Source organism: Symphalangus syndactylus, chromosome 12, assembly GCF_028878055.3.
Source record: "Symphalangus syndactylus isolate Jambi chromosome 12, NHGRI_mSymSyn1-v2.1_pri, whole genome shotgun sequence".
In the NCBI taxonomy this organism is placed as follows: Eukaryota; Metazoa; Chordata; class Mammalia; order Primates; family Hylobatidae; genus Symphalangus; species Symphalangus syndactylus.
Window position 1 is genome coordinate 29,283,072 of NC_072441.2, and position 72,089 is coordinate 29,355,160.

At 39.0% G+C, this 72,089-nt stretch overlaps 1 protein-coding gene across 1 annotated transcript; it reads left to right on the plus strand.

The window, feature by feature from the left end:
* The first annotated feature begins 21,870 nt into the window (after positions 1-21,870).
* Positions 21,871-55,956, plus strand: LHX8 (LIM homeobox 8). Its single transcript, XM_063628008.1, has 10 exons — positions 21,871-22,045; positions 23,669-24,175; positions 30,057-30,143; positions 30,564-30,725; positions 34,409-34,530; positions 36,535-36,755; positions 37,258-37,361; positions 41,978-42,073; positions 51,313-51,496; positions 55,243-55,956. Exons 2-10 carry the CDS (start codon positions 24,158-24,160, stop codon positions 55,317-55,319), a joined length of 1,071 nt encoding a protein of 356 aa, XP_063484078.1. The 5' UTR covers positions 21,871-22,045; positions 23,669-24,157; the 3' UTR covers positions 55,320-55,956.
* The last annotated feature ends 16,133 nt before the right edge of the window (positions 55,957-72,089 follow it).

Here is a 72,089-nt window from a genome sequence, read left to right on the forward strand (position 1 = left end):
CTGACACTGAATGAATTCCAGGCAAATTTCATAGCCAGTCGGAATTTTTTCCTCTTGTACAGAGTAGTACAGTAAATGGTTATAATAATTAAAGCAGCATCATTGAGCTCTGAGTGCTTAAGGTTGATGACCCCCAAAAATGAAATTTCAGTGGGCTGAAGATGGAAGTAAAAGAAACTTCAAAGGGTCGTGTCTAGACGACACCTTCCTGTCTCAGAGAATTGCTTGCAACCTCCACTCAGATGCAGACAAGCGAGAAGGAAAGCCTGTCAAAGTTCATTGACCATAGGTAATGATACAGGGTAATTTCTTCTGATAATGTCACCCAAAAAGGAAATTCTACAGACTAAACCGATTAAGACCTCAAGGGAAATATATGAACAAAATTGTTTTTTGTTTTTTGCTTTTGTTGGGGGGTTGTGGGGAGGAGAGTATAGTTCTGGATGGGATTTTTAAGTTGATCCAGACCTTTTTTTGTAGAGGGAGAGAAAATGAAACTAAATTTTTAAAAAATGTTGTGATATGTAAAAGATATGTCTTTTACAAGGTTCCATTATATATTTATGAACTCTTATATCCTCAGTTCCTTACAATCAGAAACCGTGTGCCTTATCGAGAGGAACACAGCTATTTCTTTGAAAAGAAAAAAGTTGATTTGGCAACTCTAATTAGTTTATATCTTACTATATGTTTCTGAGATGAGACAGAAATATATGGTTTGTGATTAGCTGAATTGATTTTATGTGAATATATATTTACTATGAACACGTTTATGGCATAGATTTATTCATGTATAAACAGTGTGACTAAAGAATAAATAGAAATTTTAGTAATTTCAAGCTGTCTTATGTGAGATATCTAGTGTTTATTATTATATTATGTTTATATTTTTATCTAAAGTGGATTTTTTAATGAAGACATAAACTTCATTTTGTGTTTTAAATTATTTTATTTTCTCCATTTGTCCAAATTGCCTTTAAATTGCCTCTTAGAAAGTGTGAGTGTTTTAGCTCTTTATAATGACCACCAAGTCAGTGGGCTGATTTATCTTGAAGTACATATGTATTAACGAAGCGTACTTCACATTCCAAGATAATACATCTGGTGATTTATAGCCATATGAACGTGCACAGGCTGTGAACAGGCTGTGAAAGGCTGATCTTGCCACCATCCCTGGCAGGCTATATGGATGAAAATAACTCTTTGATCCTACAGCTAGCTACAAACTAGGGTAGCTACTCAGGTGGGTCTATCTCCCTGTTTATCAGGGTGGGTCCTATATTATCCTGCATTATTTGAAAATAGGCTTTGCTGTACCCCTTTTCTCACTTAGTCTGATGTCTCAGTAGGCACCCTCACTGATACTTCCATATCTCACTCCGGGATAGTGAAACACTCACTCTCTACAACCTCCATGAGATTAAAACCTTCTTCCAATGCAGTTTTCTGTAAAATAAGACTCATATGTGATAGACATGACTATTTTTAAAAGTTGTCCATTATATTCTGGAACTTTGATTCGGTGAGAAGCATAAAACCATATCAACAGCCCCAATTACCAACCCTAATTTGGTCTCCTGTTTTTCTTTAAATATGCTATTGAACAGTGTGACTCAGGTATCAAAATTCTAATAACCATTAGTTATTTATTACTAATGAAATTACATGCTTCTACAGTAAAATCGCTGTAATTCAGGCTAAGAGAAAAGAGTAATTACAAACTAGGAAAAGTCTCATTTGAAACTTAAAAGCTGTTATCATTTTTAAGTTATTATTTTTCAGATTATTACTTAAATTACAAGTAATATATAGTCTATGTTATTATTTAAGTCATACTTTTAGGACTAATACATTTTGCCTGGGAGACATCTTTAGAAAACTTGCTTATTTAAAATTTTAACACTTATGTTTTTCTGATTATGAAAGTAATTAGGGTTGCATTACAAAAAATGTGAAATGCAAAAACATTTAAAGAAGAAAATAAAAATCACTGATCACCAACATTTTGACACATTTCATTCTATTCTTGTTTTCCATATATTATTTTGCATATATTGAGATCATACTTTACATGACATGTTGTTTTTTTTAATTATACTTTTTTAGGGTACATGTGCACAATGTGCAGGTTTGTTACATATGTATACATGTGCCATGTTGGTATGCTGCACCCACTAACTTGTAATTTAACATTAGGTATATCTCCTAATGCTATCCCTCCATCCTCCCGACATGTTTTTAATTATATCATAATTATCTCACTCTTCAGAAAAATTATTTTTATAACTATATAATACTCTATCCTACAAATATATCTTAATCATGTACCTAATATGAATATCTTGCTTGCTACAAATAACTTCCTATTAATGACAACAAAAAAGCTGTACATACTCCTTTTGCACAAAATTAGAGGCAACTAGCACAAACTTTTTTAAAGCTCCCTCCTTTCATATTTAAAAATAAACTAATGCTCTGTAGTTAGTAGTAGTGAACAAAAAGCAGCAGAGAAGAAAATACCCATGACTTTCTTCTTGTGCAACTATATTGTCGCATTTCCTTCCAGTCTTTTTTCTTTCATTTTAACACATTTGAAATTATTTTGCATATAGAATTTTGTATCCAGCTTTTCTTGCCTAACATATCTGAAGCACTTTCATGACATTAAAATTATTTATAGTATTTATTGTTGTTTTAGTGACTTATTAATAACTACATTAGGTTTCATCACTTGAGTAAAGTATAATTTACCCAACCACTTCTCTAGGCATTTAGACAGTTTACAATTTTTTCTTATTATAAATACGGCTGTGCCAAATCTCTTTGAGTGTAAATCTTAATAAGTATTTTATATTATTTTCTTTGCACATATTTCTTAAAAAGGGAATACAGCATTATAAACCTCTTAAAGGTTTTTTTGCTATATTGTTTTAAGCTATACCAGTTTTTACTCCCAGCAAGAATGTAAGTTACTTTCACCAACACCAGCATTATCTTTTAGGCTTTGCTAATCTGATTTGTGAAAAAGATAATTTAATTACTCTACTATTTGTATTTTACCAGATACAATGAGGTTAATTTTTTAATATATATTTCATAGCCATTTGTAATTCTTCTTTTATAGAATGGTCATACCTTTTGTCCATTTATCTATGGGACTTATTGCTTAATGACTTGTATGAACATTTTATACAACAAGGTTATCAATTCTTGGTCACATTTGCTGCAAATGTATTACACCTTAGAACATTTATTGTTTAAATAATACACAAGACCATATTTTGTAAAATATACAAGATATGTTATTTAACATAATCATAGTTCACACAGAAATGCTATCTCAAAAAAGTCCCTGAGGCTGGGCATGGTAGATCACATCTGTAATAATCCCAAAACTTTGGGAGGCTGGGGTGGGCAGATGACTTGAGCCCAGGTGTTTGAGACCAGCCTGCACTACATGGCAAAACTCTGTCTCTACAGACAATACAAAAAAATTAGCCAGGCATGATGGCATGCACCTGTAGTCTGAGCTACTCGAGGCTGAGGTGAGAGGATTGCTTGAGCCTGGGAGGTTGAGGCTGCAGTGAACCCTGATTGTGCCACTGCACTCCAGGCTGGGAAACAGAGGGAGATCCTGTCTTGAAAATAAATAAATAAATAAAAGATAAAAGATAAAAAGTCCCTGAAATATTCTGAATGTTACTAAAATAATATTGCATAAATTATTCATGAATATTCTCTCTAAAGAAAGGAAGACTCCATTTATATGATCACCAACTCTAAATTAGCGGAGTTTGAATTAATAAAGATTCTCTGAAGGTAGATTAGACACATTACCTCTCTTTTGTTACTTTAAAGACTAGAGATGATTATAAAATGATAATGACATTCACATTTTTTTTCCACATAGGAAAGCATGTGCACATGCAGAGATCTTCCAGATTCAGACACTCCTGTAGGAATTTCTAGTTTTGCAGCCTATTGAGTACAAAAACATTTCCAGAAGATAAGAAACAATCAACTTCAGGTCCCCTACGACATCATTAATTATGAACAAGTACAATAAGCAAACTAGTGATAATATAATGAACGTATTTTTTAAAGTGGAAAAAATTAAACCAATATGGCAAAAACCCTTCCTTTCACTACATTAATAATAGAAAATAGATTTCATAAAAAATACTATTTCATTTTAATTCACTCAAAATGATAAAAGGGGCCTGGTGCAGTGGCTCACGCCTGTAATCCCAGCACTTTGGACGCCTGAGGCAGGCAGGTAGCTTGAGCCCAGGAGTTGGAGACCAGCACTGGCAACAAAGTGAGACCCCCATCTCTTCTAAAAATTAGCCCAGCATAGCAGCATGCACCTGTAGTCCCGGCTACTGGAAGGATGGGGGCGTGGCGTGGCTGAGGCTGAGTTGGGAGGATCATTTGAGCCCCAGAATCAGAAGTTGCGGTGAGCCGAGACTGCATCACTGCACTCCATCCTGGGCAACAGAGCGAGACTCTGTCTTTATATATATATATATATATATATATATATATATTTATTTATTTATTTATTTATCGTGATTAAACAAAACTCAAATGACGAATTGTCTTTCTAGCTCCACAAAGCCTTTTAAATACTTAATTATATTATATAGCTTTAAATTATTTTGTAAGTTATAGAAAGCTAATACAATTATCATTCATGCCTTTATATTTTGATGCTTTGAGGGGTTAACAAATTCTGAGTAAAAACATTCATTTAAGAAGTCCAGGTTGGTTATGGTGGCTCACGCCTATAATCCCAGCACTTTGGGAGGCCAAGGCTGGAGGATCACTTGAGTCCAGGAGTTGGAGACGAGCCTGGGCAACAGAGTAAGACCTCATCTCCACAAAAAAATAAACAAAATTAGTTGTTTTCTTCATTTTAAAAATCTACATTTTTTTTCTACAGGATCCAACAAAGTGAAGAAACAATCTTTTATCATTTAAAAATGTAACCCATCCTGCATGTGAGATTTTGGGTGGTTTTTGTTTGAATGTTTAATATTTTAACTTTTAGTAAGTATATATACCATATTTATAGTTAGAACAAATGACACAGAATGATTTTTAATTGGCCCCAAAACATTTTTCTAGTTTGTCTTCATGGTATAAAAAAAAAAAAAAGTTAGTAGTCCAAAAAATTAAGCCTTTAAGTCATCATATCTACTATTATAATTAATCAAATCAAACAGTTCACATATAACAACTGTTTCAGGCTCAAAATTATACTTTTTTAAACAATGTAGGCCAGGCGTTGTGGCTCACGCCTGTAATCCCAGCATTTTGGGAGGCCGAGGCGGGTGGATCACGAGGTCAGGAGATTGAGACCATCCTGGCTAACACGGTAAAACCCTGTCTCTACTAAAAATACAAAAAATTAGCCGGGCATGGTGGCGGCGACTGTAGTCCCAGCTATTTGAGAGGCTGAGGCAGGAGAATGGCGTGAACCTGGGGGGCGGAGCTTGCAGTGAGCCGAGATCGCGCCACAGAGCAAGACTCTGTCTCAAAAAAAAACAAAAACAAAAACAAAAAAAAACCAATTGTAATAACTAGCAATCCATGTATGGCTTTCTTTTCAAGCATTTCTGTACCATCTACGTAGCTCATGATCATTCTTGGTTTTTTCTCCATTCAAAGTAAGTCAAACATAAAACAAATCTACCTTGATTCACATACAAAGGCTTTGTGCCTAATGATATGGACATCATGAAACAGCTGGCACTGGCACCATGTCTTTGATGAACCAAATGGAATGCAGCTAAGAAAATAAAAGTCAAGCTTCCAACTCTGAATGCACTTTTACTTTGTATAAACATAGCTCATTATTTCACATTATAAAATGTGAAAATATATCTAGTGTTGGCATAGCTTATAAAGTGCAAAAAACAAACAAAAAACCCAAAATAGCCTATGCTCTTCATTGTAGTGTCTTTTTAGTTTCATTGAACACATCAACTATTTCAAAATGCCTTTCTCAAGATTTTTAGGTTTTTTTTTGGGTGGGGGGTCTTGACATTGGCTTTAAACATCTTGGAACATGTTCATTTTCTTATTTGTGTTCACACAGAGGAATTCATATCAAATTAATGCCTGGACTCTAATTCTAAATTTTAATGCCCAGGTGTTTATAATAACATAATCTTAAATACTCTATTTACTAATTATAATATTATAGTATTATATCCTATTAGACAGACATAAGTATAATTAGCAAACAATTATAAATGCTAACTACATTTACATTTATCTCATGTTAAACATTATAAAATATTATATACAATATTATATAATGTTACTGCATAACATTATCAAACTTAATTATGATTATTTATACATATTTGGTTATGAGGAATAAAACTATAATCTAATGCCTTTTAAAACATAAACTAGCATTTCAATTTTTATTACTTTTTAAAAAGCCTAAATTTAAAGACATAATTTCCTTAATACAAGACTGTTTTATATGTAATTATCACAAAACAAACTCATAATATTGACAAAGTCTCTATGTCTTTAATCATTTTTTAAATTTCATTTTCACAATAAAAATATCACCCCCAAAATCACAACTTTTAGAAAGTGGTTATTTTGTTGTCCCCAGAAAATATGTACTTTGTTATCTCAGTAACAGAGGTAAATCTTCACTACCTAAATACTGTATTTTCCTCTATCATAATAGTTTGACATGGAGAATTAAGATGTTGGCAAAAAACAAAACCACTGACTCTACTTGCTATTTTCCCCTGCATAAAGACTCACTGTAAAAATCTTTTGTCAAAAATAAAAAATTAAAATGTACTGGGAACAAACTATTGAAATATATCTTCTTTATGCTCTAATCCTCATCAATTACTTTTATCAACTCATAAATTCAGGATACATTGCTAACCAATTTTCTCAAAACACTGTAATAACATTTTCCACAACACAGTTTTTTTTTAAAATCCAAATGGAATGACTATCAACCTTTCATTCATATAATATAAATGAAATTTTGGTTACTTTCACTGTAATTTTAGACATTCATAAATCTCTACTTAGCATTTCTCTTTGGTAATTTAAGATATTTTATCAACAATATCATTTAAAATTTTTTTTCCAGGGAAAAGAGGAGGAAAAAAAAGTCCTAAAATTAAAGATGTTTTACTTGTAATTTAAATCTTGCTGAGATTTTGGCTTGGTGTCCTCAAAAGAAAAAAAAAAAAAAAGCCCCTTTAACAATGGATATAATAGCAAAGCGGCCAAAAAAAAGTTAGACTTGAATATTAAGGGTGTGGTGTTTTACTTTATTTCCCCTTACCCTGAGATCTCTAGAAATCATTTCTAAAGATAAAATTCTGATTACACTGTAATATCTCAGGTAGATCTAACAGAAGATCTAATACAAATAATAATCGCACTTATTGCGCTTGACCCATTACATTTTATTTAAACTTTAAAGATATGATAATCCCAGCACTTTGGGAGGCCGAGGCAGGCGGATCATGAGGTCAGGAGATCTAACCATCCTGGCCAACATAGTGAAACCACATCTCTACTAAAATACAAAAAATTAGCCTGGCGTGGTGGCACACACCTGTAGTCCCGGCTACTTGGGAGGCTGAGGCGGGGCAATCGCTTGAACCCGGGAGGCGGAGGTTGCAGAGAGCCGGGATTGCGCCATCGCACTCCAGCCTGGTGACAGAGTGAGACTCTGTGTCAAAAAAAAAAAAAAAAAAAAAAAAAATATATATATATATATATATATATATATATATATATATATTTAAGTAGCTACCTGTGCGTATTTTAAATACATCAAATACAATATTGACTTGTAAACTGCTTGATTTGAAATAAAGCATTTTCCTATGCTTAAATTTTAAACTTACTTAGAGGGAAAAAGAGATACTAGAGCTCTACCCTAAAAGGATCAGCAGTGAAAATGTTTAAAACTGCATGTACTGGCCTGTAACAATTTACTTTAAAAACCACCAAAGCCAGTGCTGTAACACATGCACCTGTAGTCATAGCTACTCAGGAGGATCATCTGGGCCCAGGAGCTCAAGTCCAGCCTGAGCAACACAGTGAGATTCCATTTCTAAAAGTCTGGAAAGTCTCTAGAATCACTAATACATATGTCTTTGGTCAATTATCTATTGCCACAACAACTGACCATCAGAGAGCCTAATCAGAAGAGGATACCAACTGGTAAGCTTTATATGAGCAAACTGTGAAAAGAAACTGAGCCCCAGAAAAAAGGTGCCATGTAAGTCCAGGAAAGATCTCTACCCTAACTGTGTGCCCTAGAGAGCTCATTCCTCATTTTAAAGGAAAATAGACTTTCCCACCTAACCTCTCCATTGAAGACTTTTCAAAACCAGTGTCTAAGCCAAAGAGAAGCAGACACCTGAAGATATGACATTTATTGTATAGTTTCTTAAATGCACCTCCCACCAACAATTAAAATAGTGAACAACATCTTGATGAATGGAATACATAAGACTTAGAAAGTCTCAACCAGCAAGGCTGAAACATGACTAGTTCTGAATTTCTGGCTGGCAAATAACTGCAGTATATGGTTATCCCCTGAATTTCATGATTTTCAATAGCTTTCAAGTTGGAGTTTTAAGTTGCCTGTTGGTTATCGTTAGGGTAGATGAACATTTTAAGACACTTCACAGAAATAAGAGATAACTATGCTTTACTTTAAAACCCAAATTTCCGTAATTTTTTCTCTCTTTACAATATCAAAATTTATCAATATGTCAACATTACTTTTAAGTACTTTATTTCTTAAGAGCCATGGAAAAGTAATCTATGAGGAGTATTTGCCCCATGTAAATCCACAAACTGGAAAATATTATAAGCAAAACAAGTGAATAGTAACTCAATATAGAGAAAAATAGGCAATACCCTTTTTGAGAGAGCAAATTCTCAAAAATATTTAGAAGACAGTTTAAAGTTTAGCAAAAAAGAACGTCTAAGCCCTTTATCAGACACTCTGAATTAAAGACTCAATTACCCAAAAATATTTTGAAAGAATATGAAATGGTAGAATTAGTGATTTGATAGTTACCTAGTAATACAAAATACTTGCCTATACATGAAAGCTTCAACTATATCATGACAAGCAAGTAAGTTTATTTATTTTTCTCTGATCTAAACTACCAGATTAGCTACAAGCTGGAAATAATTGACAGATGTGAAAACTTCTTTGTAAAACAGTTTTCTAAATAACATATCTGTGCTGAAACTGAAATAGGTAATAAATACTTAAGATTAAGCATTCTGAGATGTGCAACTGACTCTGAAGCTAGCAACTTCTAAATAGTGTTTATTTTCCTTTGAGGTATTTTGGTTTTAAATTCTTTCTGTCCTGTAAACTATCAGGTTTTTTTTTTATTTTTTTATTTTTTTTTCAGTTAAAACTACAGTCACCAGTTCCATCGGGTCATAGCCTATAGGAGGAAAGTATAATCTCTTTGTTCCATCACTATATTTTTACTTTCAAGATCTGACCATGAATTTATTTAATTATGAACAAATATTTATTGAGCACCTACAACAAATGAGATAAGAAAAATAAGAGATAAGTAAGAAGAAATATGTTTTAACAGGGTTTCACCTAATAAGAAATCACTAAAGTGTATCTCAAAAGGTTTAAAAAGATATATGGTTAAAATATTTATCAGATCTTTTGTTCTCATTTCTTTTGTTTTTTATTATTTATTTACTTTGATCTCAAAGTAAATAAATATTCGAGAATTTACCTATCCCTATTTTCAGGGTTGAATTAAATTCTATAATACATTCTTAAATAATCAGCTGTAGCGGTAACCTTGAAAAATAGAAATAAAGAAGCATTTTAAAATTCTTTTAAAGAATGCATAAAATTAGTTCAGAGAGAAAAGAAGAAAAATGATATTATTCTACATCAGATAATTGCTTCATAAATATTTTTATATTGTCATCTATTCCCATCTGTGGGAAAAACCAGTTGTAGAGTAAGTTGTTTAATGTCTATCTCAGCCAGCCATCTGCCTGTAAGCATCAAGGGATGAGGAAGGACAGGACTGGTCTGTTCTGTTTATCAGAGTGTTTCCCAAGCGCTTGCCACAGTGCTTGGCACATAGCAGATGCTCAATAAATATGCATTGAATGAATATCCATAGGCCATCTTTTCCATTCTCTTGCTATCAGAAGAAAGGGTCTACTGCTGCTCTGCTAATCACTCAGGTTGTCTGTCTCTTTTTGTGTAAAAAAAACAAACAAACAACAACAACAACAACAAAAACAGTTCTATCTATGTACCCCCCTCCTCGGGGAAAAAGAGCTTTAGTGCCATAGCTCTAAAAATCTTTCCCCACAGAAGGGTTTTAAACTTCCTTTTCATAAAGGCTTGGTGTGAAGGGAAGACCAAGAATCAGCACAAATTCATTGGGAGATATATAGTTAACCTCTGCAGGTGCATAACCTTCTAGGTTAGGCAGTCTCTGACCCATTTGTTATTCAACCAGGAATTTCCAATGTGTTTTCTCTATGTAGGAAGTCTTTTGGGACCTTATAAAGTCTTTAGAAAGTCCCAAACAGTTCCAATCCCTGGGTTCCACACTATCTACCAAAATCAAATCCCCTGAATTTAGATAGGAATTACAATAGAAACCAGTACCAGACTTCCTCATTATGGTCCCTAAGCGCCAATGAGCCCTTATCACTGTGACTTTGTTTATTCGCATTTAGAATGTCTTTCACAATTCATTCGCTAGAGATTCACAACTTACCTAACATTTGCTTATTGCTCTACATTTTTAAAAAATCTTGATACCGTATCTCCTTTGATCATCACAATGACCTCAGTACTTAGTCAAAAAAGTTATTTTCCCAGTTTTCAAAATTAAAAGTAGGCATAGAAAGGTCACAAGTCTAGTAAGTATCAGAGCTGAGTCTTTTATCTCTAAGTTAAGATGTTTTAAAAAAGATGACTTAATGTACGAATCACAAACTAGTAACCTTCTGAAGTGTCTCAACACAGTTCTTTTATAAACCAAAATTAATTTAAATGTGCGTAAGCAAGCTACGTCATAGGCCCCCATACTGTAGGGTATTTTACTGGACCCTTCCCACATTCATATTACTATCTGATCATTAAAATTGTTTGCACTGCAATCCCATCAAATAGAACAGTCATTCATTCATTCATCCATCCATTTGTTCACGAAACACAGTTCTAGTCACTATCTGAGGCACTAGGAATCAATCTTAAGTTCCTAAGACATACTCACTGACCTCAAAGTTTTTAGGCTAGTAAGGGAATCACATAAGCCCATCTGGACAAAAAGGGTAACAAATAGAGGAACACACAAAATGCCAGCCAAGCATAAAGGTCAAATATTTAAATCAGTATGTGAGGATCAGATCATGGAAGGTAATCTATATGGCTAGTATGTCTCCATTACCTCTCTCACTTTGGTTTTCAAATGGCATTCCAGAGTGCAGCTTTCAAAATTTAAATTCCGTGTCCTTATTAACATTCCATCATACAGAATGATAAGTTTAGATTTCACTTCAGATTAATCTCAATTCGTTGCAGATTCATGTTAAACACTGGTAACTATGTTTTGGAGGAAAGCTTAAGGCTATAATTCTACCATAAATTTTAAATTTTTTAAACAGATATTCAATATATAACAAAAAAGGTAGACAAGAGAGATGCCTTATTTCTGATCAACGAAGAAAATTATATTCTATTTTATAGCTAGATTATAGCCACTTCAAATGTTTTAACACCACATGGACTGCTGTTTCTAAGTATATATAGTCTTATTGTATCAAACTCAGTGAATGTGAAAAGCCACATAACCAAAATGTACCCAAGGGGAACACATCAAGTTTTCTATATATTGCCTAATACTCACTAAGCCTCTGAATATAAAAAAACTGAATTATATTTTTTAACTATTTGTTGATTTGTTAAAGGGGCTCTGGCTCAACCACAACATAAAAAAAAGTTTGGATTTGACATCTCGGAGTTTCTATCAAAAACCCTAATCCAGTCCAAGACTGTCAAAACCGTCAAAAACAAAACTGTACTAGTTTTGTATTCGTCTTTAAACTCCTAGCCTCACCAATCAGCATGTATAGGAAAAGAACACGTAATGAAGGTGGTAATTGTTCTGTTATACACCTTGAGCTGTTCTCAGTATATCAGTTAAGATACTTTTGGCTGAATCAAAAAAAAATCTAATTCAAGATAGTTTAAATCATAGAAGTAATGTTGAGATATAGTTTTAACACCGAGGCTCTGATTCTCATTCATTTTCTCAGCTTTGCCCTCTCCTTTCCCCCATGTGTCAGTTTTATCCTTGGGCCTATCCTTCCTGGACACAAGATGGCTACATTTGCTACATTCTCCCTAGTTTATGTCTAGGGAAAATAGGGACTATCCAACATCCTGAGGATCAAACAAAACTCCTAAGGATTATTTTGACTAGACAATCTTGCTTCATTCATTCTTTCAACAAGTATTATCGATCACCTACTCTGTGTCAAGTACATTTTTGGCACTGGGAATACAGACATGAACAAAACAGAGTCTCTATCCTTATGGAGCTTGAGTTCTTGTAACCATTCGTTAATCAATCAGTGAGACAGGATTGATTTACCTCCATTGATTTACCTGCTGGGCCTAGGATTAGGGTCAACCCCAGTCAAACCACATGGCTACTACACAATACTGCAAAGAATAGAATGAATGTTGGTGTGGCAATAGCAATGTTTACTACTCTTATCTATAAATATTTTGGTGATGGGTATTGATAATCAGTTAGATTAATTCATACACAGCTCTATATGAGTTGCGAAAAGATATGCATACAGAAGTGTTTTCTATGGAGATAAACTATACTTTGGGGAGAGTGGAAGTAATGCCTTGCAGTTGTAAAGTGGGCCACAGATCCCAGCCACATTCAGCATGATGAGACTTCTGTGCTACCCAGATGCTACTGAAATGCCAACCACCTAACAAAAATTAGCCATGCCAATGTTTTTGCCACCATAATTAATACCAGGAAATATGTTTTAAAAACTTTTTTATAACAATATGTTTTTGGAAAGTAAAATATCATCACACTCCATACCAAGACTACAGAATGTCCTAGTTCCCATTAGTCTCTTCCATGGACACTGCCTTCATCTGTGAATTTAGTCCTGCAGATATCCACTAAGGAGACCTGAATGGGGATGGCCATTTCAGTCTAAGTCCATTAAAACAACCAGAAAAAAAAAATGCACGTCATATTTATAGTGAGAAGTCTCTGAAATAAAAGATAGAGTATATTATGTTTACAAATGACCTATCACATTACTTGTTTTTAGCTCTGCCTCACCAGAATCAGTAGTGGGGTTTACTTAACACCAAACTGTAAGGCTAAATCACTAAAAATAAGATCCCAGAGATAGGGTATTAGAAGAATCACATTCAGTGTGTCTTGCAGTGGGCACGAACTAAATCACCAAGTAACTGCCCGATTCAGTAAATATGAGTTCTCAAGGAAATCACCTCCAGCTTAAGTGAAAATGCTCATATGGAAGGCAGCACTGAAGGTAGGCTTTAAAGGTTGAAGGAAGATAAGTAGAAGAATTAAGGAGACAGGTTTGGGAATTTGCAAATATTTTTATTGGTTGGAGTAAGCAGATTATCAATAGTAGCAATTAGCCAACTGTTAACAAATGTTTGAAAAATTCAGAATTGGAAGATTTAAAACAGTAACACTTGATCTTTGTAATTTCAACAATTTTGTGGAGTAGTTTTGCTTTAGGAGATGAGTGTCATTGTTTTGCTCTTATTTTCCAAGCTTTGAAAAATAACATTAAATATATGTCTTATTTTGTTAGACTTGGATTCATACTCTGAGCTGGAGTCAGTTAACTTCTCAGAAGACAATATTGATTAGCTTTGAAAAAAGAACTCCTGCTAATCTAGAGACCAGAATTCAGCTACAACTTCATTTTCACAAATAAACTATGACATGATGGTACTCCAACAGGAATATAACCTGAAGAAAAACTTCTCTGGAAGTCTGTCAGAACTAAGATTTCATGGCTGGCTTGAGAAAAACTCTTGAAAATCTGTCAACAGAGGTTTACTCCTAAAAGCCAGAAAGATTTTCAAAGGGTAATGATATTTTACTTTTATGACCCTTATCTCCCCAAAAGATGGGGAAACTGAGGCTCAGAAAGTTATGTGATTTCCCCACAGTCACAGAGCTAAAAACCAAAGGGGCTGAAATGAAAACACAGGTCGGTAGATTCCAACTCTAAGACCTTTCACTTCAGCATTCTGCCTTTCTAAGAAACAAGAAGTTGAGAAAAATTGAGGAAATCAGAAATAAAATACGTGACAAATGCCAGTAGAAATCAATAGCTCATATAAACAGGTCTGTGATTATGGTGAGGCAAAATGAGGAGCAATCTTCTCTATAAGAAAAGCACAATACAGACTTAGTCCAAAACCCAAGATTAAACAGAAAACAATTAAAACAGCAATGTTTCCTCAGGGGTAAAAAGCATTAAATTAATTCAATCAAATAATTTATCCTTTCTCTCCTGATATTTTCCAGCAATGTATAAAGGAAGAAAATTATACTTTGATCTCTAAAATTATTAGAGATAGTAACTAAATTTAACTTTATGGTAAATCTTATAAGTGCTAAAACATCTTAACATCTAAATTTTTTACTCTAAATTCCCAAAACTTTCCACAGACAAAAACTTTCAACTTTTTAACAAGAAAGTCTGCTAAACAGTTTATCCCCAATTTGTCTGTATGAAAAACAAACTCAGCTTTGCAGTTTGGGGATAATTAATCCCCAAAGCTAGCAAATACGTGGTGGAAAAACAGCAAATACTGACTTCAGTAATATATTGCCTTGAAAGATAGTATCTACAGAATCCTCCTTCCTCCCCTAATTATCTAAAAGTTTTCCATAATAAAAATATAAAATTATTATGTAGGAAAGTGAGAGGGAAAGGTTAGAGGAAAAGAGCCGTTCAGGTTTTAAAATCCAACAAACTAGAAAACTAGCCCCAATACTGTATCCAATCACTACTCTTTCAACAGATTCTACAACAGACCAAAGGAATAATTATGATGCAAAACTCAAAACAATCCAGCAGATGTTTTAGGAACACCAAGTTAAACCCATCCTCTCCTCATACCTGAAAAAGTACAGAAGGTATAGGTTATCTCAAAAGCCATAAATTAATTCCCGATAGCCTTGTGGGGGTAATTTGCTTTCGTTCCACACAAATGACTTTAAGATTTAACTTTAAGATTTTTATAACATACACCAGATATTGTGATCATCTGATACTTTACTAATTCATATACAAAGTATTGTGATACATTACAAAGTGTTGTGATATATATACTCTACTAATTCATATATAAAGTATTGTGATCATCTGATACTTTACTATTTTAATGCCTCTAATATTTTTAAAATATATACGAAGTATTGGGATCATCTGATACTTTACTAATTCAAAGTCCAGGGGGTAGATACAAATCATTAAAGAATTACAGGGATGAGCTAGTTGTATTTTTGTCAGTCTCCTTAAAAGATTGAGAATTTTCTGAGAACAAGGACCACCCATGTCTTATTCTTTGTATCCCCAGTTCCTGGTACGTAGTAGGTGCTCAATACATACTTGATTAATTAAATTCACAAAGATGTATATAGTTTTCTTTTGATAATCATTGACACTCATTTTAAGATGCCTTTTTGTACTGATGTAACTGCAAAACTTTTTTAAGAAAATGAATCAAATTAATTATTCTTCCAATCCCAGGTTTTATAAGAGTATAACTAAGAACTAAATATGTGTAAGAGAAGGCATTAGACCTTAAAGAGGCACACAGAAAACTCGTATAGAAGTCCAGATTGACTAAATCAAGTTTGTTATTTTATCCATTAGTCTAAGCAGATTAATTGGAACCAGACATGTGAAGATCCATAAGGTTTTTTGGTAACAATTATTTAAAAAGAAATTTATAGGCTACATTTCAACACATCCAAATTAACAGTTTAAGAAAAATGTAGATCCTGATAAATATTTAAAAGTATATATAGGCAAAAATGTTATTATACTCATTCTCTTTCTATAACCATACCTATTACACAGTTAACAAGGTACTCAATTCCAAATGATTTGTATAAATAATGTCAATTATCCACATTACCATGAATATATTTTATTTAGAAATTACACCAAAACAAAAATTTGTTTTCTTAAATAAACAAACAGAATGACGATATATCCCTAAGTAGTTATTTAATAGACACACCTTAACCACAGCATCTGATTAATGAGCAATAAAAGCAGTCTGTCCAGGTAACAACTAAAAGAATGTGACAACCTGGCTTCGGTAGATCACAAAGGAAACTTATTTGTCAATTGGAAAATACTGATCTAGGAATAAGTGGCAGAAGCTTATTAAACCAAATGTCAAGGTTGATATTTCTAGACTTATAACTAAAATATCACCAGAAATTGCCATTTTTAAAGTTTTATACTGGGGTACACATATTGGATGTAAACAAAATAGGTCAATCTATCAACCAAAGTGTTCCATTCTAGAAAAGATATTTGAAATACACAGCCAATATTTGCTTTTTCAAGCCAATTCCTGCCTTGCAGTTATTCCACTGTTAGATATAAGCTTAGCCATCAAGCATAGATGCTTGAATATTTTTTGAATTGTCACAAATGACCTTATGTTTGTTAGCTTTTGATAATATAATGCAAAACCCTTATGAGTAGCCACAAAATTAAAAAAAATACCACTTTGGGTAGACTCAATGCTTATCTGTGTTACATTTAATATATACTTAATATGATCCCATTACAATGTTATTCTATTTTATTATTTTAAAAGTCAATTATTACACCTTTGGAATAATGTCAAAAATATAAATTCCAAGTTTAATATAATGAAGAAATACACAAATTATCAGAATTATACATTAACTCCCAACAGCCACATCCAAGTTCTGTGTGTGTGTGTGTGTGTGTGTGTGTGTGTGTGCATGTGCATGCGCGTGAGACAGAATCGTTTATTTGGGTTATTTTATTTTAAAGTTTTGTTTTGTTTCCAAATACTTTTCCTGTACTATTTTAATAGTTCCTCCCATCCAACACTTAGCTCAACTGCTTTTGACCTATGTGAATGTGTTTCTGATGTCTGTCAGTCAATACAGAAGCGTAATTTCATTAAAATATATAGCTCAGGACTGAGAGAACATTATAAAATGAAGTTTGGCTAAAGTTCAACAGGGCATCAAATAGCACTGGCAAGAATTTTCTTAAACAGATGGTGTAAAATCTTGCTAACACAATAGTGTGTGCTTAACACAGGAACAATATCAGAAACAGATGTGTTCCAAATGACCAAAGTACCAAACAGAAACAATAATCATGGAATATACATTTAAAAACAATACCCTTGCCAACTGGGAAAAAAAAATTTAAATGCATGTCTTTGTCAAATAAGAAATGCTACTGATATTTTTCCAGACTAAACTTGGCATACAAATATTTTTCCTTTTGCATTCTCTTATACTTGGCATTAAACTTCCATGAGGGTGGCCAAAATTAATGATATAATTATTAATACATGTTAAAAGAAACTAATCATAGGAAAAGGAAATAAGTCCTTGATTTAACCTAAGAAATTCAGAGGATCTAAGGCCTTCTAACCAACATTTGGAAGGGAAAACATTCTCAGCCCAGAAGAATCTCACAGGCGCGCGCATAGGTAGACACACACACACACACACACACACACACACACACCCCTTTTACCTTTTAAAAGGGCTGTATACTCGTGCGTGGTCAGTTACATGTATTTGCCCAAGCATTACACCATAGTATTAAAAGTTCTAAGGACCAAGGGCTATGGCTGGCACAGGAACTAAAGCCAAGTAGAAGAAACTCGAATCCCCAAGGAAGCCCTTCCAGAGGCTGAAATCGCGGGCCTCCGGGGTGACGGTCAGGCCCAAGGCCCCTAGCCCTCCAGGGCTACTGCCTGCCCGCCTAGAAGCCGCGCCCGAGGAAGGCAAGCGGCGAAGCCACCCCGAAACGACGCGGCCTCCCCCGGCCATATCGCTCCCTCCAGCCTTTCTTCCCCACTCGGGCATCCGGAGCCTGTCCACCTCACGGGACAGCTCAGGCACATGTCTGTTCTGGCCTAGTGAAGCCTTGCCCCCGTGGCCTTGTTTGTTGCTGGCTTCTGTTGTGGTTTTTCCTCTTATTTTCACAGCGTTCTGTGGGGTGCTCGAATGTGCACAGCGGGGCTTTTGAAGTGTTGGGCAAGAATTACCTACCTATTTACCAGTAGATACGGCTGAGGGGAAGGAGGGCTTGGGCCTTGAGTCTCCTTCAGGCTCTCCTTCTCAGGAAAGAAAGGTCTTATCCTCTGGAAAACCGATCTGATTCCAGGAGAAGAATGTTACCCATGTGAAACCCAAGCCTCTGCCCTGGGGTTTCCCACGGAAAAGGATGCGAGGAGGGCGGCGGTCAAACCCACCAGGGCGACGCGAGGAGCCTGTCTCAGGGCCTGGCCTCGGGTAGGCGTCCAGGTTGTCGGAGCCGCGGCCACCCACACCGACTTTGGATTAGTGATGAGGAAGGGCGCGGGAGAGGATCACACAGGGTCCTCCATCTGCTTTCTGAACAGAGCTTGTTTCCGGGGCACCCGCTCTCGTCGCCCAGCCCTGCGCCCAAATGCCTCAGTACCTCCCGGAGTGCACCGCGCGGTGGGGCTGCTCCCAGCCTGCACTGGGGCTGGAGAACTGGGGCCTGAAAGCCGTGGGGACCTGCCTGACTCCAGGGCGTTTCTCTCGAGGTGGCTTTCGAAGGCAGGCGCCAGCCCAGGCCTCCGGGAGAGAGAAAGGGCCTCAACTCCCAGTGGACGCGCCCTGCAGGCCTCCGCCTCGCCTCGGCGTTGGGGTGTTACCAAGGAAAAGCAATAATATTTCTGACCAGCAGGCGATGAGAAAGTGTTCGCCCATCACGCGATCCATCTCCCTCCCCTGGCTGATTGCCATCCTGGAGCCCATCCAACGACCCCCCGGTCCCCCGCCCCCATCCCAGGCCCGGGCTCCACACGTGCCTAACTCCATTTCCGCCTAACTCCACTTCCACCTAACAGACCGGGCGCAGCGCTCAGGTCCCTCAAGACTCGCCGCTCCTACCCCACTCCCAGTCCCGCCATCCTCAAGGTCTTCTAAGAGAATTCTCACTTCTATTATAATACTTCAGGAGACTGGGAGGAGCCACACAGCCAACCTGCAAGGGCACAAAATATTCTTTACATGTAGCACAATGGTTAAGACCTTGTAATGAGTTTAGGTTCAGCCTCTGTCGCTAGTTTGTCGTGAGAATGTGGGACACCTCTCTGAGCTTCAGGTTCCCCATCTGTGAGTCAGGCATAATAATACCTACTTCACAGAAGATTGTGAGGAATACATATGACAATATATGTAAAAGCTGGGCAAACCTAAACAATACATGGCACTTCTTATAAAAGGATGCAAATTCATCTCTAAAAATACAAAGTCTTTTTAGGAAAAAAGTTATCTCAGCCTGGGGGGAAGGGTGGTTTAGAGAAGCAGAAATTCTGGCTTAGTTTACTGCCTACTTTTTTTCTGCATCCTGACCTTTAAAAGACAGATTTACATGGATTAATCCAGGTTATTTTTTTAAATGCAAGAGCTTCCTCCCCACACACAATACCCCGAAACTACCGAAGCAGGGCAGAAGTATTCTGAAGGAGAGGAGGGGAAAGAAACCTTAAAAAGGCATCGTATGTGTTAAAATCTTCAAAAGAAACTGCTGCCTATTTATTTCTTCCCAAAACTTTGAGATGCAAAAACAATAATGATGCAAACTGTAAAGAGCTTAGCCAGATCAGGGTGTTATTACTGAGAGTTGGAACAACCTAAAGACTCCATTTAAAATTAATAATAATAAACACCTGTCGGAGGCCCTTCTGAGGAAGGGCGGTGGTATTTGAGGGAAATAAGTGGGATTAACCACTTGTGAAACAATTTTTGCCGTGTTTCTAAGCCTACAGCAGCTATAGCTGTGTTCACAAATCTTCTTGGTGTGTCTGCCAAGAAGACACACCAAGTCTTAAGAAACCTAGTGGTTTCTCCCTTAGCGCTGAGTAATTTCAGTATCGCAAGCGCTGGTAAAACCATTCCAGGTTGCATGGTCTCTTCCAGCTCTTTTTCAGGACTTTGGAATCCCAGCCAATTCCTAGACAAGGGCCTGTTTCTGCTTGGATGGACTGTGCCTGGGGAGAGACTAGGCCCAGCCACCAAGGCACCCAGGGCACATTACTGTGATCCTCTGTAGAGTGGGACCTGTCGTACTCAAGAATGAAGACTCCATCTACTGCCCTCGCGTCTCCTCCGTGTTCTTCCTCCTCTTTGTGGACTGTAAACGAAGGTGTATCTCCTTTCCAGGCCAGAGAGGACGGTGTGCAGCAGCGCCTGGCTCCAAATGACCTCAGCTCCCATTCTGACTGTCCACCTTGGGTCCTCTTTTTACCCTGAAGCATGCCAAAACCTACATCAATGTCTGGCCATCACACACAGCATTTCCAAGTGCGTCCAGAGTCTGCCTACGGGGGCTTGCCCCAGGCGTGGCTTCTCCTATCCAACACGTTCCTACTGGCCGCCCCCTCCCCCCCGCCCAGAGCCTCCTGTATAAACAGAGGCTCTGACTCAGTTGGTCTCTTATGCACTCAGAGTAGGTTTCCCAATTTAATTGCAAACGCTGAGGTCTGAAGGACTCGCAGGAGGGAAGAACTCAAATGAGCCATAATGCCTGAGGATCCCTTGGAGGTTATAAGCTTATAAGCCTCTGTTATAAGACAAAATAGCAAAGTAATTAAAAGTCAGGCCTCCGTGTCGGATGTCTGGGTTTGAATTCTGACCTGGCTTGGTAAAATATGACTTTGGGCAAATCAAAGAAGTGAGGTTGTATATGCCACAACATCAGTGGGGCGTTTGACAAATAACAAGCCACTTGCTAATTATTATGTCAGAATTTTCATGCCCTTTCTTACCTAGCTCTTCAAGGGATGGAAAGATGCAGGAATTGGGCAAGAAGGTACCTATGCAAAGAGGTAGGAAGCGCTAGAATTAAGAAGGCAGAGAAAGACATGAAACCCCCTCTGCCTGCCAGCATGTACTTTCATTCAGAAAGCAATTTTTTATTGCCTAGTGCCAGGCACTGAACTTGGTTTCAGAGCGTCGTCGGAACAGCACATGGTTCCTGCATCCAGGAAGCTTGTAGAGCCTCAGGAAGAACTGCAGTGGTCGACTTTATTCAAGTTTGTGTCGGGAAAAACTATTGCTAAAGACTTCTCCTGAGTGGTCAGTGAATGAGAAACAATAAATAGCCTTTGCACAAACTGAACCAGGCAGTGCAGCCTCTGCTATTGCACACGATAACAGGAGTTTTGGTCAAGGCCCAAAAGGAAAGTTCCAGAAGTGAGCACAGACCTTTGGACCTCAGTCTGTACGGAGATCGAGTTACCATCTATTCAATCCAGGTTTTGGTCCACTTGCTGATGATTAGACATCGAATTATGTAATCTGCAAGGAAAAGGAGAGAGAACGATTTTACGGCAGATTTAAGCGTTCTCCTTTTTCCCCTTCGTGGCCATTTTATTCGGCACTTCATGTTCATTCAATGCTGTTTAACCTCAGCAAGAGTAGGCGTGGGAAGGTGGCGCTCTTCCCCACAGGACACCAGACGCCCCCCAGCTGCTCAGCGGAAGTGGGCAGAGGCAAGAGGCTAGCGGCTGGACCGCTTGTGCTGGATTGGTAAAGAACTATCATGAATCCATTTACTGAAAGTGTCAATTTCTGAACTCACCCTAAAGAGGACAAACATCGCAAAGTAGTTAAAAGTCAGGCATTCGCGTCGGACGTCTGGGTTTGAATTCTGCCCTGGCTTGGTAAAATATGGCTTTGGACAAATTAAAGTAGGGTTGTGTGCCATAACGTCAGTGGGGGCATTTGACAAATAATAATCAACAGCTATGATTACTGCCATTTTCACAATATTCAGAAGGTTGTGCAAACCGACAGAAGGGTGCCAAGCATTTTTAAATGTGCTAGAGTAACTCTCAAATAAACCAGCGACAAAGGAGATAAAAAAGGTGTTCATTGTGCATCCTTGGGCCTAGTTGCCACGACAGAAGTGGCTGCAGGCAGCTGCACTCATCTCTGGAGCCTCTGCAGCCCAGGGAGGTGCGTCTAACCTCGTGACCGTCTGAACCCCTAGAAATGGTCAACTCGCTGAAGAACATTGAGCTACTCTTCACTGGGGAAATTGGGCCTTTGGTGGCTCCTCAACATCCAGACCTCTCTAGAGAGGTGAAGGAGGATGTGGTAGGAGAAACATTCTATTCACTGAGAACCTCCTGTGTGGATGAACCCTTAATTCAACATTGTGATTTTTTATGACAATTTCCAAGTGATGCCATCTTCTTTTACAAATGAGGAAGCTCAAGTGTTAAAAATTTAAATTGCTCAAAATTCCATTACACATTTGCCTAACTTCAAACCTGTGCTCTTACTATAATAACACGTTGTCTACCTCTTAAACCCTGAATTCCCGTGAAGGAAGGAAGGCAAGCAGGGAAGGAGGAAGGGAGAGGAGGAGGACAGGAAGGAAAGGAAGAAAACTTGCCACAGTTACAAGAACCTGTAGCAGAAATGCATATAGAAGTTGTTTAAGTTTTTAAAATTCATGGCTCAAGATTCTTGGGCCAACTTTTTTGGTAAAAGCATAGTTTTATGAGTTACACCTGAGGTGGAAGTGTTGCTGGGGAGAACCTTAGACACCAAAGTTGTGGGCCGACGGCACAGGCTTATGTGGGGCTCATTCATCCTGGCTAACAACTGGAGCTGAGGGTTCCCTTATCAAAATTTCATCCAAGCCTGCGAATAGGAGGCTCACACAGCCCCACTTCTGCCTCTCACCCATCCCCAGAAACCGAGAAAACCATCTGGTTTTTGCACTTCGATAAAGTTTAGCTTTCCTGCCACACTGGCCGAGTTGGGCTTTCAGACATCCCCGGGGAAGTGGGAAAACGGGGATGTGGAAGTGGAGGAGAAGCCTCTAGGGTCTCGGTTCCATCCTCTTTCTTGATCAGCGAACTCCAGGCTATATCTGTCCGGTTTGCCTAGGACTTGTAGGGAAACGCGGTAAAGGGAGGCGGTTAGAGAGTTGGATTCTCTCTCTCTCTCTCTCTCTTTCTCTCTCGGCACCTTGGATTTCGGCTTTTACAGAATTACGCAGGCAGAGTTCTGTAGAAAGAGGTTAGAATCAGGTTTCCATTGGTCCTGATTTGTTTATCATTCTGAACAGTAAAATGCATATAAAACTGGCACCTCCAAACCACAGGCGTGCTTAAGGCGCGATTGTCGGCTTGGAAATGTCACAATGAATAAATGGTGTAATGGACTTTAGCGTTTCGCGCCATAGCGTTTAGCTGGGAAGCTTTCCAGGCTTCCCTGCTCAATTTCCGGCTCCGTGTGGTTCCTAACTTTCTCTCTCCCATCCTCTCTCTTAGACTGGAAACCCTTCACCTATTTCCTCCGTAGCGGACCGGGAAAGCTTACTGGCGCTCTGCGAACCGGCTGAAAAGAAACACCCAGTCACTTGTACAGACTCTGGGTCGCAGAACTTGGCTTTCCGCTATTGGTCCTCCAGAACCGCTTGAGACAACTGGCCCCAGCTGGCGCATCAGACCGCAGTGAGGAATGCCGCGGGGCGGGTGGCGAAGGCCGGGTTTGCCCGCCAGTGGATTCCCCGGTGTCCCGCGTGGAGCAGGCTTGCCCAGCTGGGAAGCCCATCAAACCTCAGTCTTGGCCCACAGTGGGAGAGAGACCAGTGAGTCCCAGACGGAGGCCCTCGCCCGCTTTTGGCGACCTCCACTGGCGTGAATAAACGCACCCCTCTCTTACCCTCAGAAACTGTGGGTAGCAAGGTCTAAAACGGAGTCTGGGCCCGGTAAGTCCCAAGGTGAGCCCGTATACAGCTCTGCCATCTCTGAGGGGTTATGCAGATTCTGAGCAGCGCAAGCTTGTGGAAAGAACCTCTAGAAGCAATCTCCTAAAGTCTTTTTCCAGACTAATATTTATAATGGTTACACGGGATGGGCAAAAATCCAAAGACAGGGCCTCCTAACCCTGAACCAAGTGTGACATCCGCAGTTTCAGAGTGGTTTTAGCTGAGATTTCACCTTCAGGGATCGAAGGAGTCGCCACCAGAATTCTGCCAGAATCTGCACCTTCTTATGATCGCGAAAGTCTCTCCATCCTCCACCACCTCCTACAGTCCTATGGCCCACTGTACCCTTGGCGCCGGTGCCCTGGATGTGGGCGGTGAGGGCCGCGGGCCGGGGAAATCTCGGGTCCGCAAGAGCGGGGCTCTGTTACTGCCCCTGCAGGCCGCCCGGGAGTCCTGGATGCGCCTCCTTTGACCACGTTTTCTCCCAGGCTCCAACTGTGCCTCGCCCCGGTCTCCACAGGTCTGACCCAGGCGAGTACCTAGAAGGTGGGCGGGAGGAGCCGTAGCAAGCGTAGTTTCGGGAATCCGAGTTTCCGGAGATTGCCTGAGCACCGCAGAACCTCCAGGTTAAGTTCTCACAAACGTGTGGTTACTCACCCCGAGGAGCTCAGAGGCAAAGTGTTCAATAGTCAAGTTGGTGGGGACTTTCCCTACTTAAAGTTATAATTTGCTAATTCGGATCTATTGCTTTTAAATATCGAGTTCCAGAGACCTCTGTCAAAGGAGGCTTAATTTCATCCCACTGATGAAGGATGTTTATAAACGGCGCCTGCAGGGCGAGCTGAGTGTGAAAATATCAGTTTTATGCCTTTTGATAAGAATTACCGAGGCAGAAGGCTTATTAGACGATTACAAATTTCGCAGCTGCTCGCAGCCGAATTAGGCAGCTCTTCGGGTGAGTGGAAGCTGTGGGGGTCAGGGCGGGTTGGTGTTCCCTCTCTCCAGCCCCGGACCTCCAATCAAGGCCTGGCTCCACGGAATCCAGACCCCTTCCCTGCCCAAATCGGTTTTTAGGGAGATACACTCAAGGCTTCCCTTGAGCAGGAGAGGCACAGCCTGGGACAGGACGCACTCCGAAGTCTCTCAGGCTGTCTTTCCCATGGGCTTGCAAAAAGCCCTGTGGTCGCGGATGTTGGAAGACACCTTGGGTGGGCCTGCGGTCTCTGATTTTCAAATTTTCAATTTAGTAGGTAGGAACTGTCACGACGCAGGCGATTGCTTTTCCACCTGTGGACACACAAGATGATGTTTTTTTGATCAGAGTCTTCATTCAAAATTGGAATCAATTGGAGTTTGGGCTAAAAACCCTCATTACTAAGACCAAACAAACAAACAAACAAAAAGCTCTTTTGATTTTTAGCGCAAGCACCCTTGTAAAGTAGCAAGATAACTTTTCCATTGCCCCAGCCGAGGACGAGCGTGGGTAAGAGGCGTGACGCGAGCTCCAGGGAACCGGGCCACCATGAAGAAGCTATACCTTCGGACGCCCACCCCTGACAAAAGGTCAGAAGGTCGTTGGACCCCAGACCGACAGTAAGATCAGCCCTGGGATTCATAGCAAACACATTCCCCTCTTCTTGCACACTCGACCCCCAGCCAAAGGCTTATACCGCCTAGGACATAGAAATGGACTCACCGCCCAGAGGCTTACAGCTCAAGGAGGGGTGCGCGCAGCTGCACCCCGGGACAGGTCAGCATCCCACAGGGCGCCTGCAGTAAAGCCAGGCCAGACCAATCTTTTAGGTCTTCTGCTCCTGTCTGACGACCGTTCTTCTTCCCCAAGCCCAGAAACCTCTAAAAATGAATCATTTTCTCCACTTATGCAGAGATAGATGCTCTTAGATCAAGGTTGGTATTTTGAAAACCTGATTGAGAGCCGCCTGATTAGGCGAGGGTGGGTGGAAAGACCGCATAAACGCCCGCACCCCCGCCCTGCTTCCCTAACACAGCTCTAGCTCTCTCTGGATCTCCAAATGACCCGCGCAATAAATTCTCCTCGATAGTAGCCAGACAGTACCCCAGATTCACTTTAAACCCTAACACACACACACACACACACAAACACACACACACACACACACACAAACTGTAATTAAATATCCAAACTGGACCTTTATGTTTAATTCCACTTTCAACGAAATCCTGCTCTATACACGTCTTATGGCGCCAATGTTCTGCACGACTCTGACTTTCCATTCGGAAGAGCGGTCTCCAGAACGATGCTATTTCATGGAAAATGCATTATGTGAATTTCTCCACCACCCCCAATACCGATTTCTGCATTTGATGAAAAACACAAGTCTTTCTGGTTCCCACGCACAAGTTAGCTTTTTGAAAAGTCAGTCCACCCCAATCTTTCAATTTTCTAAGAGGGCACAGATTAATTATAGCGTCCTCCTCCCTTCGCTCAGTAAATTTAAACGAGATCTCCCAGAGAGGACCGGCAGGGGGATGGCTAATATTACTTGTGCGCAGCTGCGCGAAAAGAAAAACAATGGCGATAGGAAAATGCTCTGAAGACTCTAGTGTTTATGGGAGAAAAATGCAATGGAGGAAAAACTAAATTTGTAGTGGTAGCTCGGTCCCAGACTCTTACACAGGCTCACTTCATCGCAGGAAAGGCTATCTGTCTCCTCCGCTAGCCGGCTGCTGACCGAGCTGGGGTCTGGGCAAGATCATTTCGATCTTTTTCCTCTATACAAATAAGGCAAGGAGATAAGATACGTGTGTGTGTGTGTGTGTGTGTGTGTGCGTGTGTGTGTTTTACATATATATTTCCATCTAATTAAAGCAAAATCCTAGATTCTGTTAAAGGCCTTTAAGAAATAGACTCCTAGATCTTCTTAGTTTCAGAAGTTTGCTTAGTTTTTTTAAATGGAAACAAAAATCATTAAAAAGAATCTTTTAACCAAATTTGTCTTTATACACTAAATAATGAAATAAAGTTTATACCACGAAGAGTCTGTTTAAACAAACACACCTTCCAATCTTAATCAAAATTATGGTACCCTGAGTACCTCCCTCCGCCGCTCCCCCGCCCCGCAGTCAGAACTTGAGGCAGCAGACAAGGCTGCTCGGGCTTATATTTTGTCTAGGAGATGAAAGAGCAATACTCATTAGCAACATACTTTTGTCTTTCTTGTAGCCTTGATTTCAAATCTAGTCGCAAATCATAAGCTTTTGTGTTGCTCAGATGTTCCTTCTTTATCTTAATGAGAAAACTTTTCTGAAAGGGAGCGCGAACTGCTAGATAAGTCAGCCCCCAGGCTGCCAGGAGCGGTGGCATTCCTCGGCTACACCGGAGAGCTGCGAGTTTCAAGAGAATGACTAAAACTTTCAAGTCACCCAGACCTCCACTTCCCCTTCTGCTTGCTGCAGAAAGAGATGTAACCTGAATCTTTGTTTAGGTTTGGGTTGGGGAGCGAGAATTTAAAAGTTATGGCAAATGCAGACAGCAGATTTTTTAAAGTCAAGTTAACAGGACATCCCCCAATTTTTTTTCTTTAGTACTAAACCTGAAGTCAGTTGGCGTGTTCTGATAAAGATTTTAACATGTAGAGAAGGCGGGTTTTCCTGAAAGAGGTGAAGCAATTTCTCCAGGAAAAGACTTTCCCCCACACGCCCCCTTCCTTTATATTAGGTTCCACCCTCTGGAAAACAAAACTTTTTTTTTTTCTTTTCCTGGAGGGACAGAGCTCAGTGAAGCTGGGAAAGGAATTTTAAGAACGGTTCATCAGAAAGTGGTCAGGCCACAGCGGCCTCTTTGGACGAAGACACACTTGTAGCATTATCCTTCTCGGCATCAGCTTTTATTAGTGGATCGGGGCGGGGGAGGGGGGAGATCTGCAGACACGGACAGCCTCTGACCCTCTGGAGTTGGTATGTGATAAGCAGCCCTAGCAGTGCCATGTATTGGAAGAACGATCGGATGTTTGTGTGTAAACTAGTAGCAAAGGACGTGCCGGAGCTGGCAGTTCCCCCTGAGAAGGTGAGCGAGCCGACGCCTGGCCAGACCAGCTGAATCGCAGTGTCCTTGAAACTCGAGTTGTTTGGGCTCCTAAACAAGGTTCAGAAACTACCTGTAACGGCCTCATCTTCAGACCTGGCAATTTTTTTTTTTATTACGTAGTAGCGTTAGTCAGTAATCATTGCACTCCCCCCCAAAAGCTCACTTAACCTGAGACATGGAGACTGTAATTTGGGAGATGAAGCCTCGAGCCTAAGGCGCTCTCAGGTCCATGTGAGTTGTGCTTTTGTTCTATTTGCTGTGGTGATCGTGGCGGTCCGGGAGAGTGGGTCGGGAGGACTGGGCGGCTGTCGGCTGGAACCGGAGACCCGGCTCGTTTCGCTCGGCTGCCCGCGGACACTTGCCTGCCCTGAGGCACACCTCCCTCTGCGGGGCTCCAGAAAGGCCTCCGGGATCTCAGGGCTTGCCGGGAGAGCCATTTTACCTAAAATGCCAAAAGAAAACCGCAGGGCACAAAACGAGTCACGCGGTTTGTCTGAGTAGATTGGGGAAGCTGACAAGCTCTCACCTCACTCGGGAGGCAGGACCTGTGGGTATTTGGTGTTTTAAGTTTGAAATCATCTGCAGCCTGTCCGAGGGCCTCAGCAGGACGCGCGCGGGGCGCCCCTATTTCTTTGCTCCGAAGCCGGTTTGGGACACCAGGCGAACGCGGAGCTGTTCTGCTTAAACGCCCTTTGTGTGTGAGGACGCGGCCTCAGTGCAGCTACTCTGGGTCCCGCGTAGGGAGCGCACCCCAGAAAGGGAGGGTCTCGGCCGAGGGTCCGGGAGGCCCCCAGGTTGGTATCTCGCCTGGTGCTTCCACAGGGAGGGAGAAGGGGAGGCGAACAGTCAGAAACGCAGAAGTGCGAGCCGCTCGAGTTCGGGGGACCCACCCGCCCCCGAGCTAGAGTTTTTGGAAACGAAAGCGGTCTAAGCCCAGAGACGCTGCGTTTTCGTTTAAGAACAAAACTCCAGCAAATACTTGGAAACACTTGGGTAACGCGCGTTGTTTCTTTAAAACATTTTGTCAGAGGTTGGGTGAGTTCTTTTAATGGCACAAATTAAATTCAGCTGGATATTTTCCATTATTCTACCCGCTTTTTGCGCTGGTTAAAAATAATCCTTTGGTAGCTCAAATGTTGACTTACTGAGCAATAAGTGGCAATTTACACCTTAAAGAAACGAGTGTAAATCACTCGCGACTCTAATTGCTGCAAGTTTACGAAAGAGCTGCTGGCTCGGTTTAATCTGAAGCATTTTCATTCAAATTGTCATCGGAACAAACACCAGGCTTCTTAAATCCCGCTGTAATTAGCTTTCAAGTATCCTATTAAACCTCTTCACCTTTCGGGCTATCCTATTCAAAAAGCCCCCTTTTAAAAATATATGTGTGTCTTGCTCTTTTAATTGAGGTTATTAAAGAAATCAAGTTTCTTCTCCCACCCCCTCCTCAATCCTCTTTTCTTCTCGCGCACTCCACCTCCCACTGCCCCGCACCCCCTTTAGCCCGGTGTTCCCCGCTCCGCTATGATTGACGTCTGGAAAGAAAGCGCTTTGTGAGGGGATGATTGTTATTAACTTGTTATCCCCGGCGGGGGGGCGGGGAACCGACGTGCCCGGGTGAGCGCCGGGGACCCGGAGCCCGGTGAGCGCGGGACGAGCTACCGGCGCTCGGGTGGCGGCCGCCAGCGGCCGGCGAAGGAGGCTGCGCGCCAGCCCGCCCGCCCGCGGCGCCCGGGCTCAGGCGCCGTGACGGCTGCACGCGCTGCCCCGCACTCTGAGGGCCTTCATTAGCTCGCTCCCTGCGCCGAGGTTGGGGCGCGCAGCACGCTCGGAACTTCTGATCTGTTTCTCCATACTTTCTCCCCCTCCTACTCTGCAGTGCCAGGGGCTCATGTCAGAGGAGTGCGGGCGGACTACAGCCCTGGCGGCCGGGAGGACTCGGAAAGGCGCCGGGGAAGAGGGACTGGTGAGTGCGGAGGGGCTCGCGTGTTGGCAAGACTGGCCGTGGGGAGGCGGCGCAGGACGAAGGGCCGCTGTCTCCGCGCTCCTTCCAGGGCCCAGCTGGCCCCTCCTGCAGCAGACAGAGGACCGGGCGGGGAGGGTCTGGGTGCGGTGGGAAGCTTAGCTGGCCTGCGAGGAGGGCAGGGCGGCAAGACTCCCGGGGTCCGAATAGGTCAGGGGTCGGCAGCCCCGGCGGGTGCGCGGCCAGAGCTTGGACTCGAGGAAGAGGGCGAGAATCGTGACCTCAAGAAGCTGGGGGTGGGGTGGGGTGGGGTGGGGTGGCCAGGGGGAAGGGAGGGGAGGCGGTGGGGGCGCCCTTGTGGGTAGGTGGGATGCGAAGGGGAGGAGGGGTCTAGAAACGCCTGCGCCTCGCGGTTTCCTGCAGGTGAGCCCCGAGGGAGCGGGGGACGAGGACTCGTGCTCCTCCTCGGCCCCGCTGTCCCCGTCGTCCTCGCCCCGGTCCATGGCCTCGGGCTCCGGCTGCCCTCCTGGCAAGTGTGTGTGCAACAGTTGTGGCCTGGAGATCGTGGACAAATACCTTCTCAAGGTAGGATAGGGCCTCGGGTGCGAGGCCCAAGGGGAGCGGGCGTAGCGTGGGAGCTCTGGGGAAAGAGTAATGTTGCCCCCACCAACCTTTCCGTTCGAGTTCTGGATGGAGGTTGTAGACTTTCGCAGAAAATCAGCCCAGTTTAGGGCAACTCATGCGGTGGGATAAAGTGAGAAGAAATCCTAGACTCTTCTATGTCGCTGCAAAACAGCTAATGTGTGACACACCCTGGTCTGGACGCGCCGGATGTGTGTGGATGCGCTGGAGTCAGTGGAAGGGAAGTGGAAAAACCCTTATCCATTCTGAGACAGAAACTTGCTTAGTTATTTTTTACCCAGCCCCGGATTATTCCTTTCCTAAACATCTTTGTTCCCTCTAAATGGACTGTGGTCTCTCCACCCCAGTGACGCCCACGCCCATGCCGCTTAGAAGAATTTTAAGTTGGTATGTATTAACTGATTCCCCTTTGCAGTGTCTCTTTTGGTGAAAGCCACTGTAAAGTAGCTTAAAGGATCTTTTCTGGACAAATTTTAAAAATACGGTCCTATGTTTTTTACAGTTACCTGAGGCTCTTCCAAAGTAAAAGTTTATAGGTGCATTTAAATAAAAACCATTTCAATATCTTCCTGCTCTTATTAAGGTTTAATACTTCTAGGCCACTCAATGCTGTTGTTACGTCATCTCGAGTGCTTGGGGAGAAAATGGAAATTGATATAAAGTTAGACACACACAGCCTGGGAAGAAGTGTTTCAAGTGTGGTTTGAGAGTTGACTGTCTTAATTTGTTTTACTTTTCTCCTAAAATATTGTGGGGGAATTTTGTTGTAGAAATTTTGGCAGGTCACAGTTATCCACCTCAGTGCAGATCATGGTCCCATGTGTCTTAATCAGAATATCACGGGGTTTCAACTTAAATAGCTTTTTAAAACCACTATTTAAAATAATGGTCTCTCCTACACTGACTTAGTAGCAAACCAGTTCACTGTCTATTCTCTCCCCACCCTGCTTAGGTTTTCAAAAGGATTAATTATGGAGAGTATGTGTTCAAAATTCGTGTTTGTGGGTTTCAGTTTCTACCTCAACATACAAAGCTTCATCTGTAAAATGGGAATGCTACCCTATAGATAAAACCTAGAGAAAATGCCAAAAGAAGTTTTGGTAAAAAGATTCAAAAATGACTAAATTAATCTTACTTGGTGGTTGATTCTTAAAGCTGGCAAATTAACATTGGCTTTCTCTTTAAATCCGCATTCTTAAGATTCCACTTTCAGTGTTTCTAAAACAGCCTTTTGGATATTGCAAAATCATCTTTTGGGTTAAAACTAGCATCTTATTTTTAATGAGCCCTCTCAGTAATTACCGTAATCATTAAGAATGTTTCTGAGTAGACCTATGAAGGCTCTAACACTTCACAGAGATGATGTAGAAGGGTTATGATGAAGTGACATTTAACACACCCTCTGAAATAGATAATAGTTTCTAGTGTTAATCTTGTACACATTTATATATTATATATCTTTGTATTGTATAAAAATCTAAGTTAAGTGAGTTACATAAAGCTTTCCTTTGTAATAGGGCAGGAGTCCTCCCAATGAAGTCTTCCATGTACAGTATTATTGTACCACTTCTTGTATTCTTTAGTGTGTAAGTTCTGACTAAAGTTTGATACTATATGATTGACAAAAACTGAATTATTAACCTTTATTTTCCATTTTGAGTACTTCCTGCGGATAAGTTTGAGTTTAACTTAAGTCACTGATTTAAAAAAAAATGTTAGACCTAGTATAGAAATATTATTTTAGGGTGTAACTAATATAGAAAAACACTATCTTGTGAGGCAAATAAAATGGAGTTAGAACAGAAAAGAATGACAGGAGTTAGATGCATTGATTACCTTGTCCAATAACTTCAGTGCTCTGTCCTTTGGGTAGTTTTTCTGGCTCGGTCCAAGTTATATGTTTAGACATACACAGATTAGATCAATAGCAGGTTTATAGTCTCCAGAATCTCCTCTCTTCACCTTACTTTACTCCCTGGCAAAGAAATGGAAGATAAAGAGACGTTTTAGGAGGGAAGTGAACTTTGAAAAAAGGTGACAACCAGGTCTGGCTTTAGGAGGGAGTAAGAGAGAGGCCATGGCTCTTCCCCTAAAGCCTAGCTTTAAAAACAAAACAAAACAAAATCCTGGGTAAGATTGAAATACAGAAGGCCCTAAACAGTGGAATTTTAGAGGAAGCCTGTTCTTCTAAACTTTATACTGGTTGGTCCCATTTTAGGAAAAAAAATATAAGGAAAATGCTTTTTTATTTCCAAGACAGTATTAAACATTGTTAATATTATTTATTCTGATTTCCTCAGATTTCTTTCTGTTTTCATTGTTATTTTAAATATTGTCTATAGTGAGCATGTAAGTTCTAAGTTCTTGTAAAGACCAAAACTTTTTGAATGTCATCAAAATGACACTCTCATTAATGCTTTGGAAAGAGACACATAACTGTAATTAGAAGTCAGTAAAACTTTCAGCTTCGAAGTACCTTTCATATATCACAGAAAAACATGTTGGACAGTAGTTCTAATTTGATGGACACATAGTCTTTATTATGGAATAGTTAAGCAAAAGCCATATCTCACAGTCATTTACTTTCCTATTTTAGTCATTGGATCCATTTTTAGGGTGTAATTGGTGTTTTTGTATGTTACTGTTCTTTTACATGAAATTCAATTAAGCATAAATCAGGTTCTTGTGTCCACTTAACAAGAGCAAACTTTGGGAGCCTGCATTGCATGCAAGCCAGTTCTATCTAATACACATCTTCATACTCCAGGGCTAAAGTTGTAGCGCTTATAATATAATGGCAACAGTTTAAAGTGAGAGTAATTATGACTTGTTCCCTGGATTGACAATATTTCATGTTCCTATTTAGAAAGTATAAAATACTGGCCTTATTAAACACCATCTTATGTTTTACTACTTGAAGTGTAAGTGGAAAACAATGCTTGGGTGCTTTTTTAGAACCACTTATGATTAGATTTATTTTTTTCTCCCGTAGCCAAATCAGTAAGCAGTTTTACCAGTATACTTTACTACTTATTGCTATTGTTTCTGTTCAGCTGTTTAATATTAGAAGATAGCCCGGGCTTCTGCTACATCAACATTTAAATTTATCTGAGCAATTTCTGTCCTGTATAGGTAACTATCTTACAAACCTGCATTTTCACTTTCTTTATTTTCTGTTTAGGGGGTATACAGTTTATAATTGTTTAGCCAAAAAATAGGTTGAGAGAGTATGTGTTTTGTCTTCTTTAACCACAAGGTTTCATGCTGGGAAGAACTTGGTAAAATATAACAAAAAAACCTGTATGTAGGACTTTAAAGTAACCAAACTATTCCCTGTGTTCATAAGGGTTCCATTTAAGAAAGAAAGAAAAAGCAACCTGAATTCTTCAAAGGAATAGAAAATATTATAAACACAAAATGTGGCATATGTTAGTATAAATTTTTGGTTGAGGTCTAAAACATAATATATCCAGATACATGTTTACAAAAATGACACCTTTTGGATGAAAACATTCAGAGCATGTGTTAATATATTAAGGGGCCAGTTTTTTAAATTGCCCAATACACAAAACCAATGAATACTTTTCTTAAATATGGTATTACAGTGGCTTCTCTTCCCTTCACAGGTGAATGACCTATGCTGGCATGTCCGGTGCCTCTCCTGCAGTGTTTGCAGAACCTCCCTAGGAAGGCACACCAGCTGTTATATTAAAGACAAAGACATTTTCTGCAAACTTGATTATTTCAGGTATGCTATGAAGCTTTTTCTTAGTAGATACTTGAAATTATTATGCAAAGAGACTTTTGTAATAGGCTTTTTCTTGTTCAGTTTTATTTAATGAAGCCGAGTTTTTCTTATTTCAGAGATTTCAAAATGAGGGTGCTTTCCTGTTTGAGATATAATGTGTATAAATAAGCATGTTTATCCTTTTTGGGAATTCAGTGGACAAAAGTTAATTTTAAATAATACTTTCACTTTGGGGAGTGAAAGTTTGAGGCATTACAAACAGGGAACCTTTTTTTGCTGTACATAGGTATAAAGTATGAAAAACAAGATGACTTATGACAACGCCCCTGTTTGGTGAGAATGGTTAGATGAAATAAAATCATTATGGGGGAGAAAAATCAAGATTTTGTTATGCTTTTACCAGTTTACCATAGAATGATCCCTACTTATAAACCTATAAAATTCTAAGGGTTTGCACACCATGATAAACCATAGTATTCAGAAGAATTGACCATTCTGTTATAAATACATCCAATCTAATTCTGCCTCAAACTTCTTTTGTCCGATCTTCAGTTTCTGAAATTAGATGAGATATCACATTTTCTGTGATCTCTGTATAGTTTAAATTTAAGGTTTCTTCCAAGGTGTAATTCTGTATGAACGGTTGTGTAGAAATTAAAATAATTCTCAAGAATGACTTTTAAAAATTACAACATACTTTATTTACTTTTCTAAATGAAGAAAAATGTTCATTGTAAAATGGGGAAATTAATACTACATAATAAAGGCTGTAATACTAATTATGTTTATACTCCATTTCAAAAAATGATTTCGAAGAGTTTAGTGATTAATTTAAATAAAAATTGCTAGGTAATTTAAGGTAATTTATGAGACCTAGAGTCTTTTATAAAATCACAGAACTTTATAAGTACCAAAAAGGCATATTTCTCCGCAGGTTTACTTTTTATTACTTCAATATTGTTAATCATTTGCTTCCTTGTTCACTTGGGATAGGCTAATGTTAATTTTTTGTAGTAACTTAAAGCCCTTTGAAAGGTTTGCTTTGAAAGATTCAAGTGAAAGTCTAGTTCTTTAGGATTTTTTAACTCCTTGCTTCATGTTATATTATATTCTGAAATTTATCTTTAGGATTCTATTTTTCAGAGTAACTAAAAAGCAAAGTGGTAATAGCTTTAAAGATGTATCTATCAATAAATAGATACTGAGTAATCTAGTGTGATTCGGGCATGCAGGGCCACGACTGTGATTGTGATAGGAGACATGACAAAGAGTTCCAGTCACTCAGGCTGTAAGACGAAAAGAACTATTTACATATAGCTTTGGTATTTTAAGATTGACCTGTATTTAATGTCCAGTTAGGACTCTGAAAATTTAGAAAATATTTCTTTCCTCCTATGGATAGCAATACAATAGCTTTTTCACCAAAGGAAACATTTGTGACTTTTCCTTTCTCACCCACCAGGGTGAAGAATTTCTGTTATATACATTCTTTGATAATTTCAACATTAAATATTTACGTATTTTAACATCCTAAAAATGATATTCAAATCATTTTCTAATCATCTAAACTTGGTTTTAAGAAGTCATTATTTATATCTTCAGTTTTTCAGTATAAATATCTTCAGCATACTTCTGCACTTTTAGATTTTCAGTCTGGAGAGTATGTGTGTTTATCTTGATTCTTTAGGTAAATTTATAAATGCACTGATATTTGATACAACAAAAGGGATTTTAAAACTCATTTTAAAAGAAAACTTCAATCTTCTTTTAGAGGAACAGAGAAAAGGTCTTATTTTTATAAACAGGTTTGAGTTGTGACCCTATCTCATCTTGATTGCTTATTATATTGACTTTCAGAAAAATAATTGATTCGTTTCATTCTCACAATATTTAAATACTTAGGTTATTTCAATGGGGTAACATAATGTGCTGGTTTAATATTCGACTGATGAATATCTCACCAGGCATTAAAATATTTACCTTCCACACCTCTGTTTAATGTAGAAGGTATGGAACTCGCTGCTCTCGATGTGGGAGACACATCCATTCTACTGACTGGGTCCGGAGAGCCAAGGGGAATGTTTATCACTTGGCATGCTTTGCCTGCTTTTCCTGCAAAAGGCAACTTTCCACAGGAGAGGAGTTTGCTTTGGTGGAAGAGAAAGTCCTCTGCAGAGTGCATTATGACTGCATGCTGGATAATTTAAAAAGAGAAGTAGAAAATGGTAAATATGTACTTAAATACTTTTGAGTCTTCAGAGACAGTGAATACAGGAATAAAAATAACTTTTCCTAAGGTCATCTTAATGCATTATTTTGTACAATGTATAAGTGTGGTAAAACTCATTAAGTAGTCTACTGTTTGTGATGGTCTCTATTTGTTTATTTACAAGGAAGGCCATGGTGTATTTATTTTGTGCCATATTCTCAGGCAGCAGCTTTGAGTCAGGGTTTTGCTTTTCTTTTTGTAAACAGTTGTTTTCCTGTATTTGCTGGGCCTTAGATATGTACTTCTAACTTTTTGAACTTTTCACTAAATATACAAGTCTGCAAATGGAATATTTTTTGTACAGTATGTCTGTAGTATGTTTTAAAACTTAAGGCATTTTGCCATCTAGAAAACATATACAGTTACACAAAAAGCCAAGAGATATAAGAAACCTGTTATTGCAAGATGGGTTTACCCATTTGAATTACCAACATATATAGTATGTTTTTTAAATGCAGGTAATGGGATTAGTGTGGAAGGTGCCCTCCTCACAGAGCAAGATGTTAACCATCCAAAACCAGCAAAAAGAGCTCGGACCAGCTTTACAGCAGATCAGCTTCAGGTAAGCATAACAACGAATTTTTGATTTTTGAAGCCCCTCCCAACCAAAAAAACAAAAAGCAATCTCCATGCTGCCCAAAATCATTTTTATGTTTTCTAAAAAATTAGCCTATGTGTTTTATGAAAACTAATTTGGTGAATATATGAAAACATACTTATTGCCCTGAAGTGTTTGCATTTCTAGCATCATAATATGAAATAGTCATTCAAGTTTTGTTTCCCTGGGGTCTATTGGTATCAGCATCAAAGTGGAAACAAAATATTTTGTCCTGACTTCCTGATTACGTCATTCTGAACCAGGCATTTATATTACTACACATAATTGCAATGGAAGACGAAATATTTTGAGACTCTGAAAAGAGACATACATGTCCCATGTGAGTCTATGGGACACTAATGTGTTAGTCTTTTTAACAAACTGCAATGAGTCATTTAATGAACACAATTGTATGGTTTTTGAGTAGGAAATAATTGAAAGTGCCTTAAAGTAAACAGGAAACTACTGGTTGACTACAATTGAGCAGATTCGTGTATGTTTTTGAAGGTGGTAAAGGGAGTACTTCTATAATTTGATGTTAAAGGTTTATTATGTCCCCTGAAAAGGGAGGGATTTTTTTTTAGCTTAGTTGCCCTAAACATGATTGTTATAAATTTGATTTATACAAATTATCAAAATAATTAAATTACTCTTTGCTTTATACACCTATATAATGATTCCTTCTGGCATTTTTGCAGATAATGAAATCATATTTTCTAAAAGGTTAATGTGGCTGAGGTATTTGTTTCATGCTAAGGAAAAGTAACATTTGTTGAACACCTACCACACTGCTGGGTGCCTTATACGTAGTATCCATCTTAGCTCAGACTTTAAAGGACATTTATGCAGTGTTAACAAATGAAAAAAGTAACTTTTTCAAAAATCACATTTAGTATTCTAAGGCCTGCCAGTATTTAAGATGGATACAAGTGTTTCAGGAGATAATTTTTATTTTGAGAATGATTTAGGAAAGAAACCTTGATGTGACACACATATTCCAAGGGAATGTGGCAGTGGGAAGCACTCTAGCATTAAAATCTAGATCCATTCAGAAGAATTTTCCAAATGGATGATTGTTTTAGATTTCTTAATTAAGGCATAAATTAGATTCCTTAATTTAGGCATAAAGTACATAGTCAATAAGTAAAAAATGAAAGATAAGCCAATTGAAAGAAATATCTCTGAGCCTTGTTTTCTGGGTTCTTCATTGGATTATTATGAAGATCACACAATGCCCTGTCAGAAGATATGAGTACTTCTGAGAGACCTGGAAAAATACTCAGTCACTGAAGTTGTCTAGTTAAAATAGAATCTCTAATATAAATCTGTTTTTACAATGGTCTGTTCCCATGAAGGACTAGCTGTAATTTTAATAATTACAAGGTTGATCACTTTTACTTGATATAATAATTTATTATTAAAATTATAATTGTGAAAACTTGAAACCACTGTAGGTAGACACTTTTCTATGGGAAAATGATTATAAATACTAATTAAATAAAATGGGAATAATATTTGTAGAGGTCTTTTTATGCCAAATCCTATACCAGGCATTTATCTACATTATCTCCTTTAACTTTTACAACAAACCTCATTCAAGAGTGCAGGAACTCCTCAAAGCAAACCACCAAGGGAATGGCTGAGAAGAGATTTGGAACCTTCTCCTCAAACCTCTGGTCTCTTCATTTTGCTTGATCTTCCAGGAGACCATGAATGGAAGTCTGTCTTATCAAAACTCCACTTAATAGCAGCAGCAGCTAAAACAAAAGAGTGAGATTTTGAATCTTGTAGATAGCCTTATGGTTAAACATGCATAAAATATTTAAGCTATGCATTATGGTATGTAAATGTGATCTAAATCATAAGTTTTAGAAATTGTATATCAGAATTATAGGTTTTAAAAAATGAAAGCATATTACCATTTTCAGATTACCAATGAAAGCATAGGTAGTATGCTTTCAAAGTATATTCTCATTCAATATTTATTAGCATTTATCTTATGGAAGGGGTGGCTGAAACAAATGAGATACAATCTTTGTCCTAAAGTGGTTCTTTATAATTTAGGAATCTGAAATAGATATTTTAAAAAACCTTGAATCATTTATTTTAGCCAGACCCTCTAGTAAATTGGTATCCTTATTGTCAAACTGTCCTACCTTTAGGAATGCTGAATATTTTCAAGTAGAGCTTGAATTTGGCAAGATAATAAAATATTACATGTGACCAGTGAGTAAGTCAACACTATCTAGTCAGTACCTGCTTTGGACAAAAGAGAGTTAAAATGCAAGGGATAAATAAGAAAATTTTCCAAAATTATTCTATAGAAATTTATGGGGAGAAAAAATAGTTTGACTCAGAGGATGTATTGGCAAACATATTTCAAATACCGTCCCATTTGTAGAAATGATATTTAAGAATTTCCTGCTAGTATTATGGCTTGCTTATTCTAATTAGAAGCACTCACTTAGTGATTATTAATATTAAACACGCCAAAGTTAGCTCCTGCTTTAGTCTGTTTTCAGATCGAGTTACTGCTATGCAGCCTCCTGACTTTTCTGGCAGATGTCCTGGCCTAAAAATGATGAGTGTCTACAGAGGCTCACTCCTTGTCCATGTTAGAAGAACTTGGAAAAGGAGTGAAGTAGGCTTCAACAGCCTAGAGAATAGTGAAACTAAGTAGAAATTAAAAGTACCTCTTTTTTCTTTTTGTGTGTGTGAGACTAATCATTGATACTATTGAAAGGAAGAACAATCAACTCATTTTACTTTTCCTTTGGATATTTCAGTTCTAAATGATCAGAGTTGTTTTGCTTTACTCTTTAATGAGAAATTACTTAATTAAATATAATTTTGTTGCATCGTTAAATTTGTGAATTTAAAAATGCATTTATGAAAAGCATGAAGTTTCTGTTTTGTAAATTATTAATAATGACGCTACAAAAAAATCCCCAAATCTGTTCAACATTTTTCTATTTGAAAAATTAAAAAAGACATAATTTGCTTGTTCTTTTTCTCTTTGGGGTTATTACATGTTCAACTGCATAGAAACACAACTCTCTTTTCACAGGAAGATATCAAAGTAACACATTTGGAGTAGGAAAGAAAGAGCAAAGTGAACTGAGCAAGAATAAACTTTTAAGCCAATTCTGCCCTTTTTTAAAAGCAAAAATCCATGTTCTGTTTACAGTGAGTCTGTAGATACAATATAGTTAGATAGGAAGCCAAGAATACTTAATTCTAGAAGGGTAAATTTGTAAACCTCAGAAGGTTTCCCAGAACAATATTGGCCTTTTTTTCTACACTATCTTCAGATTTTCCTTACATTGCCAAGTTTTACTCTGTCACAAACTCTTAACATACTCTCTGACAGAAAGGGAGTTTAACTCCTAGGGATATGAAGAATAAGACATTCTCCCTTGATCTCAAGGAACTCACTTTCCACTATGGAGATAAACTTGAAAATAAATGATTTAGCTACCCTGTGACAAGTGCAGTGGCAGAAGATAGCATTATATGAGGAGCATAGTGGAGAATGCAATTAATTTTGCCTGCTGGAAAGAGTAAAGGCCAGCAGTGCTTGAGGTCTTTAATAGATTGGTTACCCACATCCTATGCCTGTAGACAAGCACAATCACACTGGGTGCCAAACTCCTCTCTCTCATTCTTCATAATAATACATTTTTTACATTTTGTAATGCTTCCCTCAGTTGACTGACTTTTAGTAATAAAATTCAAGTATCTCATTTAATTCTCATAATGATTCTCTTTTCTGAAAGAATTCAAAGTTTTTGGCTTGTGCTTATATTCTGGTACTCTCTCCCACACTACTCTTCTCCCTTTATCTTTTATTATAGGTAGTCATTGGCATGTCGGCATCTTTCTGCCAGGAAATTAAATCCAAAGAGTTTGTTTCATGTTTCACTATCTCTTTGCACTTGGCATAGTGGTTTCAATCCAAAGGCTTACATCAGAATTACCTGTAAGCTTTTAAAATATATACATGTTTAGACTCTGGTAAATTCTTATTCAGTGGACTGGTGATGTCTCTTTTTAGACACCTTTTTTTTTTTTTTTTTGCATAGAGCTAGTGCTCAAAACTATGATGGGGTTGTTACAATTAAGTGGAATCCTTCTGTTAATCTGTATACTATTAGGTATTAGGGGCTTTGAACATCTTTAGCTCAGGAAAGGTTGGAGACAAATGTGATATGATTTTTGTATTAAGGTTTCAAATGCTGGCAATTTTTAACAAAATGGAAAAAAACAATAAATGAAACTCTTGCTATTTGATTTGTGGGTTATAAGATTGAAAGAAAAGGTGAGCTTATTTTTAACAGCATAGTTGAGAGAGTTTTACGTCGAAATGGATTATTTAAAGTTCTCAGCATAGCAACTTGTGTACAATTTACAAAATATGCATTCGTTTTCACTTACACATATTTCCCCATACTGATTTTCAAGTAACAAAATAAAAGTATCCCATGTTCTTGTGCATGTCTTATCTCTTATGATAAAAATGCAGGAAGAAGACTGAGCTTCTTGTTTTTAGCTATTTACTACATACATGTTTTAAACAACAGGTTATGCAAGCACAGTTTGCTCAGGACAACAACCCAGATGCACAGACACTCCAGAAATTGGCAGAAAGGACAGGCTTGAGCAGACGTGTGATACAGGTGATTACTTCATTTTTTTTTAAGGTTTTTAAAAATAGATACCGGGTTTCCCTATGTTGCCCAGACTGATCTTGAATTCTTGAGCTTAAGTGATTCTCCCACCTCAGCCTCCCAAAGTAATGGGATTACAGGATGAGCCACTGTACCTGGCCACAGGTGATTAACTTAAAGGTCAATCAAAAGAAACAAAAAGTTCTAATTCTGGGTATTTATAAGTATGCATTGAGGTTTTTTTGTGTGTGAAGAAATGTGAAAACATTACTTTCTCATTTTAAGTCTCTTCACATTCTAAATCAAATTTTTAAAATGTAATGATTATCCTGCTTGGGCTAGGCTTGCCTCAAGGCAAATATGTCACTTGAGTACAGGAGTTTGATACCAGTCTGGGCAAGATGGTGAAACCCCGTCTCTACAGGAAAATGAGTCTTTGCTCATGTTACTTCATTCAGTGCTCACAGCTACCCTAAGATCCTCAGGCTAAAAATGTTCCAAGATAAATCTTGCTCTAAGGTCAGTGTTTTTTCCTACTTTTTCTATGATTGTGTGTGTGATGGCTGCTGATGGCCTTTGCCAAAGATCCAGGGAGAGGAACTGGTGTGAACAAAGCTGAAAAGTGATGAATTAGGGCAAGTTTTTTCGAATGTAGAATTTATGTTTGGAAATAGTGGGAAATGAAATTGTTGGAATTAAAGTTGGAGAGGCCTGTGAATGCAGAGTTCTCTTATGAGCAGATAAAAGCCATGATATGAGATTTTAGGAAGAAAGGGCTAGTCACAGCACATGGGAAGAACTGGAGTTGGGAGAGGCTAGATGGAGGTAAGCAGCTTAGTTGGAAGGCTAGAATGCCCAGCAAAGTAGTGTGGTTTTGTTCTTATTGTTATTTGTTTTTTGTTTGTTTCTGAAGAGACACTTAACTGGGGTAGAATTCATTTGGGAAACTTTTTGAAACAGCGTCATGGGTGGCCTAGGCTGGAGTGCAGTGGCGCAGTCACAGCTCACTGCAGCGACCTCCTGGGCTCAGGAGTTCCTCCCACCTCAGCCTCCCAAATAACTGGGCCCACAGTTGCACACCACCACGCCTGGCTAATTTTTAAATTTTTGTAGAAACAGAGGCTCACCATGTTGCCCAGTCTGGTCTCAAATTCCTAGACTCAAGTAATCCTCCTCCCTTGGCCTCCCAAAGTGCTGGAATTATTGGCAATGAGCCACCATGCCCAGCTGAGAAACATTTTATTGACTGAAAACTGATGACAGTTGATGGATGCTAGAAAGACAAGAAAGATTTGGTAACTGCAGTGGGGAAGCAGAGAGGAGTCAAACAGTAAATGACTCTGCCAGGCTCGGTTGCTCACACCTGTAATCCCAGCATTTTGGGAGGTCAAGGCAAATATGTCACTTGAGTACAGGAGTTTGATACCAGTCTGGGCAAGATGGTGAAACCCCGTCTCTACAGGAAAAAAAACAGCCAGGCATGCTAGTGTGTACCTGCAGTCCCAGCTACTAGGGAGGCTGAGGTGGGAGGGTCACCTAAGTCCAGGAGGTTGAAGCTGCAGTCAGCCATGATAGTACCACTGCACTCCAGCCTGGTGATGGAGTAAGATCCTCTCTCAAAAAAGTCAGTGACTTATAAATTTCAAGTCAAAGTAATCTTGGGAATGGTGCCATTGACAGGAATGTGAAAGTCAAAAGAAAGCTGGATTGGAAGTTACACCCTTTTAGCTGTGCTAATTATGCAGTGATGGTGGCAGTTAACTATGTAAACAGGTATTTGAAAGAATGAACAGAACTCAAGCAAAGAGATCTAATGCCATGAAATTGGATAAGATCCTTTAGAAAGAGATCATGGGGTATAAAAGGTGAAGAATGGGTTTCAGAGAGAGAGAGCAGGGTAAGAGGTGCTATTTTTTTTTTTTTTTTTTATTATACTTTAGGGTTTTAGGATACATGTGCACAATGTGCAGATTTGTTACATATGTATCCATGTGCCATGTTGATTTCCTGCACCCATTAACTCGTCATTTAGCATTAGGTGTATCTCCTAATGCTGTCCCTCCCCCCTCCCCCCACCCCACAACAGTCCCCGGAGTGTGATGTTCCCCTTCCTGTGTCCATGAGTTCTCATTGTTCAATTCCCACCTATGAGTGAGAACATGCGGTGTTTGGTTTTTTGTCCTTGCAATAGTTTACTGAGAATGATGTTTTCCAGTTTCATCCATGTCCCTACAAAGGACACGAACTCATCATTTTTTATGGCTGCATAGTATTCCATGGTGTATATGTGCCACATTTTCTTAATCCAGTCTATCGTTGTTGGACATTTGGGTTGGTTCCAACTCTTTGCTATTGTGAATAGTGCCGCAATAAACATACGTGTGCATGTGTCTTTATAGCAGCATGATTTATAGTCCTTTGGGTATATACCCAGTAATGGGATGGCTGGGTCAAATGGTATTTCTAGTTCGAGATCCCTGAGGAATCGCCACACTGACTTCCACAATGGTTGAACTAGTTTACAGTCCCACCAACAGTGTAAAAGTGTTCCTATTTCTCCACATCCTCTCCAGCACCTGTTGTTTCCTGATTTTTTAATGATGGCCATTCTAACTGGTGTGAGATGGTATCTCACTGTGGTTTTGATTTGCATTTCTCTGATGGCCAGTGATGATGAGCATTTCTTCATGTGTTTTTTGGCTGCATAAATGTCTTCTTTTGAGAAGTGTCTGTTCATGTCCTCTGCCCACTTTTTGATGGGGTTGTTTGTTTTTTTCTTGTAAATTTGTTTGAGTTCATTGTAGATTCTGGATATTAGCCCTTTGTCAGATGAGTAGGTTGCAAAAATTTTCTCCCATTCTGTAGGTTGTCTGTTCACTCTGATGATAGTTTCTTTTGCTGTGCAGAAGCTCTTTAGTTTAATGAGATCCCATTTGTCGATTTTGGCTTTTGTTGCCATTGCTTTTGGTGTTTTAGACATGAAGTCCTTGCCCACGCCTATGTCCTGAATGGTATTGCCTAGGTTTTCTTGTAGGATTTTAATGGTTTTAGGTCTAACATATAAGTCTTTAATCCATCTTGAATTAATTTTTGTATAAGGTGTAAGGAAGGGATCCAGTTGCAGCTTTCTACATATGGCTAGCCAGTTTTCCCAGCACCATCTATTTAAATGGGATGTAGTAACAGCCAGAGTTGAGGAAGGAGTCGGTTGGAGAAGCTTAAATGGGATGTAGTAACAGCCAGAGTTGAGGAAGGAGTCGGTTGGAGAAGCAGCATGGAGGCTGAAGAAGTGGGGTGAATTCAAGAACGAGATGGCCAGCTGTGTCAAGATTATCAGAGAGACCAGGGAAATGGAAAATAATTTTATTTCTTTTTTTTTTTTTTTTTTTTTCTGAGACAGAGTCTCTGTCACCAAGGCTGGAGTGCAGTGGCGCAATCTCGGCTCACTGCAACCTCTGCCTCCTGGGTTCAAGCAATTCTCCTGCCTCAGCCTTCCGAGTAGCTGGGATTACAGATGCATGCCACCATGCCTAGCTAATTTTTGTATTTTTAGTAGAGATGGGGTTTCACTGTGTTGGTCAGGCTGTTCTCAAACTCTTGACCTTGTGATCCACCCTCCTCAGCCTTCCAAAGTGACGGGATTACAGGGGTGAGCCACCATGCCTAGCCAGAAAATAATTTTAAATAACACTGGAAGTTCAAAAAATTTAAGGAGTGAAAGCAAGTAACCATAAAAGGCAAGAGGAAACTTAGGGAGGGGAAAGGTGAATGTCTTCATCGCACATATTATATTTCGTTTCTTAATTTGGGTGGTTGATACATGGGTACTTATTCTTCTGTAAGCCTAAAATTTTTCATAATTAACAAATCACCTGTACGAAGAAGCAGATGGAAAAGACCTGATGATACTGCAGCTTCTCTAAAGACCTAGGGTTCCGAGTGTTTTAATTGACTGCAAGGTAGCGAGGCTGTCTTAGGAGACAAGTTCTACCACTTCAGCACTTTTCAGATATCCAGATTATTGTGCTTATTTCAGAGTTCCAAATTTTAAGAAGGGACTAATAAGCAATCTGAAACACATACTACCTTAAAGGCTACCAGGGTTGTGAAAGATTTAGATCATGCCGTAATATTAAAGGCAGCAGGGATATTTATCTGGAGATAAGGCCAGGAGATGGTAAGGGAAAGAGTAATATCCAGAGTAGGTGTCTTTAAATATTTGTGAAAGGCTTCCCTGCAACAGAATGTAGAAAAAGGCACTGGTGTTTACTCATAATGAACTTTCTCATTATTGAAAGGCTACACAAATGGCATGGACTACCAAGGAAGGTAGTGAGTTTCCTGTGCCTGGGAGAACAGTTTTCTTTGGCAGGTAGTTCAGACTCCATGGGCTAAAAGTTCCTTCTAATTTAAGACTCTATATATTCATAACAATGATAGCTTCAGGTAAGTCAGATGCATGACTTACATAATTTTGAAGTTGGAAGCAAAGAAGAAGGAGAGTTTTCTTAGAGCTTTTCATATTTGAAGGACTAACGAACACAGGCAGACATCTGTCATGTAATTTCCAGGTATTTAGGTTACTAGTACTATGAGCAAGTTAACTTTGTCCTAAGCCCTACCATTTGGAGAATATATTTTGAATGTTGGCTTTCAATATGTTAAGGTTGAACATTAAATATTTTTATATGATTCCAAAGGAAAGAGTACTAGCATGCTTATGTATTTATTATTTGTATCTATACATAGACTCACGATATGTTGTAGCCCTTCAGAGTATTTTGTAAGAATTACTGTGATCTCAAATAGTAATCATACTTTCCCTCAGCCTCCTTCCTAGCACTGGGCACAATATTTTAGAAAGGTAAGAAAACAGAGTTTTTATTACTAGACTTCTTCTAATATGCAAACTAGGTCACCCAAAGATTAGGGGGAAACTGGTCTGATACATGGAGAGTTTCACATTTCCTAGTTACAAATATGCTTAGTAAGACATTTGTAATAAAGCAGAGTGTCCTTATACTGAAGTCAAAGAATAAAGATGAGTGATTTTTTTCCCCACACACTGCATCCAGATACAATCACTGTTCACATACTCTTTCAGATAAGTGAATTATGACTTTTAGGTTGTGCAGAGACAGAGTAAACTATTGCTATTTCTTCCAATCAGTGTACTAGGAATACCCTTCCATATTAAGATTAACATCATATTTACTGCCACATATATTGAGCATAGCACAATTTATTTTGTTTCCAATTTTTCACTATTATAAAATGCTGCCATGAGCAACATTGTATATCTCCCTTGCGTGCTTGTTCAATAGTTTCCTTAGGATAAATTTCTGGAAGTGAGATTGTTGAGTCCAAAGATAAAACATGCGTAGGGCCTTTATACAAACATGAAATTTCTTTGCCTTCGAGAAAGTTCATACAACTTTATTCTGCCAGGAACTACATACGAGTGTTCCTTTTCCCCAACTCAGAAGAATCCTGAATACTGTTATTCTTTTACATCCTTTACAATTTAATAGAAAATCTCATTGATTTTATTTCTATTATATTATCAATGAGCTTGGACACATTAGTTTATTTTTTCATTTTTAAGACCATATGTTTTTAGCTCACTTTTCTGTTGGGTTATTTTCTCTATAACTTACTGATATTTATTAATCCTATCTGTCACGTTAACCTTTCACGGTTCATCAATTTCCTTTTTATTTTTTCCATACAGAACATTTATATTTCTATATGTTCAAATCTCCCAATCTTTTGATAGTTTTGGCCTTTCTTTCTTTCTTTTTTTTTTTTTTTTTTTTTTGAGATGGAGTCTCACTCTGTCACCTAGGCTGGAGTGCAGTGGTGCGATCTCAGCTCACTGCAACCCCCGCCTTCCGGGCTCAAGCAATTCTCCTGCCTCAGCCTTCTGAGTAGCTGGGACTACAGGCACATGCTACCACACTCAGCTAATTTTTGTATTTTTTGGTAGAGACGGGGTTTCACCATATTGGCCAGGCTGGTCTCAACTCCTGACCTCGTGATCCACCCGCCTCAGCCTCCCAAAGTGCTGGGATTACAGGCGTGAGCCATCGTGCCTGGCCTTTTTGTTTTGTTTTGTTTTGTTTTTTGAGATGGAGTCTTGCTCTGTTGCCCAGGCTGGAGTGCAATGGTGCAGTCTCGGCTCACTGCAACCTCTGCCTCCTGGGCTCAAGCGATTCTCCTGCCTCAGCCTCTCAAGCAGCTGGAACTACAGGCACCTGCCACCACGACTGGCTAATTTTTGTATTTTTAGTAGAGATGGGGTTTCACCATGTTGGCCAGGCTGGTCTTGAACTCCTGACCTCGTAATCTACCACCTCGGCCTCCCAAAGTGCTGGGACTACAGGTGTGAGCCACTGCGCCCAGTCTAGTTTTGGCCTTTCTTATGCTTCCCTATCTAGAGAGTATTTCAATGTTGCCTTTTGTTTTCTTAAACTTTTATTGTTTCAATTATTTACGCCTAAACTTTAATTTATCTGGCTTGGTTCACAGGAGATAGGGTTTTATCTATTTTTTTCTCTCTTTCAAATGATAAACTATCAGTTTTCCCTAAATCAGTGAAACATGCTTTCCCAATAAAATAAAATCTCATCTTTGTCATATACAAAATTATTACATTTGACTTTTTGTCTGGGCTTTCTAAAGGTTTCATTCTATGCATTAGTATTCTGCTTTTCCATTATATCTACATGGCCTGATTTTAGCTTAGTTTATGATTTAGAACTCAAAAACTTTAAAGTAGTTACTCAGAAAATGTTAACTCTTGTTGGAGGTTTGCAAACAAGAAGGAGGAAATTTTGTTAGGAGAGTCAAAAGGACTTATATTTGATTCTGAAGCTGGGTAGCATTCATGCCAGAAGGAATTTTCTGATGTCTGGAATCTTAAACTATATTTTGCTCTACCAGTTACGTGATACTTTGTGTTTGCAAACCTCCCTCTGCTTGATTACCTGTGGATGATCTTTCCAAGAAGCTGCTTAACAAGATAGTTATTCTGCTGTTTATGTTATACCTTCTTCATGTTTATTTACGAAATTTGAGGTGTTTTTTTTTCAATCAAAAGATGGTGTTTCTTTTGTTTTACAACTGCATAGGTTCCATTCAATATATAATTTATTGGAGACAAAAAGATACTTTGAAGAAACTCTGGGAATCAAAATGCAACATGTTTTAGGTTATATGTAGTCCTCTGGTGTATGTGTCTTCTGGGTCCCATAAGGGAAAAAGGCCGGTGGCAGCGGTTCCCCCTTACACATTAGAGAATATTTGAGTAATGTCATCCTGTTTGGGTGAGACTAGTGTTAGTAGTGACATCTATTGTTCCAGAGCCTGTGGGCAGAACTGTGGAGATTTGGGGTGTGGTCTATAGGTATCTCTGAGTCTCACTAACACCCCAGAGAACAGGGATGTGGAGGAGGCTGTGACTTCCCACTTGTCTTCCTGGTGGATGCCTAAGTCTTGTCCCAGAAACATTCCTTAGCTGCTACTTTTCAGCCTCCTGCACAAGGCTATATACCCCACTAGATTATTAATTTTTTATTCTTTTAGTTTTAATCACTCGAGAGTATACTTTGCCAACCTTCTGTTTTTGAATGCCAGGGGCAGGGTGTAGTTCTGAAGTAAGGCCAGCTTTTTCTTACAAATTCTTCGCAGCTTCCTTTTATTCCACATTAATCAGCCCTGATTGCCTTGTGCCATCAAGGCCGTACCACCAGCCTTGAACAGACTTATGCTCCTGATGTTCTCCTGGCCTCATATCCCCTGATCCCAAAATGTTCTCATGCTAAGTTTTTATCCCTTCACCTCTCTTTCCTCTCATGACAGAATTGTTTGGAGTGATGGAAAAAAAGTGATACAGTATTTTAATGAAGAAACACTCTCTATGTCAAGTTTTATCACCTGTCAGGGAATTCAAACACAGGCATATTAGCTACTGGAAGCATTCTGGGCAGCCTAGACTTACTTGCCCTGACCTGGATGTAAAGCTCCACTTGCCCTGAATTTGCTTCTTTTATTTCTGCAGTAGAGTGGACTGCTGGGTGATCAGCACTTCACATTTTGTGAACTCTCCCCAGTGGATGTGTTTGTATTTAATTCTACTTAAATATTATGAGTTTTTTCTTATTATAGACCTGACCTTAACATGCTTCTTAGGGAATAGCCTATGTATTCACCAAGAGAAATTGAACTCAGCAGGTTAAAATCTGACTGGAATAACTGAATCAAGAGGTTTGTAGAAAGCTTTAAGTTCTCAGTAGGGATTTTAGTCATTTGAACAAGGATTTGAAATAAGTCCAGCAGGTGCCTAAGAATACATTTAGTAGTCTTTTTTTTTTTTTTTTTATTTAAAGTTCTGATTAAAAGAGCTTTTTCTGCTTTTCTTTTTGTCCTAAATGCCAGTAGTAAAACCAAGGAGAGTTCTCTGGAATTCTTGAGGGCCCTTCCCCACCTTTTCTGGGGAAGATGCTGTTTTAGCATAGAATTGGCTTTTATTTTTATTTTTTTTAAATAAACCTAATAGAGTTTTTGGGGTATTTTTGTTTTGGCTTTGTTGTTGTTGTTGTTTTGTTTTGTTTTTTGAGACAGAGTCTCACTGTGTCGCCCAGGCTGGAGTGCAGTGGCGCGATCTCGGCTCACTGCAACCTCTGCCTCCTGGGCTCAAGTGATTCTCCTGCCTCAGCCTTCCAAGTAGCTAGGATTACAGGTACCAACCACCACGGCCAGCTAGTTTCTGTATTTTTAGTATAGACGGGGTTTTACCATGTTAGCCAGGCTGGTATCGAACCCCTCACCTCAGGTGATCTGCCTGCCTCAGCCTCCCAAAGTGCTGGAATTACAGACATGAGCCACAGCACCCAGTCAAATCCAATAGAGTTTAATAATTGCATTCAAGGGGTAACCTTAACGTTTGACCAACTCAAATTCAACAAACCAAAATCCCTTAAGCAATTGGTCCCCTTTCCTACTTAAATAGAATTGGCTTTTAGGTAAATCACCAGAGAGCGATCAACTGAGCAAGAAAAATGACCACTGGTATTTGGACTAAAATGTTTCTTTTCTTTCTGTAGAACTTTTAGAAAAGCTGATTTACGTTTATGCTGTGCTTGTGTGGTAGCGTGATTGAGGTTGCATTCATTTTTTAACTGAGTTGATAATGTGCTCAGAAGCTGGTGTGTAACCTACCTACTTCTGTTGCTTTTCTCCCTGCTCAGGTGTGGTTTCAGAATTGTAGAGCACGCCACAAGAAACACGTCAGTCCTAATCACTCGTCCTCCACCCCGGTCACAGCGGTCCCACCCTCCAGGCTGTCTCCACCCATGTTAGAAGAAATGGCTTATTCTGCCTACGTGCCCCAAGATGGAACGATGTTAACTGCGCTGCATAGTTATATGGATGGTAGGTATCCCAACATTTAACAGCTGTCTCCCAGGCAAGCAGCAACTGGTAACTTCTAATATTAGATTATTGATACAATTCACATTTGGAAATATTACCTCAGTAGTAGCTGAAAAATATTGGGGGGGGGTGCAGTAGAGAGCAAAATTATCCAGACATTTTTATTTCTGTGATTACATTTTAAGGAGGAAGTTTAATACTCACTTTGCAGCTAAGATGCAAATATTAATAATGACTCAATGCTTGATCTTTACTTAGAAATTTTTTTGTTTGTTTTTACCGGTAAATGTTTAAATACTTTATTTCCTGTGATCAGAGCAAGTGTTCACTCAGATCTTTAGATGGGAGTTTAATAAGTTTGGTTAAAGAATTGTTTTTTATAGAAGCAAATCATACATTTAGAAGAGTGCATACGTAATAACTATTCAGCTTGATGAATTAATAAAACGAATGTATCCATATAGATACTGATCCAAAGTAGCAGACATAATTAGCATTTCAGAAGCCTCTCTTATGTCTCCTTCCAATTATTATCCTTTTCTCCCAAAGTAACATAGCCCTGATTTCTAAAACCACCCTTTAGTTTTGCCCTTTTTGAACCATACAGAATGTTTATGTGTCTCACTTCTTTCAATTACATTGTGAGATTCACCTATATTATTGTGAGAATCAGTTGTTTTCATTGTTATATAGAAATCCACTGTAGGAATATACCACAATTTATCCATTTCCTGGTTAATAGATATTTGTGTTTTTTCCAGTTTGTGCTTTTATGAATATGCTGCTATGGACTTTATTGTACATGCTTTTTGTGCACATTAATTCACGTTTCTACTAGATATGTACCTGGGAGTGGGACATAGTCATGGGCTCACATATGCTCAACTTCAGTCATTCTGACAAACAGTTTTTCACAGTGGTTGAACTAGTTTACACCTTGACCAGCGGCAAGGTTCAAGGTGCTTCACATCCTCACCAACACTTGGTATGGTGTAACTTCCTGATGTTAGCAAATTTGATGATTGTGTAGTGCAATCTTATTTTAATTTGCCTCTCTCGGATGACTGAGCATTTTTTCATCAGGCATTTGTATATTCTCTTTTGTGAAGAGCTGTACAAGTCTTTTTGTCTTTTGGCCTACTGGCTTGTCTTTATTATTTATTTAAATGGGTTTGTTTAAGTTCTTGGTGTAATCTGCATATAAAGCTTTTTGATAATTGTATGTGCTTAGAATATTTTCTCCTACTCAGTATCTTGGCTTTTTCTAGTCTCTTAATGGAATGTCTCATTGAGCACAAGTTCCTAATTTTAATGTAGTTTATTTCATCATTTTTCCTTCATGAGCCATGCTTTTTTTGGTGACGTGCAAGAAATTGTTTATACTCAAAGATAATGAAGATACATCTTCTATGATGTCATCTAGAAACTTTGTTTTACCTTTGATGTGTAGATTTACAATTCATTTGGAACCGAATTTTGTGTGTGGTGTGAGGTAGAAAGTGAAGCTTTTTTGTTATGTTGATGAACATAGAAAATGTCCAGCTTCTCTGTAGAGACATATTCGCCATAAATCAAATGTCCATATGTTGTGTCAATTTCTGTACCTTCTATTCTGTTTTATTGGTCTATTTATTTTTGTGTTGCTACTTATTCTAATCATGGTAGGTCTATAATTTTTAATATCTGATAATGCATTTCTTTCTATTTTGTTGTTATTCAAGTTTGTATTGCCCATTCTTGGCCCTTTGTTTTCATAAAATTTACCGACTTGTCAATTTCTACCCCAAAAGGGAAAACAATTAAGATTTTGATACAATCTATTACAGCAAATATATTGATCAATTTTAGGAAACTGCCATCTTAACAGTATTTTCTTCCATACCATGAACTTTAGTATGTCTTTCCATTTATTTAGATCATCTTTAAATCATCGCTTATGATTTAGAGTTTTCTGTTTAGTAATCTTGCACATCTTCTGTTAAGTTTATCTCTGAGTATTTCTTTTGATTCAGTTGTAAGTGATATTTTCTCTATAAGTAGAAATCTGGGTTGGTAATTATTTTCTTTCAGCACTTTGAAGATATGATTACCTTGTCTTCTGATTTTCATTGTTTGTTTTGCATATGGATAGCTAATTAACCTGGCCCCATTTATTGGTAAAGTCAGCTATTGACCTTCTTGCTCCTTTGAAAATAAATGTCTTTCTTCCTCAATTTTTTTCTTTGTGTTTATCTTGAAAAAGTTTTATCATACTGTGCCTAGGTGTGCTTCTTGAATATGTAGTTTGATGTCTTTCATTATGGAAAATTCTCAGCTTTTGCCTCCTCAAATATTGTTTTTGCTCCTATGAAAAAATTTTCATGTTTTCTTCTGAACGATTTTTCTAGTTCACTAATGCTCTCTATATCTAATATCCTGTAAAAAAAAAATCATCCACCGACTTCTTAATTTCATTATTGTGTTTTTCAGTTTTAAGATTTCCATTTATATGCTGAAATCATCCATTTTGTCACTTTATCCTTATTTAAATTGTTATGCTAAAGTTCATGTGTGATAACTCCAATATCTGGATCTTTGGTGGGTCTATTCTGTTTTCTTTATTTTCCTCTTTATTTTCTTTCAAGTCATGTCTTGTTATTTGTCTTCTTATTTGCTATTGCATTTCAGATGTTGGGTATGTGTAACTAAAAATAATTTGAGGCTTTGGATGATATCTTCCACTAGAGAAGATTAGTTTTACCCCCCAGGTAGTCAGGATAGGGTGAAATCAACTTAATCCAATCAGGCACAAATCCTTAGGAGGGCTGGTATGTTTTTGTTTTACTACTCTTGGAGTTAGCCCTTTGGATTCACAAATGAATCCCTGTTTTGTTTTGCTTTGTTTTGTTTTCTGTTGTTGTTGTTAACTAGGGCTTCTCCTCTTCAGTGGCCCTGCTCTTTAATTTTTGTTTCTCACCACTCTGCCAAAGTCTAACTTCTGAATGCTCTGCTAAACTTCTCGGCCTATCAGACATTTGTTTTGTTTTAAATTGTCACTATCCTTGTGGGAGGAAAAGCATCCTCATTTTCTTTCCCTCCACTCTGGGACTTTGTAAGTCCTCACTACTTAAGTGTCTTTCAGATGCCTTCAAACAGATTTTAAAAAATTTGTCCAGATTTCCTAGTTGGTCTCAGAGAAAGGTTTGGTTTGAAGCAACATAGCCCTTGCTGAAAGCAGAAACTTCACTTTAAGTTTTGGTTAAATAAAAAGCAGAGCCTGTACCATTGTTGCCATTTACTTACACTAGCATTAAAATTGTGTGTGTTCACATGAAAGACAGTAGTGTTGCCTGAGCCCAGTGTGTTTTGATGTATGCTTAGGGAGGAGGTAATTAAACATTAATAAAAGAAACTTGGGGAAGATCATCCTATACAAACACCTTCATGAGAAAGCTAGCAGCATCTCTGAAGAGGAACCCATGTCTTTCTAGCTTCAGGGTAAAGTGCAGTGAATGGGGTATGGATGGAGGACATTAAAGTGGCAAAATCTTGTGGCCCCAAATAAAGATTTGGGGGTAAAACTGTTCCTGGACTCTCACTATGCTGAATAGGTTAATGCTTCTGCTGAGGTCAGTGGAATGAGTGTAGCTTGGTGCCCTCAGCTATAATGAGTGATGAAAACATTGCCTTGGATTGTTTTTATTTGTTTATAAATCAGTTTTATGCACCCTACAAAACTGATCCACAAATTTCTTTCTATTTTGTAGCTCATTCACCAACAACTCTTGGACTCCAGCCCTTGTTACCCCATTCAATGACACAACTGCCAATAAGTCATACCTAATTCTTTTTTCAGGGATAGACTTGAATAAGGATATAAATTTGTCATTTATTATGTATAAAATACCATTGAAAAGATATTACTGTTAATTTTTTATTTAACACCTAAAGCATTTCCAACATCACTTTGCTGCCCAGGTATGTATCTATAGTTGGCCTGCAAGACACTTTTATTGATTCTTCATTTTTTGTAAAACTTATGTTTACAAGAAGAAAAGAAATCAAAACATTTTTTGTATTGTCTGGAAATAGTTCACTCTAGTGTGTATCTGTTAATTTATTTGTCATCAAAAGAGCACTTTGCCTAAAACAAAGGACTGACAAGTGTGCAAAATGTTTACAATCTTTTGTGAAATTGTAGTTTCATTAGTTTGTATCTGTAAGTTATTGTTATAAATATTACCTGTATTTTTTTGTTATATACAACTTTATACTTTGAAGCTTGTATCTGTGAATTTGCAACTGAAATTTATTTTGCCAATGTTTTCTGAATGAACTGAATAAAGCTTCTGTTGTAGCATGCCATGCAAACACATTATTGTGTTTGTGGTTGATGAATTATGGCTGTAAATAACACTATAGTTTAATAAGCCCACCATTCTGAGTTTATTAAACATTTTCCATTCTTGTGAAAATTTCAACCAGTTTGTCCTTTTTGTGTGTTTTCAGCAGTAAGTTGACTTTAGTCTCTTTAAAATCTAACAACTAATAAGTTTAAAAAGTATTGTGTTTTGAGCTGCATTGTATGAATACATTTGAGTAGGAATCATATTATTCAAAAAAAGAACACAGTAAAACATTTGATTTGGCAAAAATTGTCTTTTAGGCCAGCTAATAAAATCAATGTGAAAGAGAAGGCAGAACACTTTTCAGAATGGACTTCGGAGGGGATTACAACCAGAAATGAAATATGGGCCGTAATATATTTCTTCAGGAGTGAAAAAAGAGAACTAAACATTTCTAGAGCAAGAACTCTTCGCATTTTCTTCTTGGTGAATACCCTTTAGGGATGGTGATTCTGAGAGCTGAAATCTAAACCTCAGGACTTTATCTTATGTGGCAGGGGACTTACAAATTTTTGAAAAGAATTTAGTACTCACTTTTTGTCTTTTTACATGCCAGTTGGGGAAGAAAAAAGGTAATGAGAAAAACTTTTGGAACTTAGGCTTAAGTCTTTGTTTAACTGAGCAGATTTACTTCGGGCTGAGGACTGGAAATAATAGCAGAGTATTTGTAATTTTATTCTAGTGATCATAAATACAACCAGAAAGTAATCATATGGATATAAGTAACTTACCTGCCTGAAACCAGAAGCAACAAACCTGCTTCATTATGGGAGAAAGGAGAGGGATTTTTTTTTTTTTTTTAAACCGGCTACTCTAATTTAAATCCCTTTGTAGCCAGAAGTCAATCCATCTGATCTTGAGATTGATACTAATCTCTGTGGGTTTTTGTCTACCTGTCCCAGGTGTGAAGTGGTGAGGTCAGCTTTACCTTTATCAGATGTCAAGGAAAGCTTTTGTAGTATAGCCAAGGTCTGCACTGTTAGCAATTTACAGCATTTCCCAGCTGACTATAATTGGCATCCCTTAGCTTGGGAGGTGGCTGCTTGTGAGTATTCATTTTTATTTGCTGTCTTTTTCCTGTGCTCATCATCCTCTGACTCTGTACAGAGAGTTTTTACAAAATTTATCACCATCCTTTTTAGTTCCAAAGATGAATGCCCAAAGCTGAAGTAAAACTTCACAACAAAGAGGTTCAAAGCTATCAAAATAGATGAGATTTATATATCCTGCATATAAAACTGTTAATCACGAAAAGAGATAGACATGAAAGTACTAAAAATATGATATGTGATAGAAGTATCTGACTTTGCTATCTCTAGCCAGAGATCTTATTTTTAAAACCTAAAATTAGGAAAGAATTGAAGTATTTCCATGCTAGTAATATTCAGTGTTTAAGTATGTGAGCACAATACTTCCTTGAAATTGAGTATGGTCAGCTTTTGTGAAGATTAGGAAAAGAAAACTATATTGTTGGAGTAGCAAAGACGTGGGTAACAAGTAGTTATCTCCTAGGTGTGAAGACATTCATGAGCTGTGAGAGGGTAGGATACCTTTTTTTTTTTTTTTTTGCAATTCAAATCAAGAATCCTATTCAAACATTGAAATGGAAGTCACACTAAGTCAATACTCTTTAAGTGATTCTTTTTAGTTGGACAAGGTAGTATTTAGTAGTAGTTTCACATTTGACAAATGTCATTTTTAAAATTCCACATCACTCATTGTAAATTATAAGTACATCTGTTTTGAATATCCCATAATAAACATTGTTAGATAGAATCACAGCTCATGCTTTTAAAATTTGTTACAGTCATCTGCAAGCTGATAGTTGTAGTATTTCTCAATGTGGTACATTATGTGTATAATTACTCTAGTAGCATTATTAAACTAGGTGGCATCTTGGGACTTTTGTTATGGCATGGATGACTTTACCAGTTAGCAAAAGTAATGTTTCTATTTTATTATTTAGAACAGAAGTAATTTAGATTGCAATACACTAAATACCAAAAGTATATTAGTGTAGGAAAAATTCTCAATGGCTCCTACCGGAGGAGGTAAAGAAACTGATATTTGCACTATATGATTTTTACTCTTTTGAAATGCAACTAAATATTTAGATGGATATGAGTCCAAAACAAGTTCAGGTACACTGGATGACATCTCATAAACATCTACTTGGATTCAATCAGATAGTAAGTACTATTTTGTAGCTTACATTTTCCCTTTAGTAAATATCTTTCCAAGTCAAATATTACCTACAGTATCATTTTAATTGATATATGGTACTATGTCCCCCCAAATTTCTTGTATTAAAACATAGTCTGCAATGTGGTGGTATTAAGAGGTAGGGCTTTTGAGAGATAACCAGGTCATGAGGGAAGAACCCTTGCAAATGGGATTAGTGCCCTTATAAAAGAGACCTAAGGGGCTTGTTTGCCCCTTTGCCCTTCAGCCATGTGAAGACGCACAGCAGGTGCCATCTATGAGGAACGGGTCCTCACCAGACAGAATCTGCTGGTGCCTTGATCTTGTTCACTGCCTCTAGAACTGTGACCAGTACATTTCTGTTGTTCATAAATTACCCAGTCTGATATTTTGTTATAACAGCCCGAATGGACTAAAACATATAGTATTACATTGCTTGAATAAAACAATTTTATTAGATAAATAGGTTGTATCTAACTTTTTATTATGATGAATAGAGCCTAACATTGTGAGCACTTTCAGGATGTCCTGTTTGAGTGCCTCGGGGGTAATTTGATATGTATTCACAGCAACTTCATGAAATGGATTCTATTATCACCCTTATTTTACAAACATAGAAATTAAAAAATTGATATGTCCACTATCTTGGTGGCAAGTAACAAAACCAGTATTTGAATTTAGCAGCTCAGTGATTCCAGATGCCATAATCTTAACCATTATGCTATACTATTACCATTTTAAATGACACTGTGATGGCATCTTTGTGGCTACCTGCTACCTTTTAATGTATATTCTTATTTCCCCAGTGTGAATTCTTGAAAGTGGAATGGATGTGCATGCATAGGTTTAAAAGGCTTTTGAAATGCATTGATTGCCCCCCAAATGTTGCACTAAATTACATCTCCACCAGCAGTGTTTAAAGTGTTTTTGGAACCCTTGTCTATCCTGCCTAAATTGGAGTTGATATCTTAAATATTTTTTAATGTTATACTCAAAAATACAATTTTAAAAAACTATATTTATTACTTGATATAAAATTGTAGTTTGCATTTTGGAGAACTAGCATCTTTTTTGTTTGTTTGTTTGTTTGTTTCAGGCAAAGCCTTGCTGTGTTCCAACTACTGGGCTCAAGTGATCCTCCCAAGTAGCCAGAACTACAGATGCATGCCACCACACACCACACAAATTTTTTTTGTGGAGACTAGGTCTTGCTACATAATATGATGCACAGGCTGGTCTCGAATTCCTGGGTTCAAGCAATCCTCCCACCTGTCCTCCCAAAGTGCTGAGATTATAGGCATGAGCCACCATGTCCAGCCAAAAACTAGTATCTTATAAAGGGGCTAAATTTAAGCACAGGCTGCCACTTTTGTGACTTTTTTTTCCCTTTAGTTATTCTGCATATATGACTAAAGTGAGCATTCATTAGGATTTTTTCAGCTAAGGTTTCATTCACTTGATATCAAATGTTTTACTTCAGTACCTGGCACTGTATCATATTCTATTTTCTTTGTTGCTGATTATGGTGATAATTTTATTATATGGTCCTTCATACTTTTTAAATGCTTTTCTGTATATCATCATGTTCTCATTCAACAGATGAGGGAATTGAAATTTAGGAAGCTTCAATTAACATAATTAGGCCTTTGGTTTTAATATGCAAGAATTCTCCAGGGCACCAGATTATTTTTATAAATGTATAGAGATCTTAGGAGAATAAATTAACAAATTTCCCCGAGTTCCTTGAGTTTCATAAGAAATAGACTGCCACAGGCTTAGAGAATGTGAAAACCACTGCAGGGAACTCCTTCTCCTTTTCTAAATTGTCATCAAGTACGGTACTTACCCCATAGATCTGAACTTGCTAGGGGGCTGAGAGTGGAGTTTAGGGATGGACTGTGTATGGGCATTTGTATGGGGGTATCAATGGGAGAAAAAAAGATGTTAAGAAATAAAGAATAGAAGGGGTCCTGGGGAGGTAGAAACAACATCTGTCTTGCTTTCCGTTACATTCCACAGTTCCTGCCACCAAGTAAGCACTCAGGGATTGAATGAGGGTGGTAGAAAAACAATCAGAATAAGGCTCTATGTTTGAGCGTCCTAGGATAACTTCAAATTCCAAAACAGATCTTCTCAAATCCTTAAGGAAAATATTCTACCCTCCCTTTAGCAAATATCTTATATACCTGTGGCAATTTATATTCTTTTTACACCATTTAGCATGGAATGTGAGACAGCTGGATTTTGACACTTTCTCTGACACCAATTAACTGTATCCCAAGGACACTTAGCCTCCCTGCATGCTGATTTCCTCAACAGTAAAAAGAAAGATTTTATGAAGCAAAAGTGAGATGAATGGAAAAAAGACATAGTAAAAACATGATCCATTAATTTAGAAGGGCAGGGTTAGTGGCAGGAACTCAGGCACTATGAGGCCGGGCAGTTGGAGCTGATGGAGCACCAGAAGTTTGGCAAGCACTGCCTTATCCCAGGCAACCCCAGGAAGAAAGCACTTTGTGCATTTCTTTAAATAAAGTCAGAGGTGGAGCGTCTATGCTGCTAATGAGTTACACATTGTCCAGCAAAGTGTTTTTACTCCAACCTCCCTACAAATGGAAAACATCTATTTCCTATCTACATTAACTCCCTTCTTGATCTTAAAGAATTATTCAGTCAAGTAGAGCTGTGACCTGTGATTTGGAGGTAGAGAGCCTCTGTATAATTTAGTTTGCAGAAATGATTTGAGTGTTTTCCAAAAAAATTTTCTTAAACCCAAAGGAATTATGATGCCGTATTTGAAAATGGAAACCGTTGTTACAAATTCAATTTCAAAATATTTACTTCCCAGAACCAGGGTGATGTCTCTAGAGAACCACTACTCGTTATTAGCTCATTTCTTTCAGATGTATTGGAATGAGTCTTATTTTGCCAGCATGGTTCTGAACCACAGATTTCATCTTTGGTTGAAACTCTCCAAGTGAGACCATGTGCAATTTTCCTAGTTCATCATTTGTCTTTCAGAAGACAGCATGGTGCATTATGACAATGGTAAAAACTTGTCTCAGGAGTCCTGGTGAACAAAACTAGCTTGACAGGCTCCACAGAAAAGCCTAGCACTTGCAAAGGGTCAGTAATGGAACCAAGGTGGGAGAAGGATCAGGAAACTTCTAACAAAGACTTGGATCCAATCCTATAATGGGCTTCCTCTCCTGTTAGGATAGAATGAGAGAGATGAGACAGTCTACAGGGAATTCATGGGCTCAGAGGAGCATGCGGTGCTCATGTAGGGCAGGGGACGAGGTGTCGAAGTGGAGCTGAGCTGGCACAGGAGCAGGCAGGGCAAAGGCAGAGTTGCAGCCTCTGCGTGTCACGTGCCTGCTTGTGTTCTAATCTGAGAGCGGACTTCTGGCCTTTATGAAGCGTTAGTTTATCCTGCTCTGTCATGGACATCTGCAGGAATGGCATGGCAGTAGGGCTGAAGCTACGTTACAGACAATATGGAGAAGTATCACAAAAACCTTGACGTCATGCTGTCTGGAGTCCTCGTTTTACCACATCCCACCATGGTGACTGTGGGCAAGTTATTAAACTGTGCTGTGCCAGAGTTTCCTCATACGTAAAATGGACTAACAGTAGCACTTTTCCCAAATGGTTATTGTGACCCTGTGATAAGATAGTACACATAAAGTGCTTAGAAAAGTATCTGGTGCACAATAAACCCTGAAAGTTATCTGTATTTATTCTTTGGTAAACTAACTCCTAACACCAGAGGGAAAAAAATGCCACCATCTTTCACTAGCTTTCTCTCTCCTTTCTCCATTTCTCTTTTCCTGTCTAACAATTCCTCATCATCCAGGACCAAGCTCAAATATCATCCCCTCCAGGAAGCCTGCCCTGATTGTTCCCCACACCCCACCCCAATGTGGGGTGAGTTCTTTGTGTTGCCATCATTTCCTCAAAGGATATCTCTATACTTTAATACGCTTTATTATAATTTTCCTTCCTCAATTTTGTCTCAAGACTAGACTAGAGACCCTAGACTATTCATCTTAGGGTTTCTAGGATCTAGCACAGGGCATTGACAGAGAGTCTCTTGCCATGGTTAATTTACTCCATGCCAGGCTTCCAGGGACAGCTTTCCCCAGCAGCTCCTCAGCCTGGGCTACACTATGGCCCATGGAAGTTCTCTGCCTCAGATGGACCTGTTTCTTGTTCTTTTCAACTAAGCAAAACAGACAGGTTGGGTCATTATCGAGTAATTCAGGCAAGAGAAGCAGCCAAACACATGTTTTTATCTGAGTTACCCAAATCGGCTGACTCCCCAGCCTGCAGTTACTAGGTAATTGCTCAATCTTCCATTTGGCTTTTACTGTGTAAATGTGGCTGCAGAGTCTTTTCATTTCTCTGGAATGGCTCCTCCCATTTTCTATCTAATATAGATTAAAATGTAGAGTTTTCTTTTTCCTCTGCCCACAGTAGCTGTCTAGGCCATCAGCACACCTTGCTTCATTAGCCTTCAAAGTGGGCCAGAATGGTCGGATAGCGGTCTAGTCATAGTTTTGTGTTTGTTTGTTTGTTTTAGACAGAGTTTCACTCTTGTTGCCCAGGCTGGAGTGCAATGGTGTGGTCTCGGCTCACTGCAAACTCTGCCTCCTGGGTTCAAACTATTCTCCTGCCTCAGCCTCCCAAGTAGCTGGAATTACAGGCACCCACCTCCACACTTGGCTAATTTTTACATTTTTTTTTAGTAGAGATAGGGTTTCACCATCTTTGCCAGGCTGGTCTTGAGCTCCTAATAGCAGATGATCCACCTGCCTCGGCCTCCCAAAGTGCTGGGATTACAGGCATGAGCCACCGCACCCGGCCTCATCATCGTTTTCTATTTGTCCTGGATAATCTGCTGTCAACCCCTCTTTTTTTTGAGAGAGAGAGGACACACAGGAAACACATAACTCAGTCATACGTTTCACACACTGGGAGCTTGTCCTGTTTTGGCCTCAGGTGCAGGAATTCTGAAATCCCTTACTCAGAAGCTATGACCACAGCTCACTGTAGTTTGTGGAAAGCTCACAGGGTCTGCTTTCAAGTAGTTAGAGCCTAGTTCCAATTCCAGTCCAGCCTCTTACTACCTATGTAACCGTGGGCATATCACTTACCAGTTCATCATATGCTGCTTGTTTTACCCTTGAAATGTCTCTAGAATTCACCCTCTTCCCCACATCTTTGCCACTCCTACCTACTGCAGAACATCATCTCCCACCTGGACTATTAAAATAGCTACACAACTTTTTTCCTGGCTTCCACCCCTTTCCCCCTAAAATATGTTCAAAAAGATGTGTTTAAAACCTAAATTAGAACTTTTCTGTTGAAACCCCCCCTGTGGCTTCCCTTCATATTAAGAAGAAAATGCAACATCCTTTGTGGCCTTGAAGGGCACTTTTCATGGGGTGGCCTCTTCACCCCCGTGCACCCCATTACTCTCTGCCTTCATCTCCTACCTTCTCCCCTACTCATTCACTTGCACTTGCTTCCAGTCACACTGGCCTCCCAAGCTATATGCAAGTGGGCAGGATAAAGTAGTGTTTCTGAGATTTGGAATGAGACAGCTTGACTCTGCCGTTTTTCTGACTGCATGGCCTTGTTGCTTAATCTCACGGAGCCTGTTTCTCTTCTGTAAATGAGCACACCACTACCCACTTTGCAGGGTTACCCTGAGGATTAAATGAGATATTAAATAGAATGCAGTGAGCACAGTATTTGGCATATTGTCAACCCTACGCCAACAGGTGGTGGCTACTGGAGTGAGGAGAGTGGGCGGTGGAGGTGGGTGGGTGCTCTGAAGTGGAAAAGGGGCTCTAGGGCTTTGCCTAGAACAGGATAACCCTTTCCCTCACAATCAGGACTCCAATTTCAAGCCCAATTTCTGCTGAAGTTCAGCTCAAGCCTTTTCTTTTGATGTTCTTAGCAGAAATATTGAAACTATCACTGAGCCATCTCAATGAACTGTTGATTTCCCCTGCGTACTCACTCTGCCAGCCCACAGCTCCATTGCTCTGGTCTAGAGAAGGCCAAGCCCTTGAAGAATTTATTCCCCGGAAGCCTGATTGATCTTGATTGCCTTTCGTAGCCCTGCTCCAAGTTCTCCATATCACTACTCAGCTGTGGGTCCCATTTAATAAAGGCGCCACAGATGTGGAGGGGAGCACCTGGTCTTTGCCAGTGAAACTGGCTCACTTTTCAGGCTTCACGGTGCTACCCTGGTTCCACTGTTGGATGAACACTCTAGGAGCCTGCCAGCTCTGCCAGCTCCATTTTTGCCTTTTCAGGAGATACCCCAGGTCTATATTGCCAGAGAAATGGCCACTATGTGCTGTTTGGACTCTTACCGCTGTGCTAACATGAATCCACACTGTGATGCCTGCTGAATCATTTTTCTCTGCTCAGCTGAAAACTCAAGACTTCAGTGCTTCTGGGCTACGAGTTCTTTTGGACCATCGAGTACAAGAACCCATGGATTTTAGACCAGTCACCTTGTATGGTAATTGAAATTTCAACAAGCTAAACGAGTAAGTGATATAAAATTCTGTTTAATATTAACTCTTTAACCCAGGGAGTTAGGTAAGTGCCACGCATTGGGCCTAAATCATTGCACAAAATCACTCAGTTGCTCAGCTGGCCAGCAAGTCAAGCAAAAAAAGACAAAAACAAAAGCAAAAACAAACACAAAGCCAGCTTCCCTATAAACTACTTTGATCAGCTTTTTAAGCTTTCCCAAACTGACCATATTATTTAATTGTTAAGAGAACCTGTGGACCTTGGGACACAGGAATTGCAGAGTGCTTAAAAATCACTGAAACACATGAGCTATCTATTTCTTTACAAACCAATGACTAAAAAGGGTAATAAGTTTTAAATCATGCTGTAATTCAGTGGCTCTCAAATTTTAAGATACTCAAGAGTCATCTGGAGACTGGGGAGGTATTAGAAATGATCAGTCTCAGAGATTCTGATTTGTCACATCTGGGGTAGGGATCAGAAGTCTCTGTCTCTCCTAAGCTTCCTGGAAGAATTCTGCAGCAGATGGTCAGAGATCACACTTTGAGAATCCCTGAGACTGTAGGAGGGAGTTGCTAAGTCACACCATATTTACCCTCATTAATCTACTGTTTGTTTTTCTAGGGTCCGCTCTGAGCTGGGGGCTTAAAGTACACTATATTTACTCTTCACAACATTGCCACATGGTATATTATTATCACTCCCACTTTACAGATGATACAATTGAGGCTCAGCATGGCCAAATAACTCGTCTGGTGGGCTGGGATTTGAACTCAGGTCTTTAATTTCTTTTTTCACCACATATGTTACAGTGAAAGTTGAGAATGAGGGAGGCAGGTGGCCTGGGAGCAAGCCAACTTAAGGCACACTCAGAGCTTAACCAGCCCTGGCAGGTCAAAAAGTTAGAATAATTAGATCTATTTTGTTTACACCAAATTTCCTTGTGTCGAATTTTTTTAATTCCATGAAATCTTTTACCAAAATGTTATTTGGCATTATGCAGTTGCCAAAATGTGAGTTAATCATTTGAGTGAGTACACTTGGTAGCCAACATCTACATATTTTTCAAATATGCAGACATTTTGGCTAGTCACAGAGATACTGACTTAAGCCTAGTTTTCAGGTAGGAAATCTGACTCACTGAGTGACCAAGAGATGGGGCCAACTTTTTCTTATTATTATTTAGTATATTTTCTCTACCTGGTGTGCTAACCTGCACAGATGCAAATGCTTCTTCCAAAGTGGGAAGGGCCCAATATACTCGGTGTTGCAGCAGGTTGTTCTCACATGAGAATCACTTATCCAAAGAAGCTGACAACTGAGGATAAAATGAATCAGTGCTAATAGGCTTGTTCTCTGTGCCTTGAGAGAAGATTGCCCAAGCTGCAACCATAACAAGAATGCTACTGAATTGTGCCATGCTGTTAAGATAGTGAAGGCTGGGGTAAGCAGGAAGGTAGCACCAGAGGAGGGATGCTGTTCCAGATTTCAGGCGATGACTTATAAAGTTTCTTTTGCCTTCCCTTCTTTCCACCAAAGAAGGAATGATAAACAGGGCAACAATGGCCATCTTAAAGACTGAATGGCAGAGGGAGAAGGAGCATGGTAAGTGTGTGGCTTTGCTAATGGACAGAATAGAGTGGCACAGCTCCTACACTGAACGCTTAGCCAACATCTTGGGAGAATGATTGGTGCTTGTGTAGGGCGAGAAATACTGGCCTGGAAACTTCAGGGATGTGCTGGTAGAATAATAGCAAAGAGATTTGCACAGCAGCTGCTTGTCTCATCCCTGGTTCTTGCCAAAGCTTCCCCCATCTTTCATCTCTTGAAGCACAAAAATTCCTCTCTTGCGACAATACTTCAATTCCATTTGAATATTCTTATTCATCAAATGGCATTTTACAGCCTAATTTAACGACCTTATAACACACACACTCTACTCGTATCACAACTATTTGGACTGCTTCTTAGAGATGTATGATATCACTATACTAGTCCTGAGATCTTTAAACAGTCACATTTAAATACAATTTAGGAATTATTTTGCCCTTGTAAGTCTAGGCCTAATAACTGTTGCCCAAATAGGAGATTTCAAAAGAGAATAGGGAAGATTTGATTGTAGCCACTGTTGAATTTGTCCATCAAAAGTCTTTTGAAGCTTCCTTTGACACAACATAACTTCTAGCCATGGTGAAACGAGGAAAGACTGACTGAATAAGAAGCTTATATCTCTGCCAGTGTAAGATTTTTCCCCAACCTTATGTGTTGCATTTTATTTTCCGTAATTCTGGGTATGAAATTCACATCATTTCCGTTACCGGGATATTCTGAGGTTCAGCAGGAATTTGGTTGGGACATATTTTCCTGAGCATCTGCCTGAATTCTCCTGCCTTGAATATTTTTAAATCTTCATTCTTTTAGTCCTGCTCACAGACTCAGTGCCTTGCAGAATGCTGGAACAGTCTTTGGAGATCATCTCATCCAATCCCCTTATATTACTTTCTCAATCCAAATTCCTCTCCCTTCCAGCTTTTCCTTAAAAATGGAAACAAAAATAATCGCGTTTGGGCCCCCTGCCTGAATCTCCTAGGAACAAACACCCCGGGCTCTGCTAAATGATTTGCTTGCCAGTGGAGTCTCTCTGTGGGAATACTGAGCTGCTCCCAAGTCTTCATGACACTACCTGCTTGTACCTTAAAATAACTCTCAGCTGGAAACCCTAATGTCAAACTCTGAATTCCGGTATTCTGTTTCTTTTCAGCTCAGTCTCTGTCTTTTGAAGAAAGGGCTCTGTCATTAAGTGCTGATTGTGAGTACGCTCAACCTGTTCTGGGAGGCTTTGGGGAGAATCCATTTCCACTGGAGTAGGCAAGATATCTAGGAAATGAAACAAGAGAATATTAATATGAATACCTGACGTTTAGTGAACACTTGGTATGTGCCAGGCACTGTGCCGAGAGCTTACACATGTTAACTTTCTTTAATCCTCCCTACATCCCACAAGTTAGTTATTACTATCCCTATTTCATGTTTGAGGAGACTTGAGCACAGGTCACAAAGCTTGTAAATAGCAGAGCCAGGATTTAAATCCAGGCGGTTTAGCTTCAGGATATGTACTCTTCTTTTTTTTTTTTTTTTTTTTTTTTTGAGAAGGAGTCTCGTTCTGTCGCCCAGGCCGGAGTGCAGTGGCGCAATCTCAGCTCACTGTAAGCTCTGCCTCCTGGGTTCACACCATTCTCCTGCCTCAGCCTCCCGAGTAGCTGGGACTACAGGCGCCCGCCACCACGCCCAGCTAATTTTTAATATCTTTAGTAGAGGCGGGGTTTCACCGTGTTAGCGAGGATGGTCTCGATCTCATGACCTCATGATCTGCCCACCTAGGCCTCATAAAGTGCTGGGATTACAGGCGTGAGCCACCGTGCCCAGCCCAGGATATCTACTCTTAATCATTATGCTATCTTATCTCCAAAAATCTAAGGTGTAAGCAAGAAACCATCTTAATTTACGTGAGTTAGGGAATTAAAAAAGAAACCGATCTTTTTGATAGTCTGATGAAATAACTCGGAGACCTCATCCTAACTGCAAGTGTGTACTTCTTCTTTCTAACCATGGTAGCTTCTGGGATCCCAGCTATACAGTTTGAGCATCTCAAATCTGAAAATACAAAATCCAAAGTGCTCCAAAATCTGAAACTTTTTTAGCACCAAAGGAAACGCTCATTGGAGCATTTTGGATTTTGGATTTGGCAATGCAAATATTCCAAAATCCAAAAAAAAAAAAAAAAAAAGTCAGACATCTGAAACACTGCTGGTCCCAAGCATTTTGAATAAGGGATATTCAACCTGTACTTCCTTAGTCCAAGGAGTTGGTCTTTATTACTCTGGCGCTAAAGAGAAATTACTTCTAGTTCTGTTGGAGACACTCATGATTCATTTGGCTTTTGTGCCAAAAGAATGGTGTTACTGAAACATTGGCAGCCTAGCAATTTGGTCATCTATCCTGTCCCCTATCCTGGCCATCCTGGAGTCTGGTACAATCCCTGTCTGCTGAAGAAGGGCTCTGGTGATATTAGGCCCCGTTCCTGCCAGCTGGAAGCTCTCCAGATACAGAGAAGAGGATGCCTCTCTTCTGATACCGTCACCCTGGGTATACTTACCTGTAGTCCCTCCCTATACCTATAATTCCAGCTCTCAATAATTTTTTATGCTTGGGTCCATAGCTTCTCTATTTTACACGTGACTACATGTGAGTGTGTGCGGACACACATGCATACACACACACGCGTGCACGCACACACACACACACACACACACACACGGCACAGCCATTGCCCCAAGACAGGTCTGCAAGGCCTGGAGGCTAGAACCAACTCCTTCCCCTAACTCTGCCCTTTAGCCCTGAAATTTCAGCCTCAAAAGCCATCCTATTTCCTCTTTCAGAATAAATGATATTTCCTTTAGAGAAATGCTTCCCCAGCCACCCCGGCAACTTATTATACAAGGTAGAACATGATAAAGTGCTAAGTGCCTGGTAGCAGATAGAATATATCTTCACAATTCCTGGTTTTCTTTTTTTTTTTCATTTTATTTTTTTTCTTAAATTTTTATTTCAATAGTTTTAGGGAAACAGGTGGTGTTTGGTTGCATAAAAAAGTGGTGATTTCTGAGATTTTGGTGCATCCATCACTCGAGCAGTGTACACTGTACCCAATGTGTGGTTTTTTATCCCTCACCCCCTCCTACCCTTCCCTGGAGTCCCCAAATTCTATTATATCATTCTTACGCTTTTGCGTCCTCATAGCTTAGCTCCTGCTTATAAGTGAGAACATAAGATGTTTGGTTTTGCATTCCTGAGTTACTGCACTTAGAATAATGGTCTCCAAGTCCATCCAGGTTGCAGCAAATGTCATTATTTTATTTCTTTTTAGGGCTGAGTAGTATTCCATGGTATAGATCACATTTTCTTTATCCACTCATTGTTTGATGGGCATTAAGGCTGGTTCCATATTTTTGCAATTCAAAATTGTGCTGCTATAAACATGTGTGTGCAAGTGTCTTTTTCATGTAATGAATTCTTTTCCACTGGAAAGATGCCCAGTAATGGAATTGCTGGATCAAATGGTAGGTGTACTCTTGGTTCTTAAAGGAATCTCTATACTGTTTTCCATAGTGGTTGTACTAGTTTATATTCCCACCATCCAGGTGAAAGTGTTCCCTTTTCACCATAACCATGACAACATGTGTTCATTTTTGATTTTTTAATTATGAACATTTTTGCAGGAGTAAGGGGTTATTGCATTGTGGAATTTGATTTTCATTTCCCTGATAATTAGTGATATTGAACATTTTTTCCTAAGTTTGGCCATTTGTATTTCTGTTTTGAGAATTGTATATTCATGTCCTTAGCCCACTTTTTGATGGGATTATTTTATTTTATTTATTTTTTATTATACTTTAAGTTCTAGGGTACATGTACACAGCATACAGGTTTGGTACATATGAATACATGTCCTGTGTTGGTTTGCTGCACGCAATAACTCTTCATTTACATAGGTATTTCTCCTAATGCTATCCCTCCCCCATTCCACCACCCCACAACAGGCCTGGTATGTGATGTTCCCCACCCTGTGTCCAAGTGTTCTCATTGTCCAGTTCCCACCAATGAGTGAGAACATTCAGTGTCTGGCTTTCTGTCCTTGTGATAATTTGCTGAGAATGATGGTTTCCAGCTTCATCCATGTTGCTACAAAGGACATGAACTCATCCTTTTTTATGGCTGCATAGTATTCCATGGTGTATATGTGCCACATTTTCTTAATCCAGTCTAACATTGCTGGACATTTGGGTGGGTTCCAAGTCTTTGCTATTGTGAATAGTGCCACAATAAACATACATGTGCATGTGTCTTTATAGTAGCATGATTTATAATCCTTTGGGTATATACCCAGTAATGGGATCGCTAGGTCAAATGGTATTTCTAGTTCTAGACCCTTGAGGAATCACCACACTGTCTTCCACAATGGTTGAACTAGTTTACACTCCCACCAACAGGGTAAACGCATTCCTATATCTCCACATCCTCTCCAGCACCTGTTGTTTCCTGACGTTTTAAGGATCACTATTCTAACTGGTGTGAGATAGTATCTCATTATGGTTTTGATCTGCATTTCTCTGATGACCAGTGATGATGAGCTTTTTCTCATGCGTCTGTTGGCTGCATAAATGTCTTCTTTTGAGAAGTGTCTGTTCATATCCTTTGCCCACTTTTTGATGGGGTTCTTTGATTTTTTTTCTTGTAAATTTGTTTAAGTTCTTTGTAGATTCTGGATATTAGCCCTTTGTCAGATGGGTAGATTGCAAAAATTTTATCCCATTCTGTAGGTTGCCTGTTCACTCTGATGGTAGTTTCTTTTGCTGTGCAGAAGCTCTTTAATTAGATCCCATTTGTCTATTTTGGCTTTTGGTGCTTTAGTCATGAAGTCCTTGCCCATGCCTATGTCCTGAATGGTATTGCCTAGGTTTTCTTCTAAGGCTTTTATGGTTTTTAGGTCTAACATTTAAGTCTTTAATCCATCTTGAATTAATTTTTGTATAAGGTGTAAGGAAGGGATCCAATTTCAGCTTTCTACATATGGCTAGTCAGTTTTCCCAGCACCATTTATTAAATAGGGAATCCTTTCCCCATTTCTTGTTTTTGTCAGGTTTGTCAAAGATCAGATGGTTGTAGATGTGTGGTGTTATTTCTGAGGCCTCTGCTCTGTTCCATTGGTCTATATCTCTGTTTTGGTACCAGTACCATGCTGTTTTGATCACTGTAGCCTTGTAGTATAGTTTGAAGTGAGGTAGAGTGATGCCTCCAGCTTTGATCTTTTGGCTTAGGATTGTCTTGGCAATGCAGGCTCTTTTTTGGTTCCATATGAACTTTAAAGTAGTTTTTTCCAATTCTGTCAAGAAAGTCATTGGTAGCTTGATGGGGATGGCATTCAATCTATAAATTACCTTGGGCAGTATGGCCATTTTCACGATATTGATTCTTCCTATCCATGAGCATGGAATGTTCTTCCATTTGTTTGTGTCCTCTTTTATTTCGTTGATCAGTGGTTTGTAGTTCTCCTTGAAGAGGTCCTTCACATCCTTTGTAAGTTGGATTCCTAGGTATTTTATTCTCTTTGTAGCAATTGTGAATGGGAGTTCACTCATGAATTGGCTCTCTGTTTGTCTGTTGCTGATGTATAAGAATGCTTATGATTTTTGCACATTGATTTTGTATCCTGAGACTTTGCTGAAGTTGCTTATCAGCTTAAGGAGATTTTGGGCTGATACAATGGGGTTTTCTAAATATACAGTCATGTCATCAGCAAACAGGAACAATTTGACTACCTCTTTTTCTAATTGAATGCCATTTATTGCTTTCTCTTGCCTGATTGCCCTGGCCAGAACTTCCAACTCTAT

Excerpts from the sequence above, each read along its gene's own strand:
- LHX8 (XM_063628008.1), top strand. Across the intron at positions 30,726-34,408 it reads TGGACAAATACCTTCTCAAG|GTGAATGACCTATGCTGGCA; the intron begins GTAGGATAGGGC and ends TTCCCTTCACAG. Across the intron at positions 42,074-51,312 it reads TGAGCAGACGTGTGATACAG|GTGTGGTTTCAGAATTGTAG; the intron begins GTGATTACTTCA and ends CTCCCTGCTCAG.